This window comes from Bacillus rossius (assembly GCF_032445375.1).
Source record: "Bacillus rossius redtenbacheri isolate Brsri chromosome 4 unlocalized genomic scaffold, Brsri_v3 Brsri_v3_scf4_2, whole genome shotgun sequence".
NCBI lineage: Eukaryota > Metazoa > Arthropoda > Insecta > Phasmatodea > Bacillidae > Bacillus > Bacillus rossius.
The window spans coordinates 8259480-8331568 of record NW_026962011.1 but is presented as its reverse complement, the minus strand read 5'-3'; the positions used below and the strand labels follow the sequence as shown (position 1 = coordinate 8331568).

At 37.2% G+C, this 72089-nt stretch overlaps 1 protein-coding gene and 2 non-coding genes across 3 annotated transcripts; all 3 read right to left on the bottom strand.

The window, feature by feature from the left end:
- Positions 1-15705: 15705 nt before the first annotated feature.
- Positions 15706-15778, bottom strand: Trnap-agg (transfer RNA proline (anticodon AGG)). Its single transcript has one exon. It is a non-coding gene; the product is annotated as a tRNA-Pro (tRNA).
- A 21453-nt stretch (positions 15779-37231) lies between these two features.
- Positions 37232-54075, bottom strand: LOC134542306 (uncharacterized). The gene is made up of 8 exons (XM_063386452.1): positions 53931-54075; positions 51057-51172; positions 49869-50048; positions 47069-48434; positions 45659-45870; positions 44431-44619; positions 41196-41337; positions 37232-39752 (listed from the first exon to the last, which is right to left on the bottom strand). Exons 1-8 carry the CDS (start codon positions 53947-53949, stop codon positions 39577-39579), a joined length of 2400 nt encoding a protein of 799 aa, XP_063242522.1. The 5' UTR covers positions 53950-54075; the 3' UTR covers positions 37232-39576.
- Trnap-agg (transfer RNA proline (anticodon AGG)) lies at positions 52313-52384 on the bottom strand. Its single transcript has one exon. It is a non-coding gene; the product is annotated as a tRNA-Pro (tRNA).
- Positions 54076-72089: the final 18014 nt, after the last annotated feature.

The window sequence follows — 72089 nt, the reverse complement described above, 5'->3', positions numbered from 1 at the left end:
ACAAAGCATAAATTCCCGGATAGGAATCTGAACCCAGTATTACTGTGAACAGTATTTTGTAGAGATAGAATTGTTTTCAATTAAATGTACAAATTTATAAATATCTGTAATTTTACATCATTTTTTTTCTATTACATTAATATTACAGTTTAAAGTAATAACTTTTAAATTTAACAATGTAAACTTTAAATACTAACCAATGTTTTGGGTGACCTGAAAACATGGTGTTGTTCAGCATATGGACCAAATGCGGCTCTATGCGGTAAGGCATGCAGAACGCCCGCGGTTTCTAAACATAATAATCAAAGTCAATCTGATGTATGACGTTGAATGGTGCAACATATTGTGTGCCGATCCTAGTTCATAAACAAACATGAGCACAGGTGGATCTCCGATAGTGTAAGTACTAATTAGAGAATGTAAGGGAAATAGCGTCTATAATTCGGACAGAAATTAGCAGAAAAGAATTGATTGTTGGAACTTAACAACCACGTGAACTTATAACGTTCTCTTTTAGTTTTTACCTAAAATTTGTAGCTCATTGAGAGGGCAATAATCTGTAAGTTGAGTTGAATAATATTTTATTTAAGGTTTTCCTAGAATTTCCTGGTACTTACATGAACACGATACTCACAAATATGGGCATTAGTAATTAATATCAACCAAAATATTACTACATATTTTTATTATTTAGCAACATAAAATTATAAAATTTGATTTATGCCTGAAAATTAATTAACTAAATCCATTACAAAAAATCTTAGTCGAAAGAGTTGTGGAGTAATTTAAAATATTCAAGATCCATGGTACCGGTCACTTTAATATCAGCAGTAGTTAGGATAATGAAAGTATTAAAGTCTTACTTATTTTAATGTCCAAAATATTATTTTATTTCTTTCTGTAAACTAAACCTTACAATCCCTTGCACTTGTCAGTCAAATGGCTGTAAACTATCATTCGTAACTTTCACGGACATCTTACTACGTTCTTCCTGCTCGTTCCAAACCATCTCGTCTCTTACAAAAAAAAAATCCATATTCCATTACGCTGTAATTTTACCAACATTTTGTGTAGAATTAAAACAAATATTTAAAACAAATTGCTTAAAATAAACTCACAGTGGTTGCAAGTAATAAGTTATGCACTATCGAAGGAAAAGAACAAGATATTACTAGAAAGAGCTAGAAAATATTTCGCACTTCTCGTGCGCGCACACATATGAGCAAAAAATGACTCAGTATTTGTTCTTTTTCGGATTACTCATACGTACACTTAAAAAACCATATTGTAAAAAAAAAATTATAAATGTGCTCCAAATCAGTTTCTGAACATGTGATGGCTGTGAATGCTAGTGTGGTTTAAAATTATGTCTGATGTTACCAAGCATATTGGATGTTGCACTTTGATGTTTTGTAAGATAACGAACTGGATAGGTGTGTACCATTCCAACGCACTCCCCCGAAATATAGGCTTTTAGGTAATTATTTAAATAATTTGAAAAACGATGGCATAATTCAATCTTCGACACCAACATTGCTGTGACGTAGCTTAAGTAAATTTTCAACACAACATCGCCATGTTGTAACATCGAAAACATTTCACAAACCCTCCATGAACACCCTTGATGATTGTTAATAATTACGAATTAGAATTTCGACTTTTATCGCATTCACATAAAATGCAGTTTCCACAATGTAGACGCTACACTTTGACCGATGTTATGGGAGTGTCCCGCAAGTAGGTAAAAATAGTATGTATGGTGGCACCGGAGGGTAGAGGGGGAGCCAGAAAGCCACGGCGGCCATCTTGGATTACGTCACTTTCGGCGGCCATCTTGGATTACGTCACTTCCGGCAGCCATCTTGGATTTGACCTTGACCTTTGACCCCGGCGGCAGTTTGTTTTTAACCACCATTTTGTTTTCTAGAAATTTCTGCCATTTTGTTTACTAGAACATTCAGACATTTCGAGTTTCGTCCGCCATTTTGAAAATCTTTATTTATTATCCGATTTTAATGAAAAAAATTAAAATTAATAAAAAATTAAATAATCAAAATTTAAAAAAATAATTAAAAAATATTATTTAATAAAATTTTAATTAAAAAACCTGCGCATCAAACACCTTACTCCCCTACATTATGAATACACCATCTAGCATCCCACTCCTCTGTTACAATGACATTGTCATCGAACACCCCACTCATCCCTGTTACAATTTTTCATTACACCGCATTCTTTAAAATAATTTATTATTAAAATAAAAAATATATATACCATCGTTGTCTGCCGGAGGCAGCCATCTTATTTAGTAGAGACCACCATCTTGATTTCATGTGATGGTATTATCAAGTGTAGGTTTTTTAAGTACGCCAGTGTATGTAAGGCCGAGTTCCTATTCCGTACCAGTATTATTATGACCCTTATAGACCAACCATTTTTTGTTAAAGTCTTATCATTTATATGGTTTGACTAAAATATATGTTATTAATACTACGGTTGTGGATGCGATAGTTAAAGTAATGATAATTTCAAGGTTAAGGTCAAATTTCAAGGTCAAAGTCAACTTCCAACTGTGCTTCCTTTTTTGATTGTGCTTCCAAATGTCAAAGTTAAATGCCAACAGTCGAGGTTAAAGGTATGGTGAATAGAAAATTATATTAACATGTCGCCAGCACACTCTAGCAGACGAAAACAAGATGGCGTTCTCCAGCGGACGAAGACAAGGTGGCGTACATGACGTCATTCTAGTTGATGATACATACCTTGATATTGGTGGTGTGATGTCAGTCTAGGTAGCTTCCGTGGAGGAAGGATATGTTTTTTTTTCTGTTACGGGTTTCGAACCAAGGACTGGAATCGATCTAATCAATCAGTATTCTAATAAGTTAATTTTTGATGAATTTTGAACTTTTTTCATTAAAATCGGATAATAAATAAAGATTTTCAAGATGGTGGTCGTAACGAAACATGCAACTTTAATAGGATCCAATATGGCGGTAGTAACGTAAAGTAAACGATGACATCGAACTCAATCAAGATGACGAGGCGTAATGAAAAATGCAACATTTATATTATCCAAGATGGCAACCATAATGATAAGTGCAACAGTGGTTTTTAAGTAATATTTTATTATATTTGTATTATTCAATTCGATTAATTAATTAATTAATTAATTTTTCAAAATTTTCCCGAATTTTTAGCATCTAAATTACCGATTTTCAAGATTGCGGACATGACGTCATACTTGTAGACGATATATATACTTTGACATAAGTGGTGGGGGGAGTCAGTCTGCTGGTGGCCTCCGTGGGGGAAGGACCTGTGCCATCTTTTCTTTTAACCTTGCCGGGTTCGAACCGAGGACTCCGAGCTCCATGACGAAAAAGTATGTTTTTTTAAAATATGTTTAATTAAAATTTTATTAATTTTATTTTGTTTATAAATTTTTGATTTTTTAATTAAAATCGGATAATAAATAAATATTTTCAAGATGGCAGCCATAACGGAAATTGCAACGGTGACGTCATGATCCTAGATGACGTCAGCGGCTAAGAGCGGCTAGCTGTTAGGACTTTTAAGCCGCTTTTAGGATTTTGTGTTCTTTCTAAGGCAAAAGACTTTTGAGGTTTTACGAAATCCTAATTTTTAAATTTTTGTGGAAGAAAACGAGAAATTTTTCCTCAAAACGAGAACTTTTGAGTCATTATGAGACATTTTATAGGAATTTTGAGGAATTTTTGAGTCCAAGATCACCGCTGTGACATCAAAATACAAGATGGCGGACCGGCACCCGGCACCATGCACCAGTGCCAGTGCCCGTACATACATTTGTACACAACTATGACTTAAATAAATGTTTTTTTTATTTATTTCCGTACTGTTTAAACCTTTTTCTCTAGCTGCATGGTCGGGATATCCGTCGAAGGTACTTAGGAGGTTGGAGTGAATGGCAACAGGCTCGGGCTATTAGGGCCGACGAAGGACTGTAACGGGCTAGGAGTAGGTGCGTCAGAGGTTGTGCGTCACGGGGAAGCACGCGCTTGGGCAGGGCTGTCAAGGATGAGGGTGGGGAAGGGTTGACATAAATACTGCAAGCGACTGAAAATTTCGTCAGTTTGTTGCTAGATAACATACCTTGAAAACATGTCTTTTTACGGAAGCGATTTCGAGCATGGTTGGCTAAGTGCTGAGGAAGGGGAGATAATTAATATTTCGAGTGAGGAGGAGGTGGTTGATGAAGAGTCATATCACCACAATTGGACCGACATCGAGCGGTGTCGACATCAAGGTGTCGTTGGACACGGGAGGAGCCGTGGGGACGGACCTGAGCGGGACCGCTCGCCGCTGGACCTCTCGACGACATGGACGCCGCAGCAGGATTTTGGGGTGTGCGGGTCGCCTCTGCCACTCATTCCCATTGCTGCTGTCCGACAGCAGCCTGCGTCAAGTCTGATCGGGTCACCACCACCACTCATCCCCATTGCTGCTGTCGGGCAGCAGCCTGCGTCAAGTCTGATCGGGTCACCACCACCACTCATCCCCATTGCTGCTGTCCGACAGCAGCCTGCGTCAAGTCTGATCGGGTCACCACCACCACTCATCCCCATTGCTGCTGTCCGACAGCAGCCTGCGTCAAGTCTGATCGGGTCACCACCACCACTCATCCCCATTGCTGCTGTCCGACAGCAGCCTGCGTCAAGTCTGATCGGGTCACCACCACCACTCATCAACATTGCTGCTGTCGGGCAGCAGCAGCAAGCTACTGACTATGCTGGGGTGTGTGGACCACCGTCACCGCCTCTCATCACGGATGGAGAGATGACTCTGCTGATGGAGATTACCAGCCATCTCCCACCACCGACTTCGGCGGAGCCAACCCCGACGTCATCATCGCTACCACTATCAACCCCGAGCTGGCTACGCTCACCTGCCTCACTATCACAGTGTGGGTGGGACACACCATCGGAAGGGTGCCGCAGGCGAGTGAGCGTGTGTGGGTGTGTCGGGTTGAAGGAGCTGTTCAATGTAAGAATAAACAGCATGGAGTTTATACTCAGCACATTAAGTGTTGAGGTGCGCCTGCTAAACATGTTTTTGCGCGCCCGATTTGGGAGTTAAATTGTATATATTTTGTGTTATTTAGGATAATAATTGTTTTTTTTTTTTAATTTATTTCTTTGAATTTATCTTTGAAGGTGACAGTCTATAGTTTCGAAAGTATTTTTACATGAGTCATGTCATATTAGAAAAGGGGTGAAAACATGTACGCAGACATTAAAAATATCTTCATCCATGCAGCTTTTAAACACGAGAACACAAACACGAACTTGTTTATAAAATTGAAATTGTACACAAACACCTAAATATCTGCTTCCATGCAGCTTTTAAACACGAGTACGCAAACACAAACTTGTAAGGACTCTGAAAAATTTCTGGTCCGCTAAGATGGAGTAAATAAATTTAATTTACTGATTTTTTTATAATTATTCTTACTACAGCCATCACATCCACAACGATGAGATTTTTAAATTGATAACATATATCATGTTATATAAAAGTTTAAGGAAATAGTTGTGGACTCGGAAAAAATTTGAAGAATTTTTGTCTTTAAGGTTCATAATAATGTCGGTAGAGAATTGAAACTTGACCCTACACACATACACTAAGGTACTTTAGGATGGTAATGACATTGGATGAAATCAAGATGGTGGTCTCCAGCAGACATAAACAAGATGGCTGCCTCTGACAGATGCTGGAGGTGTTATAGCAACATGAGCAATGTGTATGAGTGGGGAGCTCGAGGAGTGGGGAGCTCGAGGAGTGAGGAGCTTGATGATGAAGGCATCGTAATGAAAAGTGCCACGCACAGGAGTGAGGAGCTCGATTATAAGGTGATGGTGAAATTTAATAATAATTTTATTATATAAATTTTTTATTATTTATGATGGCATAAATCAAAATGGTGAAATGTTCTAGAAAAACCAAATGGCGAAATTTTCTAGAAAACGAAATGGCGGAAGATTTTCGAAAAACAAAATGGCGGCCGGTAGTGACGTAATCCAAGATGGCCGCCGGAAATGACGTTATTCAAAATAGCTGCCGGAAGTTATGTAATCCATGATGGCCGCCGCGGATCCCCGGATCCCCCTCCAGCCTCCGGTGTCCCAGAAAGTACCAAATACACCTACTAACACTAACCCTATAATGTGTTCATTATTAACCGATTGTTCCTTTGATTCTTGCAGAGTTGTATAGAACCGTTTAGCACGCCTTTTGTGCACAATTAACTGTGCTGCTTCAACTCTCTTTGCATGATCATTGAGACTAGAATTTCTGAGGTTAATACTTTTTTCTTCACAGAAGTTTCAAACATCTACTGGTGGATTTCCAAATTTTAGTGTAAAATTTTCTCTGAAATACTTGTTATAAAAACTGTACGTGATGTTAGAATCTGGGAAATTGGCCTTAACATTCATGCATTTTTATGACACGCAAATCTCCGTGCAAATATTTTACATCCTTGTAATATCCATCGGAAACTGGAAATGAAGCTATATGTTCGTGCACTCTAAGCACTTCATCACTCTTTATCTTGTTACCACTAATGTTTTTGCCACGCTTGTCTTGAGGGCTTTTTCCTTCTAGTAACAGCATTCGGAGACGCCTAACTCTTTTGTCTATAATGTCATACAGTCTAAAAAAAGGCCTCCCTACAAATCTGCACTAATTCATCACGAAATAGCACATGATACTTAAAACTTCGATCCTTCAGCACGGAATCTTCTTTTCGTGGATGATGTTTTTTAATCTCTTCAACATGGATCATTCTTTGAAGATGAAGGTCTTGTTCATCTTTTGTTTCCATCCCGTACAGTATGTAAAAAATAGTTGCTTTGTCAACTTCATCAAATATCTCGCAACATTTTCTTTGACATCTGAAAATAAATGAATATGATATTTTATTATTTTACATTCACAGCTAATTTTCACAGACAGTTATACAGTAAGACTCATAAATTACATTGCCAAAATTACAATTTGTTATGCTGCCATTTAATAATTACAACAATTTAAAAACAACGAATTTAACGACTGAAAATAATTATGTTATTGACTGATGACAAAAAGAGATACATTGTTGCCTACATTTATCCTTTTCCCTTATTTACGCAATTTGTCTTGTACCTTAGAAAGGAGTTTAAAAGTTAATTACTACTCTCCCCACACTTACATTTTTCCTTAAGTTACAAAATTTGAAAAATTTAATAAAGGGTTTTCTCTGTAGTAATTAGTCAAAGAAATGCTTCTCACAGATACCTACTGATAACCATTATTTAACGAATAAGTATTCATGGTCTTACCTGCAAGGTGATCGAACTCGCTTTGCTCGTTTTGATTTCCCTCCATAATCTGTGTACCCTTGGCCATGAACCTTTTTAGATTTTATAATATTCATCTTATAACATTCAGGATGTCTAATCCCTTTCTTGCGTTTTTGTGGTGACGAATCAACACTAGTTTTTCAATTATAAAAGCTGTTAAGACCGCAACACACAGACCAACTTGCTTGCCATAACCTTTCAAGAAAACTAAACGTCAACTAAACAAAATGGGAGCGAAAATAGATAGGAGCAGTGTGATCAACATCAACGATGATTGTATTGTTGAAAGATTCAGTGTAAACAAAGTGTATTGCAGAAAAGTACCCGAGTCAATGACTGAGGTAGGCCTACTTTTCTGCAATACAGTCAGTTTCAGAAACCTCTATTAAGCAGTGCATATACATGGTACAGGGTTCCTTACTGAACTAGAATGTGCGTCTTTATTAGGAGAACAAACATCTGTTCCTAAAGCAAAATCACCAAAATAGTGACTCAGGTCCCTTTCTGAAATAAGCTGTTCAAATAAATATATGATCAAATACACAAATTGATCCGATAAGTTCCTGCCCTTGGTTAGATCCCTGAACGATGCAATAATTTTTAATTTTATGTAAAAATATATCAATTTAAATAAACCATAATCAAAGTTCTAAAAGAAGTATAGTTTCCAAGTCAATCATCATCCTATAAGCCATTACGACCGCCATATGGAAAATTAACCATAATTAACCTAGAAATTCGGGAAAATCTCAAAATTCATCAAAAAATCACTCTTTAATTTACATATTGACTCGATACGTGGTTCGATCTCTGGAAAAAGCTAAAAATAAAATTAAGTTAAAATACCAGAAAAGTGTCAGGTTCGAGAAATAAAACACAGAAAGTTATTTTACAAACATAAAATTTATTATATAATATATATTATACGACAGGAACACTTGCAAAAGTTAACACTCCTATAAACATTCAGCCCTGCATCGGCGTGAAATGGCTAATTCTAAGCTCCAATAGGTTTATGCTAGACAGAGACCAACCAGATCCTTTACAGCCATAGTCTTCCTCTTCTTGGCAGAGTTTCTGGACATCGTGTTTAACAGTTTGCTTCACGTCGTCAGAACTGTAAATTACAGCGGCCGATATCTTGAATGCACATTCCTTCACTTTGTCATCGAACGGATATGCTTTCCATATATACAATCAATCCCCAGGTTATATTTTAAAGGAACGTTTGTTGCTACATCATCAGTAAGCTGATTGATTATGTTCTGCTTGATATGTCAAGAAAAGTAGCTACAATTGTATTTCGACTCACTAAACGTATTTAGATAATAGTAGTCTTTCAATGTTCCGCGAAATGCAGACTGTGCCAAGTAGAAGTCATTATCATTAACCTGTAATGCACCGAACACAGTCTTGGGTTTAGTTTTATGTTCAGGCGACATAGCAGTCTGTTGCTGCTCATCTGTTTTTTTGCTTGTACGCTCACGAGTCTTCAACCTAAACCGAGGAGTCGTAATTTCTGCAAGTAGTTGAACAGTAGGCACACGGACTTCACCTTTACAGTTTTTCACATGTCGACGCAAATTATCAATTCCAGTAAACCATTCATGGCACTCATCGCAGCGAAACTTCATTCGAGAAGGATTCTTCGTACATTTACTCCTCTCATGTCTTCGTACATCATGGGAAAATGTGAACGACATATCGCAGTATCTACAAGGATACCGTGGTGATGAAGACGTGCCTTTCAGACCCGAACCAGATGCCGATGTTACTGCAGTTGTACCATTTCCAAGCTTACTCTTATGCACATCAATCATTCGCTGTTGCACCGAAACATTTACTTTCTGCCACGCAGCAGAGCCTTTGCATGTCTTCTTGTGCGTTTTCATATTATTTTTTCTGGCAAACTGCTTATGACATTACATTTCTCACAACCTAACATTTTGCGAGGTGGATTCTTAGCACATTCTCTCTTCTCATGTCGACGAGCATTGCTGTTGTTTGAGAAATTTTGTCGCTGTAACGTCATCGATGTTCGTTAGTTGTTGACGAATCACCATCCATTGAAGTCTCCATCAAAGGGCGAAACAGCGTTCGTCGAGGTTTCCTGTGGAGTCAGTACTGAAGTCATTAAGCTCTCTCCTGACGGTGGTACCACGACTGTTGAAGTCTCCTCCAGTGTTGGCGTCGTCGTTGCCAACGGGATCTGCTCCATCATCGTCGTCGCTGACGTCAGGGTTCCCGTAGTCATTGGTACAACCTCCATCGAGTTCGACGTTAAAGATTGTAAAGATGCCATCGAGTTCTTAAGAACAGGTAATTACGCAACTTACGCACCAGATTAAACAAACTAGGTGATCCTTACACCGTCAGCGACAGTAAAAATCTGAGCGGTCTGCTGTCTAGGACTCGCTTATATACATGCACCCGATGGAATAATACGCTAGTCAAATCAAGAACCATTTACTATAATACTCGAGTAAAAACAACATTTAAAAAAGAAGCACACTTAAATAAGGTAAATCAATTGGAATCAAATTCGACAAATATAATGAACACACAGTACACACAGTAAACGGAACGAACACGCAATGTTTACGCTATTGACGCGTAATACACGCAATGTTCACACAATGTAGCCTACGAAATTTACACGCAATGACTAGGCCATGTTCACGCAGGTCAAGCATTTAATAAAAAGGAAGCACATTTTGCAGGAAAATTCTACACAATGGAAGCGCATTTAACGAAAAGGAGGTGCATTTTCAAGTACATTCAACTCAGTAGGATGCGATCGAACGGTAATGTTAAGATATAATGCCTCCAATAGTCTATAAATTCACCAGTTTTTAGTTCCAAAAGTCATTGCCTTCAATAGTCATTGGCTCCAACAGTCATTAGCTCCAACAGTCAATTGCACCAACTGTTTTTGGCTCCAACAATCAATGACGTCAAAAGTATTTGACTCCACATAGTCTTAGACCTAGCGTTATTCGACTACAAGACTTGGAGGTTACGAAGCTTCAAGTCTACAAGGCTCCAATTGCAGCATCTGTCTTCGGCGGAGTTTTCTCTTTGTTCCAACTGCTCCAGCAGAATTATGTCATAAGATTACAAGGCTACTTGGTTACGTAGCTACAAGTCTACTAGTCTCCAAGGCATCATGACTACGCGACTACGAGCAATGAGGTTATGAGACTACGCGATTACGAGTCTACATGGTTACGAGACTGCGAAGCTACAGGTATACGAAGCTTCCAGAACACAAGGTTATGAGACTGCGAGGCTACACGACTACGTAGCTTCCAAGACACAAGGCTACGAGACTACGAGACTAACTGGCTCTAACTGACTACAATAGCAGTGGAGAGAGTTAATTTATCTCATGCAAATTGACCTTTTGACGTGACAACGTCTAATAAATCGATGAACGCCGGCTGCACGCACGAAAAAGTGTCCCGTAACGCACATTGTCCCACTACGATGTGTCCCGTTACGCTCATTGTACGCTTGCGCCGCATCTTTCTTCCACTCGATTGGAACAACCATCGATTTGACTTTTTAATCATGTTTTCGTCGTTTGAATTATTAATATTATGCAATTTAACGATCGTCCACCGATATTCAGCACAATCGGTACTGTTATTTAAAAGTAATGTTGAATTTTCAAATACGTTTTTGTACGAACAATGATGTTTCACAGTTACACATAATAATTCAAATTACACCCGGGATGTTTTGCACAATGTTTTAAAAAATATTGTAACACATTATAAATAAGTTTGGTGTATTTAGGATGCGTATTTGTTATAAAATCGTATTATTAAAAAGAAATAATATTATTCCCCTACGGTGCTTCCATCTACAGTGAAGGACGTGAACCAAACGAATCGCGCAATCTATCCACTTCCGCGACAACCAGGCATTCGTTAATACATATTTTCCTTTGTTTATCGCGAGGGGCGTTATTAATAATGAATTATAAATAAAATTTCGTACCCGGGGCCACAATTGCATATCATTTTGAGCACTGGAAGACATAAAAACGTAAAATATTCTCGACGAATTTTAATCTCGGCCCCAGCGCACCACGAGAGTCTGGGTTGGAGATTAAAGCCGAAATTCTTTCTTAAACTTACTAATACTTATTTTATTAACTGCAAGGGTATTTTTATTAATTTATACGTTTAATTTCACGACGAACAAACTTCGTGGTTAAATGTGTAATTGCGAAAAAGCGTAAAACATTCTCGACGATCTTGAAGTTAAATAGCAAACATGTATATAAGTTAGAGTTAATATAATCTCTTCGTTAAAGTAATAAACATATTTGAATTAATAAGTGCAAATAAAAATAAATTTATCAATTAAATTGTAGATTTAATTTCACTCCTTCTTTGAATCCATACAAAATAGTGATAATTCAATATAAATGATCAAATTTTATTCATAAAAGTATGCAAACATTTCATAAATGTTTTGTTATGACGTTGTCACGTTAAACTATCGTCCGTAAACCGACTTTACAGACAACCAATTTTTTAAAGTAGTCCCGATTCTTGCCAACAGATATCACCACATGTTGCTTACAGGTAAATATTATTTTGTTCTTTTATGTGGGATACGGGATGCTCACTATCGATCGCAAAAAAGGAAGCTTCGCTAAGCACCAAGGAGAAGGAAGTTCGTCCTTCGTGATAGTGTTTCTGATCAGTCTTATCACATATTATTGGACTGAATAATGATTTTCCTTTTAATTCCAACTTTTAATAATATTGTATGTGCTGATTAAGTAGTAGCAGAAATTCACTAATGAAATGTAATTCTCATATAAAATGGTATGTCACATTAAGTAAAAATCCTTCATACAGAGATCGATTTCTCACAAATAATCAGGAGAATTCGTAGATAACCATCTGATGTCGAGCCAGGAATAATCAGAATCACTTGCAGAAAACCATCAGATGTCTAGCCATGAATAATCAGGAACACTCAGAGAAAACCTTCGGCCAGGATCGCCATCAGCGCCGAGTACCCCATCGGCGAGAAGGCCATGTTCTTCTCCTCGTCGATGTAGCTCTGCATGCAGCACCAGAGTTCGGGCACAGAGGTAAGTAGAGGCCAAGTTCGGAGTGATGCGGAGCGGACCGTACAGCCACAAGCAAAGTAGACGCAAGTTTGAAACATAAAAGCTTTTACCATGCTAAAAAATATATTGTGTCTGAATACGTCTTAAAATCTTTTTTGTCACGTACATCCTACAAAATGTATAGTGTCATTATACTTCCTACATAATTATCGTGACTATTTACATACTACAAAATATATCGTGTGATTATCTATCCTACAAAATTATCGTGTCAATATACATCCTGTAAAATATTTTGTGTTGATATAAAACCTTCAAAGATTTCGTGGTCTCAACAAAACCTGGTAATTATGCATTAACTAATAGGCATTAGTCAATTCGTGGTTACTACAATATATTTTTGTGTAAAGGTTGACAAAAATAAATTGTGTTGGTTACAAAATGGCAATTTTTTTTTCTTTTAGAACACAATTCAAGATTCGCTTTCGTATATGCTCCCAGCAGAAGTGCCTGTGCCCGCACGTACCCAGTTGCAGTGTTGTGTATCTTATCAGGGCACTTTGAGTTAATATATGTACGCAGTTATACTAAATGTAAGCTAATATGTGTTCAAAGAAGTTAAAAATTATTTAATAGATTAGAATAAACAACAAAAAGTAATTTTTTAATTGTTGGGATTTGGTACCATGCTTTTAATGTACTTAAGATCTCCCTGAAAGAACGTTTTCACAGGATACTGAGTATTACAAACATTTTGAGATTTTTTAAAACTCAGTAATCACACTAACGTCATTTCCAATCGTTATAAGTATCCCACAACGACTGTCTGATTGGTTAAAAATTGATTTATAAGGAAACATCCCACACGTGACCAAAAACCATAACTTTTGGAAAAACGGCTAATGAACTACCTACTAAGACTTTCATAGAACATGAAAAAAAGAAGAAAAATCATAGTATGCATTATTTTCAGTCTCCGCTTCTCTTTCGTAACATTATCTCAGTAGGTTTGTTTTAAAGTTGGCATTGAATAAACACAAGTCCGAGTAGTAAATCAGGTGATCAGGTTAAACGTAGTGGAATTTTCGTCGAGTGAATTAAGGAATACAGTATGCTTAAGCTTGTGGGCACCGTGCCAAGATGAATACCTAGGTTACTGAGTTGGACAAAATGTGTTTTCCCTTTGTCACTTTACGAATGTGCTTCATCAAATTTCAAATACGGAAACAATAATTTGTACTGGTAATGACTTTAATTGAAATTTTAAATAAATCCAATGTGTGATTATTAGTTAATGTGTTCGACGTGTGTTAAGAAAAGTAACGGGATTTTTTTTTAATTTCGAGGGTTGTATTAGTTTTACTGGCGCAATTTTTTTTTGTTGTTTGGTAAACATATCTGGAAAAAAAAACCTAAACATCGTTAGCCATATTGGATGTTTAGTTTCTTGTCAGCTGTCCAAAAAAGTTAAATGTGTTTTGGTATCATCGGCGATTTATTTTAATTATTTGTTTAAGAAAGCAGATTTAATAACTTGCATTAAATGTTGTTATAATGATGGAGTAAAGAAAGAGTAGCAATTTCTAAGAAATGTTAAATACAGTTTTTGCAACAGGAACACTCAGCTTCAGGCGAGGGCTCAGCCAGTTCGGGATGCAAACACTGCCACTGATGCTGATTGATCAAAAGTACGAGACATATACTTGTAGGTATCATTTATATTTTGAACACAATTTTTTTTTATACTGTGCATTTCTACCCTCACTTCCTTTTCTATTCATTTTAGGTTGTTTATTTTTTTACGTGTAGGTACATATGGTTTAGACAAATGTTATATTTTTGTTATTAAATCGTAATAAAATTACTCTCTGATGTGTTGAATGTGGGCACAGTAGGTCTGAGAGAAGAAAATAAGTATCACGCGTGAGAATGGTTAAGTTAGAGAGAAAGTAAAACTTCCCAACTTTACCTGAAGCATAGCTGTTGCTATTGCATTGGTTCCGTCTCCCAGGAAGCTGTCTGCGTCATGTCTTCCCAACCTTGGGAGGCGACAGCTTGCAGTTATCAGTGCTGTCAACACTAGCACTGAATAAAAATTTTATGATACTTATTTAAAATTTTATGCTTATTTATAAGTATAAATTTTAATAACTTAATGCATGTGAAATAAGTCAAATTAATAATTCGAAGAAAAAACAAAAATTCAGGAATACTTAAATGAACTTCAAAATTGTGCTATTGAATATGCTATACTTACACCACAAAATTAAAGGGATAATGACAATCCTCAATATAAACTGTAATTTTTTCTCCAGTATTAAAGTCACAGTCACAGTCACGAAACAATATTTGGAAAGGTGAACTAAGGAATTTTTTTTATGTAGTGTTAGAATTGTGACAAGATTTTGCAGGTTTTTTTTGCACTCATTACATGTCGTACTTATAGTATGTATAGAATATTTATAAATCGCAAAAATGAAATAAAAATAGAAATAATTTAACAATGAAAATAACAGGATAATTATCCAGAGAATATTATTTATTGTATATTTTAAGGTTATCACAGCCCGTGATGAAATATTATTTCAATCACGTGATCTCGCAAAAAGTAAGAAATTTTATTTGATCTGCGATGTGTTAATTTGATTGCGATTCAAGAATAGAGTATCCGATTATAGAGTTTGTGGTTTTTGCTGTCATAGTAAATGACAGCACAAATATAACTGCTCTCGTTGTGTTGGTACGTCAAAAACGATCTGATATTCTAATGAATCGAATATTAAATTAAAGTTATGTTTTTTTAAATTTCATTTTAGTTTTTAATCAGATGAACAAATTTAATCATGGTGTAATCAACTTAACAAAATGATTTGTTTTACAATAGTTAGAAGTGTTTAATCAGAGTACTTACATTAAACATACTTTAAGGCGGAGTCACATTATGCGACTGAATCAGAGTAGTTGCACATTTTATACTCCTTGAATTCTTCTGGATCAATTGTTTAATATTAGATTTTGATAAATTTACTTAATGCTTTTTTGAGACACCTGCTTTTTGTGCACTCTATGTAAAGATATCAAAACCATTTGTAGCAACAAAAAAAAATGTTGTGGAAAATTCAATTGCTGCGGTAGAAACGCATAATGTGACACTGATATAATGAAGTTAATATTATGAATCATTTTATGTAAAATCATTTTATGTCAAGCATGCAAAGAAAATTACTATCTGGGCTCGTCCGGGATTTGAAACCGGGGACCTCTCGCACCCTAAGCGAGAATCATACCCCTAGACCAACGAGCCAACTGTTTAAGTAGGTTCCTGAAATAGCAATGCATTTATATTACATTGTTAATAAACGCTTTGTGCGTTTGGTCTGACGTGAACTATTGAACTTCGATTTATAAAGCTATTTCCCACTACATTAAAGATTTGTTTATAATTGTTCAAGAAAAACAGAACTAGCATTAACATATTAAAGTCACATAGCTCTTTTAAAATTTAACATGAGTTTATTAAGGCAGAATACATTTCATACCCCTTAGCTAAACTTCCATTAGGATTATATAAAAAAATTGGTTTTCTGTATGCGCAGTTCATGAGTTAGTTCACCGAAATTCATCGCTTCCTGCAATCGGAGAATTTTTCAAGAGTTCCAGCTTTCAACGTCTTTTCCCCTGAGTGGAAAAACCACAAAATAATTTATAGTTCTAAACAACCAGTTTCAGGACACTATTTATTTATTTAAGGAGTAAATGTATTTTTTTATAATTTTTTTATGAAGAGCCTGCGCTTAATATTCAATGGCCTGTAAAGTTAAGAGACCAAATGACCTAAGATTCAGTCGAGTATAACAATTGTTACTTATGTTTAATATTTCGCCCCGGGGCCTCCTCCTTTTTTTTTTTTTGTTTATCAAGATTTAATGTATTAAGTATGGCAAATAAGGTCAACAATTTTCTTGGTATTTTGTTTCGGCTGTAATGCCATGGGTCATCTTCAGTTGGATAACGTTTGTAAAGACAAAAACAGCAACAAAATCATTATGTAAGATTTAGTAAATGCCTATATAAACCAAACCAGATCTTATTATTTTCTTATCCTGTGATCACGATCCACATAACCTTCCCAAGTTTTAAGGAGGTTAATCATAAATTTTATTGTGCGTGCGCTGTGCCCCTATGGGTAATGTTTTTAGTACTGTTTTCTGGCTGGCGCTTCCACGGCCAATCTATATTTGTTCTTTAGACGAAATGTCACCTTGAGCACACCCACCCATTACATGGCTAATATTTTCTTTCATTCCTATGATAACCACTTTAGTTTCACTGCAGTAAACCTAGAGGTGTGTTATAATAGTCTTTGTATTTTCCCCTTGTTAGCAATGCATAACTTGAAAATGATCCTCCGATTCCCGAGATATCTTCGTAGTCATTTCTTAAGAAGCTGTGAAGGATGTCAAGGTGGTCTGGTGTAAAAAGTCGCCTGGAATATGGATATTCCTGTTACCAGTTGTAAGTCGTAGCAAAGGTGAATTATATTAATGATTTGTATATTTTTAAGAATTGGTAATTGTTTTTTTTTTTAAATGTACGTTTCTGAGTTAATGTTTTCGCACACTATTTAAAGGCGGGTGACCATTGACTAAGGAGAATATTTAATGCTAAATTTGTTCACATTTCTTCATAACTGTTCATCAATCGAAAGCTAAGCCGCACACATCCTCATTAACACGCCCGAAAGAAATATGTGTTAGTGCAATTTTGGACTTTTTGCTTCTGGGAAGCTTAAAATTGTATTTTACGACATTAGTGTGGCTGACAACACAACCAACGTTTAACTTCATTTATGATCACTTGTAAACCGCAAAAATTAAAATAATATATTATTGTTAAAATATGTGGTGTGTAACTGAATATATGGGAAGTGAGGTCTTGGAATTCTCCTCTGTCGTACCTCTAAGACTGCGATCATTTTGTAATAATCTTTCTCTATTTGGACTAGACCAACAAAAATAAGGCTGGGAACTAAGCAGGGAACTCACCAAAGCAACGCGCCCTCAACGCAAGAAAATAACAGTATGCAAGTCACAAGACGACACCAATCACATACCTTTAAATTGTAAAACAGTAGAAAAAGAAAACTCTTCTACTCAAGACTCCTTTCGGTGATTCATATTGATCATTAAATAAAATAAAAATAAAGTCACTAATTTTTTTTAAAAGTGTTAATTTCTTTCACGTAGTGAAAGTTTGAAAAGTTTGAACATAATACAAAGAACATCATGTAATTTTGTGCAACTGACATCTCCGTCTTTAAACGTTTTCGAAACATTTCACTTCAGATTATAAGGGAATCCCTTATATAAGATTAATTAATTAATTTATCGTTTGTCTTGGTATATCTGGCTCTGTGATAATTGTAATAAAAATTTAGTTTATGGATTTATAATTTCAAGTCAAATGTTGTTTATTGCACAAACCACTTTAGAAATTTTGTTTTCTTAAAATTGTTAATTTCTAGTGGTGAAATAAGTATAGGGAGTTCGCAAAAAAAATTTTTATTATAACATTTTAGATTAGAACGTTTCAAGGTATTGAACAGAAGGACGTGTTAAGTTCTTCGTTGTACTGAAGAAAAGAAACCTCATTGTATCAGACTCGAAATACATGAGGATACACTTTGAGTAGATCAAGTAGTTTGAGTGTAGTTGAACTATAGCGAAAGTATTACGTGGATCGTTGTGCTATTACGGTGTTATTCGTGAGTGAAGAAGCATGAACTACAACCTAAAGAATCACCGACTACGATTGGAGTGCAAGGACTATGCCTGTTTTTGTGACTTTTATTAAGAAAGAGAATGTGTTACCGACGTGGGAGAACTGAGCTTTAGAAGGCGCTAAGTCATACCAAGAGGCGCCGAAGTGTTAAACGAAGAAGTGACGTCATAATTCATGTGTCGCATCGCAAGCAGACTGCAGACCCATGAAGAACTAGGGCAGCGGTAGCTTCCGGACTTCGAATCTTCGGTTGCAGTGGATCGCCGAACCCTGTTTTCCCACGTGGTCATCGTCACTTGTTAATGTTATAGAAAGGTTTTGTTCATATCCAGAGAAGATTTACAAAGTTATTGTGGTTTTGAAAATGAGGCATGTTAATCTGGACGTACATACGCACAAAATTAGATCTGTTTACACGCTTTATATTAGCTTCACCTGTATGTTTGTTTGTTTGTATGTTTGTAACCGACTCCTTTGGGTGCGATTTTGACCCACTTTAAAAGGCCAGATTTCATTCAAACTTTGTAGATTTATCGAGGACCGATGATAATACACAAATTGATAAGATTATTCCATTATTAAATTTGCAAAATAAGATTTTTGTCAATTTATATAATTTCACAAGAAGAGAGTTAGTACATGACCGAAATGGTTTTCTTTATAATGTGCGAACTCTTTTCTTTCAGTTTGTCTTTGGCGCGATATAAACAAAGCCTACTAAATATTGTGACATTTAATTAAATGAAAAGTGAGAGTGGGTTATGATTATTGTGAACAATATACTATCTTGAAGAGAATATTATCTATATTTGTAATAATATGAAGAAAAAAAACCTGAAATAAGGGCTTTAAATGTTGTTTCTTTCGTTAAATAGAGAAACACAATTATGTCTTTGTTTCATTTTACCAATTAACCAAGAGTGAAACATTATTATAAAACAAAATTTTATGCAAATATTTCACGAAACATGGAAAAATTGAAGTTTGATTTTGCTGTGAAACCAACAGCAGATGGGAAAACAAACTCCATATGCATAACCTCAATAGCTACACCTGATGGGCAGATTTTTGAAATTCCACTCTAACACCAACCTGCAAATTTACACCAAGCAGTTACAAATACTCCAAACTATGCCAAGGTCAGTAACTCATTAAATAAAAGACATCAAACACGGAAAATATGGATAAGTTTGACAGATTATATATCAAAAACATATTTGGATAGAAATCAAAACTTACAGTTTAAGGATCTTTACCTGGAAGAAATTTAGGAAATAATTTTTAAAATAAGCCTAAAACAATAATGAATGAAAAATACTAGTACTATTATTGTGAAAAAAGCGTGGGATGCTTTGTATCATATTTTTTTATCGTACATCGAGCGCCCGATGGACGAGCAGCCGACATGTCATCGGAAGGCTCTGGGTTCGAATCCCAGTCAGGTCTATCCGACATTTTCTCACATATTGTATACACTCTCATTGAGCAGGTCCTTTCCTCATCCTTTCTCAATCCTTATCCTTCCCAAAATTCCTGTTACGTAAATGTGGAACGCTTCACGTAATAATTAATCCGTAACTCCCATCCTTTCCTGCTTCACAGCATTAATTTCGTACAGTATGAAAGACCGGTCGATATCACTTGTTCGTCAATAACCTTATACCATTAACTCTCACTGTATATATTGATAACGTTAAAATTTTTGAATGGCTTCTAAAATCGAGATGTGACGGTCAATACAGATGTACACATTAATAATTTGTAAAATAATTACAGTTACTTATAGTTATAACGGAATTAATAGTAGATTAGAACAAATAACAGTTTACAAATATTAAAAAACACGCTTTTATAAATAAACAAAACTAAAAAGTAATAAATAAATAATAGTTTAAAAAGCTAAAAAAAACACGCTTTTATAGAAAATCCAACTAAAAAATAGAAAATAAATTTTAATAAATTTAATTTAAAAATAGTGTAAAATAAAAAATTTATTTTATTTCAAAAAAAGCGTGGGGTGATTTTTCAGATATTATCAAAATGATAATCCTTCTACTTATATCTGTCCGTAAAATAATTATAACTATTGACACCATGCACCCCACGTTTTTTTTTAAAATAAAATACATTTTTATTTTACACTATTTTTAAATTAAATTTATTAAAATTTATTTTTTATTTTTATTTGGTTTTTTCTATAAAAGCGTGTTTTTTTAGTTTTTTTAAACTATTATTTATTTATTTTTCTTACTACCTTGAAATATTAATGTAACTTCATTAGTTTGGTTTTGTTTTGCGATGTTTCCATTCAATCCATAGGTATAAGAATTTTTATTATGCTACTTGAAGACTGAGTTAAGTGCGAGTGCATTGTTGAATATTTAGTTGACTCATAGATTTTCATATTAGTTTTTGTATAATGTGGGTTCAACTGTTATTAAAGTAACTTCACACACGTGAGCTTTTCTCCATAAATCTCAACTATAGTTTAGTTGCTAAATATTATTTAATTGTATAATTTTAAAAATTTGATGTATTCGTTTGTCACAAACTATCCAGTTGTTACTGGTAAAGATAGTGTCAATCTTTAGGAAGTAATGTGCATTAAACATTAACAATACAATACAATTTCCATTTCACGTGTTGTTCACATTCAAGTTTAAGTCAGATTTTACAACTCGAGACATAGCATCTAAAATTTTATTAAATACACTGAGAGGTGCCAAAATTTAGAATCATATTTTTTTTTGCGAAGATAGACATTTGCATAGTATACACGAATCTCTATCTATTTTGCTATGTATAAAATCTTTTGGGACTATCTAAAAGTTTATCAGAATTAGTTATTTTAGTAAAAAAAGAGTAGTCACATTAGAAGAAACACTTTTTTCAAGCCGAAACGCTAGAAGTTTGAATTTGACCGATGATTTTGTGTCTTTTGTAGTACCTGAAAAATTGTTATTGAACCTTATGCGTCTTGCGTTTCTTGCGTAACTAATAAACCGGCCTAACGGGAAAGAGATGGTTAGTCATAGAGTTAAACCCATCGGACAGCATCCAGGGGCAACTCCAGACCCAAGCAAAGCTCTTTTACTATACCGACGCACCTGTAAAGTAAAATGTTCGTCATTAATTCTAAAATTTTATTCATTACTTTACGTAACCGTCAATTATTTTCATTATAATAACAAAAAATTAATCTTTGTTATTAATTTTTGTTTGTTTGACACATATATAAATAAGCAAAACCATTGTTAAAGTATTAATTTCATGGTTGGCTTAAAAACGTATATTTAAAATGTATATATTTAAAATATTTCCGGGATCTTCCCCCCTTTTATCAGGAGGGTTTTATAACCAACAAAAAAGGGCTGGCCTTTAGAAAGTCTAGGGCTCCCAGGTTCGTAACTAGAACTAGTTTCCTCCTGGGGCAAATGTAATCTAAGCTCCCCTTTTATTTTCTAAAACCAACCAAACCAAAACATTTCCCGACAACACCTCATTATATCCACCACATATTAATTCAACTGCAGTACTCCAGGTATATTTGTCTTCTAACTTAGATGATAAATAAATATATTCATCTGCAGTAAAAACAAGTTGGGTACTACGCGTAAAATACCAGTTTTTAAATATTTGAAGAAATACACGTGTGCTGGGACGCATATCTATAGGATTCGCAAAGAGGGCCTACGGAAATTTCCTGTTCGTTTTCCAACGCAGGGGAAGGAAGGGGGGGGGGGGGGAAGCGTGGCCTGAGAGTTCTGCCCGTCGTGTCTGGATACGGTGCTTGTATGTTGTATACTGCCATTATTTTGGCCTACATGCATGCAGAAGACGTTAAAATAATTAGAAAGTTTTCCATAAGACGTAATTTTGACATCAAACACTCTTCACAGCTACGCTTTTGCAAGAGCAGGCAGGCCCCCCCCCCTCCACAATATTAGGGGCTTCTTATCTCCAGGAAGTGGAGGCGAGCCCCTCCCATGCCTTCCTTGGGATTTACGCCCATGCATGTATCAATCAATACAAATAATTCTGTTTATTTACCCTAACATTTTTTTGTGTCCTAACACTAATATATTCAAGTAGAAATAACCCTGCCAGTTTAGCGCCCTGCCTCCTTCCCTAAATACGACTCCCGGGGATCAACTCCCTTCTGTGCTCTCTAGTTACGTCAACCTGCGGCTCCATCAAAGGCGGCCATCGGAGCAGTGTAATGCGGCGCGCGTGCGGACCGCAGCTAATCGTACTGTTACTCACGATAGCTGTATATCGGAAACGTCCAGGCACTACAGAGCTGTTAATTTACTCCATGTCAACCGCATCGACTTGCGAGGTTTTCCGCCTCAAAATTCGTGTCACGGAAAGGAATGGTAACGTAGCCGGCTATCGAAACTGATTAGTTCATCGCAAAAATATTCCGAGCCAAGATACGCGTGGGCCCATGTCTCCGACACATTGGGAGCAACCCTGTCGTGGTGGTATATAACCCCCAGTGGTTCCTGACGAAGAAGCACACTCGACAGAGCCTCCCACCACAACACCCGCTACAGGCTCACGAGACATACGCACTATGTCGACCAAGGTAAGTGATGCATTTGGTTACAAAGTATTCATTGGACTCTGAGGTTGCTATTTTCTTTTTGGATCATGCAGTTCAGACAAAAATGCAGTTAAAATAAGAACTAGATAAATAGAACGATCACAAAGCCTCAAATAATCAAATTCAGATGATTCTTAGACTTATAACATTTTTTTTTTTCAATTTATTGTGTCTCTGCTCAGAGCACGCACACGTAACTGAGCATTTAATGCAGCTATTTTTTTTACCATGATGTGAAGAAAATTTAAAAATATCTGACTAAACTAAACTCACTTTGAGTTATTAGAAGTGATCAAATGACCATTGAATAAAAGTACGCCAATTATTCAAATAGTTCTCTTAGATTTGTAACGTCTTAACTAATTTTAATTTTTTGTCCGTTGTAAAAGGTCTGATTACCTATAACTTAGTGTAGACTGTAATTCTGCAGGTATGTTATCTCTGTGAAATTCAAATCTCAAACTGACATAAAGTATTACTACTTATTTCTGGCTGTCGGTACACGTATATAGATAATACATTAAAGCAAAATGATAACCTAAGGATAATAATAAACTGAAAGTTCAAACAGCTTGAAACGTTTTGCAATTTTTTTAAACGCACAGCCACCAGAACTTCGAAGCCGTACAAAGAAAAAAAACTACTTGCACAAAAAAATCCTTTGGTAACCTGTTGCCAAAAATAGTTAGTACTACCTACTACAAGAAATATATTTTAAATTTGTACAGCACATTTTTATGGTAATTTTTGTATAAATGTATAACTTTTTTCTTAAAAATACTGAAATTTTCTTATCGCGCTTACGAGAATTGGCAAATAATTAAAAAAATTAATTGATCGTTTATGTAAGCAAACATTTTTACATCACGATAAATAAAATCGAATAGTAAAAATTTGTTATTATTTTCTTATTAATGTACGTACTAAATACTTGCAAGCCATTCAGGGAACTGTTCACAAATATCTTTAACTAATGTAGGTGCTGTGACAACTTAAAGCATACGTGCCCGAGCAAGCATCCGAACCTAGTGTTACTACGAACATTTTTGTAGTGTTGCAGTTGCTTTCATGTCAATGTACACATGCACAAATATCTGCAATGATACAAGATTATCTCAGTTATATTTACAATTTTTTACAGTGTATATTAAGATGTCCTTTCACCAGCACATAACCTGCGATGTGAACACGACCAACGCATCCGTCGTCACACTTCCCATCCGCGTTGCAGTAGGACCAATTGTAAAACTTAATGTAAAGAATTACGAAGATTATCGTGTAAAGGCGTGCTTGAGCTCAAAAAAGTATTCGTCCCCAAACATCGCGTGTGAAGAAAATGAGATGTTAAACCCCCTCAGAATATATCACCATTTTTATGTCGTTAGTGACGGGCGAATAAAGCAAATATTTAGCAACTTATAGAAGGTAATACAAAATCATGGCCACTCCCGATGTAAGATGTATTGACTGGTCCTAAAATTAGAATTACGTAAAAAATTTCAAAAAATAACTGACAAAAGAAGTTTAGCGGACTTTTGATTTTTAGTGTTAAAATAAATAGCGGGTTATACATTATATCACTAGAATAACGAATCTGTTTTTATGATCTTGAGTCACGCTAAACATTTGAAATCGAACCATATACGAAGCACGCCTAGTCAGGGGTGTATCTGTTAGTGAGGCGGGATGATAAGTGCGATGCTCGATGGTGCTTCTAGCATAGTATCGCCACTAAGGACAAGGATCTAAACTAGCCGCAGTGTTCTCGTCGTGCATAAGGAAACTATGATATTTGACCATAAAATTAGATGGCGAAAAATTATGAGAAGGGTGTAATGCAAGGCCCTTGTGCGCTTTAAAGAAGCTTTACCGGGCGTTTCATGTGTAAAAATTATTCTGACAACACGCGTTTCAGTCCTTTTCAAACTCCTAAAAAATAAAATATAAGAATGAAATACGGAAAAAAATTATTATCCTTCTGCCCACAGCGCATTCTTAAATAATTTTCACAAACAGACTCCACTCTGATATTTAGAGCCGTTGTCAAGTTGTGTGGTTTCTTCTGAAGCTCTGCTCACCGTATGTGTACCCAGGGGGATTGTCTTCTTAACATGAGTCATCGAGATATCTCTCTTAAAATATTAAAACGGCCAATATTTAAATAGATCTGGCCGCGTGCGATAACATTTGAATAGGTAAAATTTCGTTGCATTAATATAAACGCCGAGTGAATATAACATTCAGATATCAGTTACATTTCAAATATTTTATAAAGGCTAACAAATTCTTTAAATCACTTTTTCCTCTACGATGGTAATATGACTTATGACTTAAATAAGATATAATGAGCTGTCCATGCAAGGGTTTCATTGAAGGAAGCTAATGTGTGCAATTGTATAAGGCACCAGGAAGAGAGGAAAAGGTCGGGAAAAGAACACTGATACTTCCGCTGGAAAACTAACATCTATTCTCCTGTAATAAAATAATATCTCAGAGTCACAGAAATTTATGAGGAAGGACAAATGTATCCGTGAATATTATTACAGTCACATTTAAATAATTAGATATATAAATATGTGTTCTACATTTAAATCATGATTTAAATTATCATTAAATCGTAGCAATTTCAGCTTTTTTTTAAAATAAGTATACATCGAACTTTCGATTGATGTTTTCCAAGATCAAAACACATAACTTTAATTTGCTTGATGTGATATAGCTACCTGAATTTTTTAATATATATATAATACAATTAATTATTAATTTTCAATGGTCAGTGGTTGTTAAAAATATAGCAGAAAAATATTAAGTATAAGCCGATTTAATACAAAGTCATGATTTTTGTGTGTTGCAGGTAGTCGTCATAGCCATTGTAGTGATTTTGGCCAACAAGACTTACACGGACATCATTAACAGTGCTGAAAAATGTGATTGTAAAAGTAACTCCATAGAACACAACTATGGTTCTTGTAGAAAATTAAGTAGCTCGGGAGAATATGGAGGCCACAGTTCCGAAAGCCACGGAGGACTGATTGCTGGCCATGGTGGACAGAGCTCTGGCTATGGAGGACAGAGTTCTGGCTATGGAGGACAAAGCAACGGAAAAGGAGGTTACAGCATTGGTCACGGAGGACAGAGCTCTGGCCATGGAGGACAGAGTACTGGCCACGGCGGAAAAAGCTCTGGCCATGGAGGACAGAGTACTGGTCATGGAGGACAGAGCTCTGGCCATGGAGGACAAAGCAACGGAAAAGGAGGTTGCAGCACTGGGCACGGCGGACAGAGCTCTGGCAATGGAGGACAGAGTACTGGCAAAGGAGGTAGCAGCACTGGCCACGGCGGTCAGAGCTCTGGCCATGGAGGACAGAGTACTGGCCATGGAGGACAGAGTACTGGCTATGGAGGACACAGTTCTGGCTATGGAGGACAAAGCAAGGGAAAAGGAGGTTCCAGCATTGGTCACGGAGGACAGAGCTCTGGCCATGGAGGACAGAGTACTGGCCACGGCGGACAGAGCTCTGGCCATGGAAGACAGAGTACTGGCCATGGAGGACAGAGTACTGGCTACGGAGGACAAAGCATCGGAAAAGGCGGTTGCAGCACTGGCCACGGCGGAAAGAGCTCTGGCCATGGAGGACAGAGTACTGGCCATGGAGGAAAAAGCATCGGAAAAGGAGGTTCCAGCATTGGTCATGGTGGACAAAGCTCTGGCCATGGAGGACCGAGTACTGGCCACGGCGGACAGAGCTCTGGCCATGGAGGACAGAGTACTGGGCACGGAGGACAGAGTACTGGCCATGGAGGACAGAGTACTGGCTATGGAGGACAGAGTACTGGCCATGGAGGAAAAAGCATCGGAAAAGGAGGTTCCAGCATTGGTCATGGTGGACAAAGCTCTGGCCATGGAGGACCGAGTACTGGCCACGGCGGACAGAGCTCTGGCCATGGAGGACAGAGTACTGGGCACGGAGGACAGAGTACTGGCCATGGAGGACACAGTTCTGGCTATGGAGGACAAAGCAAGGGAAAAGGAGGTTCCAGCATTGGTCACGGAGGACAGAGCTCTGGCCATGGAGGACAGAGTACTGGCCACGGCGGACAGAGCTCTGGCCATGGAGGACAGAGTACTGGCCATGGAGGACAGAGTACTGGCTACGGAGGACAAAGCATCGGAAAAGGAGGTTGTAGCACTGGCCACGGCGGACAGAGCTCTGGCCATGGAGGACAGAGTACTGGCCATGGAGGACAGAGTACTGGCCATGGAGGACACAGTTCTGGCTATGGAGGACAAAGCAAGGGAAAAGGAGGTTCCAGCATTGGTCACGGCGGACAGAGCTCTGGCCATGGAGGACAGAGTACTGGCCATGGAGGAAAAAGCATCGGAAAAGGAGGTTCCAGCATTGGTCACGGCGGACAGAGCTCTGGCCATGGAGGACAGAGTAATGGCCACGGGGGACAGAGTACTGGCCATGGAGGACAGAGTACTGGCTATGGAGGCCAAAGCATCGGAAAAGGAGGTTGCAGCACTGGCCACGGTGGGCAGAGCTCTGGTCATGGAGGAAAGAGTACTGGCTACGGAGGAAAGAGTACTGGCCTTGGAGGTGAGAGTACTGGCTACGGAGGACAAAGCATCGGAAAAGGAGGTTGTAGCACTGGCCACGGCGGACAGAGCTCTGGCCATGGAGGACAGAGTACTGGCCATGGAGGACAGAGTTCTGGCTATGGAGGAAAAAGCATCGGAAAAGGAGGTTACAGCATTGGCCACGGCGGACAGAGCTCTGGCCATGGAGGACAGAGTACTGGCCACGGAGGACAGAGTAGTGGCCATGGAGGACAGAGTACTGGCTACGGAGGACAGAGTTCTGGCTATGGAGGAAAAAGCATCGGAAAAGGAGGTTTCAGCATTGGCCATGGCGGACAAAGCTCTGGCCACGGAGGACAGAGTACTGGCTACGGAGGACAGAGTACTGGCCACGGAGGACAAAGTATTGGCTACGGAGGACACAGTAGTGGCTATGGAGGACAGAGTACTGGCTATGGAGGAAAAAGCATAGTAAAAGGAGGTTTGAGCATTGGCCTCGGTGGAGAGAGTTCTGGCCATGGAGGTCAGAGTACTGGCCACGGAGGTCAGAGTGTTGGCCACGGAGGACAGAGTACTGGCTACGGAGGACAGAGTACTGGCCATGGAGGACAGAGTTTTGTCTATGGAGGACAAAGCATCGGAATAGGAGGTTGCAGCATTGCAAATGGCAGAAAAAGCACTGGAATAGGTCATACCACTGCTCACAGTGGACAAAGTACTGGAATAGGAGGTCACAGCATTCCATACGGAGGACAAATAAACGGTCATGGTGGCCTCAGTTATGGTCTTGGAGGAAAAATTTACGCACTTGGGCGTCAAAACTATGGCAGTCATGGTTTCGCCTTAACAGGCACCAGCAAAGGTTCGCATGGCCGTCATTTTGACGACGACGACGATGACAATGATGATGACGACGGTGACGACGATGATGATGACGATGATGACGATGATGATAATGATGACGACGACGATGATGACGACGATGATGACGACAAAGATGATGATGACGACGACGATGATGATGATGATGATGACGACGACGATGATGATGATGACGACGACGATGATGATGATGATGATGACGACGATGATGATGATGATGATGGGGACGACGATGACGATCACGACACTGATGAAGATAAGGACTAGTGAAAAATGAGTGTAAATATAATAATAACAATTCGTGGAAGACTGGTTCTGGTATTGCTTTGAAGTAGCTTTTTTATGTTTTAACTTTAAACATAAACATTTTTACTAAAAACATAGGGACTGTTGCATACAGACTCATGCCTATTTCATAGTCTTCATTTGAATTGGTTAAAATTGCTCCGAATCAGTGAAATTTGAGTGAGAATTGGTTGAAATAGCTCCTTTTCGAATCACTAGACTTTCACAGTTGGTACTTTTAATTAATGTTAGTGTTTCATCGGTTTTACACCTATTCTTCAGTGAGTTCTTCTCTTAGGTTCACAGTGAAATACATTAATTTACTAGCCAGTAACATCCTGTTAGCAAATTTTCAGTTACTTACATTTCACATATTCAAATACAAAATTTAGGTTTAGAATGTACTATCTGATAGCTGTGCGTGAAAAACGGTTTATTAAACACTTTATGTAATTTGCAGAACTGGTTTACATTTATCCATTTATTTTGGAAAAGAACCCTCACAGTTATGAAAGATTTATTTTTATTTTTATTTGTCTACATACGTTTATTTGATGATTTTATTTTATTGTTATTTGACATGATTATACGTAATATTTAAAATACCACTGTTTCATTCATATTATAAAGATGGACAAATTTATTTTTAAGTAAACATAGTCTAGAAAGTGTGTCATTTTATTATTTATGTACTACAATTAATTAATTTTAAGAACCATCAAAAAATAATTTGTAGTCATTATGTTTAAATGAATTACTGTTTATGAATTAAACATTACATGTAATTCTTATAAGCACCTTAAAACTCCATACCTTCAAATTATACTTGTAGCCGATGTAACACCAATACTAATCACCTCTATTCATCATAGTATTAGTATGAATAACCAACAAGTATTTTTTTTTCAGCTTAATTATTTGAAGACATAAATAACATATAACTCATTTCATCCTCGTTAGCTAAATTCTTTAAGCCTAACATTTAGTTATTGCTTCTGTGCGGTTTATTTTAGAAACCAATGTAAAAACCTTATTACGGTGTCTCGTAAATATATGTTGTTAAATGTTTTAGCAAGTGCTACTGCTGGTATAAAATATATTTTTATAACTATGACCATCGTAATTAATCTATAATGTAAAAGATATTTAAGTGATGAAATGTCTGTCTTTCTGGCAAGTGAATTAAATAATAAACACTGAAAATGTAGTAAAAAATTTGACCTATTAATAACTAGTCTAAAAATTTTGCAGTTATGTATTATTTTAATAGAATAATAAGAGCTGTCCTTTGTGAATCTGTATACCTTTTCTCTAAGAGTGTATTTTTTTACTTTTGTAATACAAACGACAATAAATTTAATTTTTATAAGAATTAATTTTTATTTTTGACATTTCAAACCTTACACATGCGTTTATTCAGTGACGAAAGAACATTAGTATTTTTTTATATTGTGTATTTGTTTACTAACATTTGCAATAGAAATAATAAAATAAGCTATTTCAGTTAAGTGGGGGCGGGGAGAGTATGTGTTATACTGATTTTTATTTTAAATTATGCAAACTTTGATAGTTGAACTTTAATCAAAGTTTAAATGAACTTAATTTGAAAATAATGATAAAATTTTACGGTTTAGTTAATTAACTACATAGAAAAATAATTTCTGTACTTTACAAGGGATTCCTTTGATAACCAGTTGCCAAGAAACAGTTCATAATACTAAAAGAAAGATGTAAGTTTGTACAACACATGACTATGGTTATTTTTGCATATATGAAATACTAAATTTCAGATAATACTGAGCATTTCTTTAAAAATTTGGTGCATAATTTAATATTTTCATTGATATTACATTCAAACATAATTTTTATGACCATGGAAAAGATAATCAATATTGAACCATTTTACTATTTTGTTGTATCTTGCTCATTATTTACACAAACAATACTGGAAACCTATTTTGGCAATGGTTTGAAAATAACATTAACTATTTATGGCATCTTAAAACTTTGTATAAAGCTGTGTATTAATGGAAAGTACAATATTGTTCTACAATTCAAATACTTAATTGGATATTGGCCTGACTTAAAACTACAAAAAAAAAAAAAAAAAAAAAAAAACAGGAATTATCAGGAGATGGCTTTTTATGACGTAGTAGACGTGACTTTCTACATCGCCTTCATATTATCCTTAATATTGCGGGATTTGTGCTTGACCATAACTGATAAAGGTTTATAAGTACTAATTAGAATTTACGTCGATAACAATATTTACATCCATACACAGAACATTTTTTTTTTCTGAATGTATGAAAGAATCCTTTGGAAACCAGTCACTAAGAAATTGTGTGTAGTACTTAAAGAAATATATTGTAACTTTGTACAACACATGGCTATGGTTAGTTCGCATATATTAAATACGCTTTGCGAGATAATAATTAGTGTTTCCTACGAATATTGACGCATAATTTTATATTTTAATTGATGTATAAATCCAGCATATTTTTAATTTAACCATGGAAACGATAATCGAGTATTCAGCAATTTAACATTATTTTTGTTTTATCATAGTTAAAAATGTGCTCAGTTTATACTGGAACGCTATTCAGGGAACGGTTTACAAATAGGCTGCTTTTATCAATTGGAGGTACTTGGACAACAAAAAGCATAAATTCGCGGATATGAATCTGAAACCAGTATTACTGTGAACCCTATTTTGTATAGATAGAGTTGTTTTCATTTAAATGTACAAATTTACAAATATATGTAATTTTACATGAATTTTTTTCAATTACATAAAAATACTACAGTTTAAAGTAATAACTTATAAATCAGCTACATAAATATTATAAACTTTTGATTTCTGCCTGAAAATTAATTAATCAAATGCATTACCAAAAATCTTTGTCGAAAGAGTTGTGGGGCAATTTATAATATTCAGGTATCACGGAAACTGGTCACTTTAATGTCAGTAGTAGTTAGGCAAAGGAAAGTATTAGAGTCTAATCTATTCATATTATAACTTCTAAAATTTTATTTATATTCCTTTCTGTAAACTCCTTGCACTCGTCAGTCCATTGGGTGAAAACTATCATTCGTAACTTTCAAGTCCAACACTTAAGTTCTTCAAACGCCAAACCATTTCGTCTCTCACACAAAAAAAAAACTCCATAATCATTTACGCTGTAATTTTACCAAAATGTTGTGCAGAAAAAACAAACAAATATTTTGAATAAAGTTTTCTTAAAATAAACTTACAATGGTTGCAAGAAATAAAATATGCACAATCGAAGGAAAAGAACAAAATCTTGCCAAGAAAAACCTAGAAAATATTTCGCATTTCTCGTGCGAGCACACAAATGCGCAAAAAAATACCGAGGTTTTGTTCTTTTTACATGCTTTATATTAGCTTCACCTGTATGTTTGCTTGTCTGTCCGTCTGTAACTCTTTCGACTAAGAGTGAGTGTCTTATCACTGTAAAATGTCCCACCAATTTCATTACGTTCGTTAGTCGAGCGGTCTAAGGCGCGCGACAGTGTATGTAGAGTGGCCGTCGCTGAATGGATGACGGCGGGCGAGGTCAAAAAGCTCCAGGCACTGTCACTGGCAAATGGCTCGGTATGGCGCTTTGCACGCAGTGTCCGCTCTGCCAGGTCAGCGATTCCGCCCCTGGAGGCGGACTGTGGCATGGCGGAGTCAGGGACTGACAGGGCTGAGTGCCTGGCCGACCACTTGGCCAACTCATTCACACCTACACCAGTACCATCTCACCTCTCTAAGCTACCCACCCACTACCACCTGCACCTGGTGCGCTCAGACTTGCCACGCCCAGGCAGGTGAGAAAGGAGATTGACCGGGTGCACAACAATGCTGCCCCAGGCCCGGATGAAGTCACCCCACGCCTTCTCAAATCCATTTCACGCAAAGCACTCATATACCTCACCAACATAATCAACAGCATCCTCATCACTGGTCATTACCCACACCCATGGCGCAAGGCCACGGTAGTGCCCATATTTAAGGGGAAGGGCAAGGCCAACCAGCCGGCGTCGTACCGTCCCATATCACTGTTATCTGTCACCTCAAAAATAGCGGAGCGCATAGTCCTGGCCAGGTTGGAGGCGGAAGTAACCCGCCTACAACCGCTGCCAGAATTCCAGTTTGGTTTCCGACGACATCTATCAACCCAGCACGCATTATCTCATGTCACCGACCAAATCACCTTCAACTTCACCCAACGGATCCATACCGGCATGGTGTTACTAGACCTGAGTCGTGCATTCGATACAGTCCATCACCAGACCCTAATCCTCAAGCTGGCCTTCCTGGGATTCAACCCTGCACTTCACTGCATCCTTCACTCTTTCCTGGAAGCCCGCACATTCCATGTGCGGGTGGAAGGGTCCACATCATCCCACAGAGACATCTCAGCAGGAGTCCCACAAGGGTCTACGCTCTCACCTCTCCTATTCTCTTTGTACACCCATGACATCCCTAAGCCCCCCGAATGCACGATAGTCATGTACGCGGACGATACCGCGCTGATGGTACGCCATCACGACCCCATCCTAATTAAAGCCAGGCTGACCGCGGCCATCAACTCAGTTAATAATTATTTCCTATCCTGGGGCATTCTCCCTAACCCCACCAAAACAGAAGCAATTTTCTTCACCAGACGACGCCCCCGTCTGCCACCAGCACTGTTTGTGGGAGGCGCAGTGATCAAATGGAGCGATTCAGTGAAATACCTCGGTGTGACACTGGACCGCACACTGCGCTTCTCACCGCACTTCTCGTCTGCCACTGCCCGGGCCCACCGCGCATACAACTCGCTTTCCACCCTTCTCCGCCCCCACAGTCCCCTACCAGCCAAGGACAGAGTGCGCCTCTTCAAGGCGTACATTGTACCTATTTTGTTGTATTCATCCGTAATCTTCGCCCACGTACCCGACATCCGCTTCCACCAACTAAAAACATGCTTCAATAAATTACTCAGATCAACACTCGGGAAATACAAGTACGTAACCAATATACAGCTACATGCTCTCGCAGACACACCATCACCCCGAGAACTTGTAATACAATACACAGACAACTTCTTTCGCAAAGCAGCACAACACCCGTCCACACTCATACAAAACATAGGAATCCACAACATTACACGCCCATACCAACCACTAATTAATAATAGATTACCACCCAGGCAGACCACCGTGACCGGGCAGAAACCCGCCAACCATGGACACCACCCACAGTGCCAGTGCGCGTAGAAGAATGGACACCAACCATAGTGCCATTAGTGCTCGAGTTGAATTCTCATGTAATATTGTAAATAGTTCATAGTTGTTACCAAATTAACCAAATATTGTAAATTCTCATTCTAATCTTATTCATATAATTACTTGTTAAGTGTAATTTAAAATTAAGTTCATATGATGTAAGTGTAAATATATTATAACTAAATATAGTGCTGAAAAAGACATTGGGCAAACAAGCCCCCAGGACACTGCAAGAAGGTTTTTAAAATTTTCCTTCAAATAAACTGTATTCTCGGTTTCTGTCATTGTAATTTATAATGTAACAAATGTAAGTTTTGGCAAAAGAGCACAGAGTGCTGGCATATCAACAAATATTGTATAAAACACTGTAAAGGGTACTTTATGTAAATAAAAAACTTTTGAACTGAACTTCTGTGACGTCAGCTTTCGGATTTAGCGATCGTGAGTTCTACTCCCGGCCACGCCGATAAAAAAAATGTTTTTTTTTTTTTTTTTTTTCCGGTAAATTCTAAGATTATATCCATACATGTAACTGTAAATGATTCGGAGAGACTTTACCATTTCTTTGCGACGTTGCAACTCCAAATAGTTATCTCAGATGGTAATAGGTAGTGTCGGTAACTCATTTCCCTATGATAATTATACATAAATATAGTTTAAAAAACTGAAAAAAAACATGCTTTTAAAGAATATCAAACTAAAAAGTTAAAAATATAGTTTAAAAAACTAAAGAAACATGCTTTTAAAGATTAGCAAACTAAAAAGTAAAAAATAATTTTAAAATTTAATTTACGACAATAGTATATAAGCAATACTAGTATAAATGAAAAAAAAGCATGGGGCGCTTAATATACAAAAAAATATGGCACAAAGCGCCTCAAGCTTTTTTGTCATTTATACTAGTATTGCTTATATACTATTGTCATAAATTAAATTTTAAAATTATTTTTTACTTTTTAGTTTGATAATCTTTAATAGCATGTTTCTTTAGTTTTTTAAACTATATTTATTCAGATTATTTCTGCGTACACGAAAAGAATCGCACTGTAATATATATATATATATATATATATATATATATATATATATGTGTGTGCCGCAAATCAGCTTCTTAACATGTGATGTCTGTGAAAACATAAAACTAGTGACGTGTAAAATTATGTCTGATGTTACCAAGCATATTGGATGTGGCACTTTGATGTTTTGTAACAAGACAAACCGGATAGGTGTGTACCATACCATCGCACTACTCCGAAATATAGGCTTTTAGGGAATTAATTTAGTATTTGAAAAACGATGGCATAATTCAATCTTCGACATCACCATTGTTGTGACGTAGCTGAAGTAAATTTTCACCTCACCATCGCCATGTTGTAACATCCAAAACATTTTGGAAACGTTGCTTGACCACCTCTATGATAGCTAATAATTACTAATTAGAATTTCGACTCTTATCGCATTCACATGAAATGCAGTTTCCACAGTGTAGACGCTACACTTGGACCAATGTTTTGGGTGTGTCCCGCAAACATGGTGCAGACCACCAGCTTCTTCAATCTTTGTCTATGCAGAACTGTAAGCATGGTCTCTCCCCTTGTGTAAATTCTTACTGCAGTGAAGTGGAGACTGGGAAGTTGGTGCGTAGGCTGGGTGGGAGACCCGAAGGTGTAATCGAAGGGGTGTGAATTTAAACTGTATTTTTTTTTTGTAAATGGAAAATAATATTCTAGAAAATTATAGATATTTGTAAATTTATACATTTATATAAAACAAAGAGTGCGTGTAGATCAGTACATATGATAGAAATTAAACTTCTTTGGAAATTAAAACCTCGATTCGTAAATATATCGTAAGGAGTAAAACGGGAGAGAGAGAAAGAGAGAGAGAGAGAAGTAAGACAATTTTCTAATAATGTTTAATTAACAATAAATTTTACTCACGTTGAAATACACCATAAAGAAATCTGCGCGTGTTACTGTTTTCCAAAACAATTCTACCATTTGAAACACGCTAAATCTCTGCACGAAAAACTGAAATTCACAACAGGTAGCGCTATCTATGCGGGAAACGCAGGAACTGTCTGGTAGCAAATATAAAATTCAAGGTATTCACAGCTGACTGTACAAGATATATATTCTTGTTTATGAAACAAGCGCATGCCTCAATCTCTGTTTTATTCTTTCGTTCATTTAAGTATCTTGTTTTTTTTTTTTTTTTGAGGTGGTGAAGGAGTTTGGGGGGGGGGGGGGGGTGAGAATAATGAAACCAAGCCCAGCATAACCATAAGGCATTGTGCTATCTTTATATATCTTTGGCTAAGTGCCTCGCAATTCATAACAATGCTTCACGATAACTTTGTATTTAAATTCGGCCTGAAATCGCCCAAAGAAGTTTCACACTTCCTAAACTAACTCTACCAGTACAAAATAGTGTTCGCAGCAATACTGGAACCACATTCTTACCCGGGAATTTATTCTTTGTTTTGTCCCATTACGTACATTAGTTTAAGTCATTTGTAAACAGTTCCCTGAATAGCTTTCCATTATTAACTGTGCACATAATAAGCATGTTACAACCAATTAAAGTCGAATTATTGATTATTCGATTATCATTTTAATGGTTTAAAAATTTAAGCTTGAATGAAAATACAATTTAAATATTAAATTATACACCTATTTTCGTTAGAAATACTCATTATTATATCGAAAAAACGTATTTCATATAAAATAAAATAACCATCGCCTGATGATGTACATTGTTACAAATTTGGCAACTGGTTACTAAAGGAATCCTTTGTAAAAGTATAGAAATTAGACACGCTCATATATTTTTTCCCCCCAACACATTTCTCACCACTGTATCACTAGGTCGCTGAAGTCTGACACGTCGGAACACGTCCCAGCTTACTTAATTCTGCTGTTGCTGCATACTGACACGCGCCCAGTCGGATGACCTAGCTACTTAATACGATCTGTAGATTGGTTTTTTTCAGTGCGCAGGGTGACGACAGTGTCTAATGTCACACGTGGCCATTTTAGCGTCCACGTTATCTCTGTGCAGGCGGCATTTGGTGTTTGGTTGCCATGGCAACGCTGCAGGGACGCGCCAGATAGATAGTGAGGCAGGCGTGTTTGATATACTGTCTACATAGACTTTAAAATTGATAACTAGGTAAAAACTTTCACGTCCAGGGCTAGATTACTTTTAAAATGTAAAATTTTTATTGACGTTAAGTAAGTGAAATATATATAAAAAAAATTGCACACACTCTAACACTATATTTGTGTTGAATTGTACTCTTATATTTGGCTGGGTATTATGGCTAATTAAAACATAGACAATTATAATTTATTTTTTATTAAAAACATTTACTCTTATTGATAAAATAACTTATTTTCGTGAAAAAGTATTTGTATGACAAATAACATGCAACCGTTTCTGAGAAGACTTTACTATAATTCATCAATAACCTAAGAAAAATGTATAAATAAACTATACGATGGCTAGAATAACTTTTGGAACGGAAAATATATTATAAATAAATAATGGTTTATTATTTTCATCAACACGTAACATATGAATCACGTATGACCTATACGCATAACACATCCTTGTTTAACTAAAAAACCTTCAGAAAACTTCTTGGTGGCACTTCTTTGAAGAAGTCACCAGCAACTAAATCAGTTTCATACTAACTGTACATGTGTATGTTGCAAGTCATGCAAACTTTACAGTGCATTTCAGCTTGTTGTGAACTGTTTCCAATCAACTTCGGATAGTTATTTCTGTCTACAACTGAACCAAAATAAACTGGAACGTAACTTAGCTTGCACTTGTTCCAGGGGACATATTGTATGGACAAGTAGTTTTGGTTTTGAATACTTCTGGACGGAAAGAAAATACTTAAATAATCAAATAATGTTCATATTAGTTGGAATGCACTAATACTCATAATTTAAATGTCATTATTTGAAGCTTTCTTTTGTAGAAAATTTGAGGAACAGTTACAGTGAGTTCTAAGCTAATTTATTTAAGTTTACAACAAAATTATTTGTTTGTGGTTTTTTTCCAGTTATACTATTCATAGACTAACGATATGATACAGACTTATTATTGTCTTCTGTGCCATCATAAATGTCAAAGTCAGGGAGTTTTAAACATTGACACGTGCGTTTGTTAAGAAATATTTATTCGAAAATTTGTAAAAAAAAATATTTAATATATTTTAAAATTCACGAATAATGATGAACGAATCACTAACTGCATCGAGGCTTGGGTAAACAAAGAGACACGAGATTATATAACCTCGAGAAAGTGCCGTTAGCGATCGCCATGACAGGTCTATTGGCAAATAAGCTGTTCTGTGATGGTTTCGAAAACATTTGCTGCGCAGGTTGTGCCTGCAGTTTACACACATGTTCAAGGGAGGATCACACGGACTGAGTAAATGGGACAGCAACGAGAGCAAGTGAACTATCCTGGCTGCTCTACTATCTTTACATGGTGGAGTGGCTGTCCACACACAGAATTAAAAAATGGGGATGGTTCAGCACAGAAGTGGCGTCTAGCATACAATGCGCAATCGTGTTCGTCGACGTGCCCTATGAGAATGTTTTGAAAAAAAAAACTGCGCAGAAGCGTTGCTGCAAGAGACACGAGAATATTTAGGCTAGCATGAAAGGGAGAAATTAATTGCCTCATATGCTGCCTGTTAAGTGACCTGGTTTCTGTAATGTACAATGCAAATGTTCCACACGCATACGTTCTCGCGGTACAGTTCTACAACTTTTAATAGTTTCTTTTAAAGACCACCTTATCTTCTTGAGTAAACTGAGCACCAGGGGTTTAGCTAGCCAGCTGTGCTCTGCTAGACTGCGCCGGTTCACACAGCTGAAGTACGTGGGCTGGTGAGCCGTGTAGTGGAAAATTGTGAAGCGGGGGAAGGAGAGAGAACGAGCTACTATCCACATGTGCTATCCCAATCGACTCTTCCAACCCCTAGCTTTAAAGCCCTGCTACACTGTCAAAATTTTGCCTCCAGTATTATGACTATCGAGTTGGAGGAGTAGTGCTGGACAGAAAATGGCTTCAAAATTTCCCCATCAAATATATTTGGACAGATAACCTAAAATATATGTCACACTATCAAAGTTAATTTTTGGTCTGAACAATCTCAAACTTTTCAATTTTAATCTCAATTTGAAACTAAACAGTGCTAGATTGAATTTTGAAACTTGTTACTGTGTTCATCCATTAAAAAATTATTTTTTAACATGTACAAATTTAAATCTCAATTATATTCGTTGCATAGTGAAATAAACGACCAGCGATTTTTTAAAATTATATGTAAACATAATTTCGTTTTTACACGTGAAATATTTTCGCATACAACATTCATATTAGTATTATTCTAGTTATTTAACTTCTTTTAATCTCATTAATCGCCAAATAGTCGTTGTGCCGGAAACAAATGAAATTTCCATTTTGGCTGGGCACGATTTTGATCCAACAGCTGTGCCTGTGAAGTTTTTAGGTGACGTCACGACCCTCCAACTTTATTTGGCGCGACACGCGGAAAGGTGTTTGTGAAGCGGAAATTTGACAGTGTGCCAGGGCCTTGTAATGCTCTTCCGAGTGGTTTCCCCGACTGGCCGCACGAGGGCGGCGGCGCCCCAGTCCGCGGCACGCCTCAGAACTTGACCTTCTTGACGTACGGCGACGTCTTGAGGGTGGGGTCCGTCACCTTGCCCGCCACCACCACCAGGTCGTGGACGGTCCTGTCGACCACGAAGTACAGGAACGGGCGGTCGGCGACGAACCGCTCCTCGTCGCCGGTCCTGGTCTCGGCGGCGTGCTCGCTGGAGCCTGCGGACAACACGCCTGCTGTTGCGCTCCCGACAGCAGCTCGGCCAACGACCACGTGGACGACCATGTTGCTTGCGGCGAAGCACGTGGCAAGGGAAGAAACTGATAAGGATAGTGTGTGAGATATGGTCTTGAAAAAATTTAAAAAAATTTATAATATAGGCTATACAATTTTATGATACTTTGGTACTCTTATAACAACGTTTGTAGTAAAGTTTATGTTTATAGCGTTTGTTTAGCTGATATTTATTTATAGAATTAATAATATAAGAAGATAATATAAAACCATTATTCAATACGTAGATCCAATAGCCTTAGTAAATTACCAGCATTATTATTAAGAACCAAATGACAGCATGGGACATATATAAATTATAATAATAAGAAGGTATGAATCTCGTAGGTTAAGATCTAGGAGACAACCGAGTTAAGCCGATTTGTAAAAACAAATATCTCCCATCGCACGGCTCCTTTTCAAACTAACAATACTTACTATGCTTAATGAAACAGCTATGACTAGAGACCCAGTAATTTCGAGGATGATTTGGTCGTAAGGTGGACTGCAACCGTTTGTACAGTCGCATTTATTTGGTGATTGGATCACAAATATTTCGACATTCCTCTTTACGACTGTGAGCCAAATAACCACCAGCTAATCGCGAAAACCCACCCACGAAAAGGCGAGGATTCAAGAAGTGAGTCAACCGATAGACAAGAAAATTTTAGTAGGGAATACAAATGACTGTGAATTTAGAAGGAGACTACGTCAGTCTGTTGTATAAATATACATATTAGTAAATACAGTACAGTACTTCAACTACTTAATATTGGTCATGGCTATCAACACTGAAAAATGTAATCACCTATGTTTATAGTTAAAATAAAAGTTCTTTCATTATTATTTAAAATCAAATTTTATAATTAACGACAAAAATCTATCTCAGGTATTTTGTGATTATTGCTATACTTACTGCATATATAAGTTATTTTCATAGCAAATATAGATAGACTATATAGAGATTTGTGCAACAGAACGCTTCGCGATGAAATGGAAAAAAAATAACCTTTACCCCAGTCAATAAACTCAGTTTATAGAGAAAAAAAATTATCTTTTAGGCATGTTAATGTAAACGTCAACTTCACATACGGAAAGAACCAGAAAAAAACCAAGTGAATATTCACTCTTCTCCTGAAGGTTCGAATAGAAACTTGTGATATCATCAATGGAGAATAGGAGGGGCGACGGGACGACAGCGAAACACGGTCGGAGTCGATGGATGGGATAGCAAGAGTTCCTCCAGGACACCCACTGACCCACCCTAAGAATCGATCCAGGACCGGGCGATCTGATCACCCGACCACCCTCAGAGTGCTCGCCACGTGTCGAGCGAGTGCGTCGCAGCAGGAGACCCGGAACACCAGACGAAGCTCCTAGTGTCTCACCTGTGAGGTAGTTTGTCTCCGAACGGTCCGGCTCCACCTTGATGGTGACGAACTGGGCCAAGTCGTCCACGAACAGGCCCGACTCCTTGGACATCCCTGACAGGTCCGCCTTCTCTTTGCTGAACACGTCCTTAATTCCCAGCTGCAAAGCAACACGCTCAGATTGCAACAACATATAACGTGGTCAACACACTTCATCGCACTGTTTGAACTTCTTAGACAAGAGGAAAACAAGAGCTGGGTATAAGATCTACTCGTGAAGTTTTGGAAGAAACAGGAGATAAAATAGAAAAGCAAAGGCAGGCACATGGACTTTTGGCGACGCCGGGCACCACTTTCAAGCTGGCTCGATGTTCATTAACTGAATCATGCTTGTTGAGGGGGGTAGGGGGTTGCCCCCAAAAATTAGTAACTACTTCTACGATATCGACTCTGCGGAAAATATAATTCCTACGCGTTGTAAATAATAAAATGATCACAGGGAACTCATTCAGATTAAAAGAAAAGTGTTGTGGCTGACTGGCTGGGCGCGTGAGCTTTAAGGGCGACACGGGCTCGCGCATCACACGCCGCTTCGCCTCTAAGAGCCAAGCAACGAACTGGCCTGCAGTATTGTCGTAGTTAAAGCACCTCTGTGGGATTTTAAGCGGTGATCCTACAGTTTTATGTTGGAATATGAAAGATAAATGCTTGCTAACATTCCGTATACCATTTAGAACACTGTGTGTAGGATTTTGCATACCTAAAAGTCCTTGAAAACACCCGTTTCTGTCTTTTTACTTGTCACCTTATATATGAAACTTAGGAACGAAACTTGAATAGACAAGTGCAATGGTTGTTAAATGATATTCGTAATGAGACAACTTTAATGCATCTTGAGCGGTTTGAAAATAGCGGGTTAACACTTGAAGCTCATGAAGCCGTTAATGGTGACCCGGCCAGGCGACCACTACCTTAAAGCCGAATGAAAATTTACGGAAATGAAAGATTTTAAACAGTGAAAAGATAAATAAAGATTTTTTTTAAATATAGTTTTAGGGCGAGGGAGGCATCTGTGAACACTGGTTTATCTCTAGAATAAGGTCGATTTGCCTAGACACAAAAATAAGGGTTTAGGTGTTGAATATGCTACACCTGTACCCTAACTCTATTCCTAGTCCATGATAAAATAAAGCCAGTCCCCTATTTTTAGGCAAACAATTTTGGTGTCCTATTTGTTGCCGTTCTGTTGCTAAAATTACGCGCATGCGCAGAGCTTACTTTTTCTTGAAATACCGCCCTAAGTACGACTAAGGAGTAGGGAATGCAAGAATTAGCAGTGTTCATTAACTTCTATGATAGAATCCACAGTCCTCTGTACGTTGTCGGACAAACTTCGCCTGCCTGTTGGCTGCGCTGTTGAGAGACGCTGGTACCAGGTTTCTTGTGATTCCAGAATTCGATTGAATAAGGATCACTCATTGGTCTACAGTCTTCCACCTTAACTGAGGGGCCAACTGCAGAAACATATAACATGTAAAACATTTAGGATGTGCTAATAAAATCCTCATATCCTCAAACACCTACCAATTCATAGTATTCGAATGATTCGATATTCGAGGAGAAAGATTTAAAGAAAAGTACTGGAGGAAATAAAGTAAATTCAAATGTTTACCATTTATACCCTCTGTAGTTTACTTGGTCAAGTTTTTTTTTTTATAAATATCCTGTTACCATCCCCCAAAATATTGTATTTAACATGTAATCGTACGTATAATGAAATTACATTATGTACTGATTCTGGAAACTTCATTTGTGAAACAACCACTTAAAGGGTATAAGGTTTCAACACCATACATAATATTTTTCATATATTATACATTATTTTATTTTGGACACTTGACACCTAGATTCAGGTTCGAAGGGGAGGCATATTCGGGAATCTCTCTGGGAATTAAATTCAAGATTTGGATTCAAGAAAATTAGGATTCGATCGCTATATATATATATATATATATATATATATATATATATATATATATATATATATACATCTATTTTAATTTATATTGCATCACGAAACGTACCCTAAGAATTTATTCCCAGTCTCAATAATAAGTAGATATTCCAAAATTCATTTTATTGTTTGGTACCGGGCTGAACTCCATACCCTTGTATAGAAATAAGTCATTGTACTGTGTTCATTGGCTGTTGACACATTTTACCTTCTAACCGAATCGCATAAGGTTGGATAATACAATTTTATTTTTTAATTTTATTTTTGGTTTCTATTCTTCGGGGCATGTTATTTTATAGGAGCATGCATTTTTCACGAAATAAATTCTGATTGCCTATTAGACTGCAACAATATATGTTGCGCTAGTGATTGTTTCTTTGTAATTGGCGGCAAGAGAAGCCATTGCCCTATTTGGCCGGGCCATTCAGGATGCGTTTGCTCCCACATTGGCGGGGTGTGGCTGGTGTGCCAAAAGTAGACACGTACCTGATATAAATCCTACCAACCATTAAAAAAAAAAACACTGACCATGCTACAAAGTTTCAACACAAAGATGATCTGAAAATGTTTGCGCGAAATATACTTGGATAGGGATTGGAAAAATTCGCGGTTTCTATAACCTCTAGGGTAGACACCAAAATCCCCTACATACTCAGGCAAATGCTATCTGCTCATTGGTTACTGACATGTGAGACTTAGACTGCAATAAGGTATGTTTACGCCAGTTGTTTCTTCCTTGTGATTGGTAACCGTCCGCAAGAGAAGCCATTGGGTTATTTGGTCGACCACTTGATTCCGCACTGGATTACTGTGATCGGTGTGCTAACAGTAGACATGTACCTGAAAGAAACTCACCCAATCACGAAACACAGAACGATGCTTCATTGATTTAACTGTCAGCATGTATCGAAATATTTTCGCCAAAAATATACGCACCTAGCTATGAGTAGAGACCGGAAAAGTTCACGGATTCAATTGGCTGAAATTAAAATACATAAACCTTTTAGCTGCTTTCGCTTTTGGCTCATAATTCATCTGGACGACTGTGTACCAATGAAAAACCCTGAACCAAAGAAGTATCCAATTTTGAGCAAACCAGTTAAGACGACTCTCACGTCAGCAGCCAATTAGTCATTGAATTCTCGAATGTACTGTGGAGGATATCCTGAAGGTCAACGAAATCGCGAGTTTTTCCAGTGGCTAGAAACGAGTACCTCAGGAGGCAGAGAGAATACGTACCATGTTGAGCGCCTTCGTGGGGTTGGTCGTGGTCTCCACCTCGAAGCTCGGCAGGCAGACGTACACCTGCTTGGGGCTCAGGCGGGCTAGGACGTCCCTGAGCGGGTACTTGGGGAGGCGGTCGGCGATCAGAGCCCGCAGACCGTCCTTCTGGTTGGGCAGCAGCACCAGCAGCGAGTAGCGGCCGCCCTGGACAAGGCAAGCCTCGGCGTCACAGCCCAGTCCGCTCCGCCTCCCCGTCGTCTACATGCGCTTAAGTGACACCTTTTACAAGGGGAAACTTCTTTGCTGAAGGGGCTACAATCTTCAGGCGTTACGAAATAGGGGAATAAAAAGGCACGTGTTGGAGGGATCGGTAGTGGATGAAAGTGCGTCAGCTGCGACGCCTCACCAACGCTTCCACTAGCGGTCGAATGGGACGACAAAAGGGGGGGGGGGATAGTCACGTATTGTAGCAAGCTTTACGAAAGTTGTAACGACCGGAAGGGGATAGACGGCAGGGTAGAGGTAGAAATGACACTGTTGCTACGGAATTCTCGTAACGCCGATTGTGTTCGTCTACTCAGGTACATAAGGGAACATAACCCCACAAACACTCCCATTAAAAACAGCCATGAGACTACCAAACCTTCCACTGACACTCCCTGCAAGCGAAAATGGAAGCTTACCAGCAACATTATATTGTTATACATACAGGATCATAACCTCACTTATTTAAATACACTTGAAATTTTTTATAAACACAATTTCCATCACTGCTACGTTTTTTAATGATATGAAATATCAATAATTAAAGTATAAGATGAAAAAGCACAAATATAGTATTAATTTTTATTGAGCTTTTTTTTTGCACGTAGCCTTTTATCATCCTGAGAAAATTTCGTTTTATGGCGCGAGCGCATAAAAATTATTCACTCTTTATCGTTTCGTCATAACGCGCCTAAAGAAGCATAACTTCAAAAATAAAGAGTTTCATTTAATAAACCATTAAATAAAGTTTTTGATGACAACTATAGGTTTATAAAAATTGACGTTTATTAATGACACACTTCACACCGAATCTGCGTTGCGTATGGCTAGAGACCGGAAAAAAATTAGCTGAATAATTTGGTGATATGCTAAAATACAAATACCTAATAGAAACCATCTGCTACTGGTCGGATGTCAATATGAATGACTGTGGGCCACTGGGAGAGGTGATGGATCGCAGGTGACGAGCTCGTCTCACCTGGTAGGGCAGCTCGATGGCCGTGCTGTCCAGCTCGGGCACGCTGGCCACGCCGAAGCGGCCCTCGGCGTGCATGGTCGGCACGCTCAGCTCGCGCGAGCCGGAGGCGTGGAACACGCTCGCCTGGCCACGCTCCCGCCGGCCGAAGGGCGTGGCCCACGAGCCCTTGTAGTAGAGCGCGTTGAACACGATCATCAGCGAGTCGCCCGGCTCTGCGTACCACAGCAAGGCTTGCAACACAACACGGGGTCCCTCACCCCTTCCCCGCCCCACATGGTGCGCTCAGCTTCAGGGAAAACAACGCGATTTTAAAACTGCTCAAGGATATTCCAGGTGTGTCTGTTCACGGAAAACGCTGAGGGCCGATAAGTACTTATGTTTCCGGATTATGTTTCAGGCTATGTTATAAGGCGTCTGGCTTATGTTTAATTGAATGAAACTCTACAAAAAACACTAAATTCCAATAAAAAACAATTCAATATAATAATTGGGGTTTAATGAAGTCATAAAAATATGTTAAAAATGTAGGTGTTAACTATGTAGTTATCATTCTTTATGAAATTGATAAAAAACTATTAATATGTAAACCAAACCCAAAATAACTTAAACGTAAAACAAAATATATTTTTAAGAAAAAAAAAAGTCCTAGAGATTCTTTTCCAGGATTTTTATACTAGTAGCTGTCATTTTAAGTTTATTTCCGCAAACATAAAATTTTGGCGTTTGCAAATATTGTTTCCAAACATTAGCACTTTACTTCAGAAATTAGACTTTTAAAAATCACAACTTGAAGACCTTCTTCGAACTATAATTTCAAGCTTATTTTATGGACGTCTTCGCAGAGGCGTCATTACAGAAAACGTTTATTCAGACCATGCGCGATACTTATTCATATTACCTCTTACAAAATCAATCCCTGTCAATGCAGGCACCTAAGGTGGTCGAGAAATGTTTATATTCGGACGAAATAGTTTAAAAGCGTGTATGAAATACATTATAAGAAAAGAGAATTTTTGTACAAACGGGTGAGAAATAACAGGTTTTCCGCCTAAGTAGACACTTGTTATAATTTTATGAATCCCGATGTCAAAGATTTACATAATTAAATACGCATCCCGAAAACGCGTCTTTAGAGCATACTGTAAGGTGCACTAGCTTAAAATTCGAAAAATAAAATTTATCAATAATGCGTAAACGGTGTTATTTATCGATTATTTACTAAGAAAAAGTTCATGATTTTCAAGTGTCCCGCACGATTAAATAATTTAACGATAATACAATGAAATTCAGTTTAACTGTCTGTGCTAGAATTTAAATGGACGTGATAGTTCTAGGAATTTATCTTTTTCACAATTATTACGTAATCAGTAACATACAATACTTTTAGATGACTAAAAATAAATTACTTACTTTCAGATGCTTTTTTGACGATACTGTTTCCTGAAATTCCCGATGTTACATCCTTGTCCCCAAGAACTCCACGCCTTACTCTCTTGTCCATGTCCATGCTTCCCATTTCCTCTTTCTTCATATCTGGATTCTTCTTATCATTATCGTTCATCGATGGCCTCTCTTTGTCAGTTTTATCCATGGTTGCCATTTCCATGTTTATTTCGCCCATAATAGGTTTATTCTCAGACATTTCGAATTTTTTGTGCATTTCTGAATCTGAAATATCTTTTTTTGGTTCTTCTTTCATGAGTTTGTCTTGTGGAGATGTATGTTTATCACTTTTCATTGCGTCTTCGATCAAAGCAGCTTCTTTCATCGCATGTGTCATCATTGATTCCTCCATTATTGTTCCATCCTTGTATAAATTATCTTCTTTCATGGCATTTTCTTTGATTCCTTCAGCCTTTGAGTCATCGCGTTTTCCATCAGGTATAGTATCATGCGGCGAATATTTCACAGATCTCTGTAACCTAATGCTGCCTTTTTTATTCATATCCTTTTCCGCCCCATCTCCAGACATCATCATATCTTCTTCTTTTTTCGGTAATGATGAAGAATCGTCTTTCATTTCTTCCTTTTTAATTTCTTCCTTTTTAATTTCTTCGTTTTTAATTTCTTCTTTTTTCATTTCTTCGTTTTTAATTTCTGGCTTTTTCATTTCTTCGTCTTTTATTTCTTCGTTTTTAATTTCTTCTTTTTTCATCTCTTCATTTTTCATTTCTTCCTTCTTATCAATTTCTTTCTTATGTTCATTTTCACGTTCCTTATTCAGTAAATCTTCTATAAATGGATCTTTTAAGGAGTCTGGCTTATTTTCTAACATCTCCGGTGTCACTTCAAACTCCATTTCTTTGTTGGGCATATCCTTGTTTTCAGAGTTCATATCCTGTTTCTCGGGCATATTGTTTTTTTTCTCGGACATAACTTCTTTTTCAGGCATCTCCCCTTGTCTTACTGGCATCATATCTATCTTTCCATCAGTCATAACTTCCTTCTGGGACATTGCACTCTGTCCTTCAGGTTTCATTTCATCCTTCTCAGGGATGATGGGTTTACCTTCTAGCATGGAGCCGTGCTTTTCAGGTAGCATGTCCTCTTTGTCGTTCTTCATCTTCTCGTTGTTGTCATCGTGGTCCAAATGCATGGCGGCTTCGAGCTCCGGGTCGGGCGGGTCGACGGAGGTCTCCTCGTACAGAGGCTCCACGTTGCGCACCTCCGTCAGGTAGCTCTCCGCGAGGACCCGCTTGTATTCCGGCTCGATGGAGAAGTTCTTGTAGACGTAGAACCACGTGTGAAACTCGGGCACATTCAGCTTGTGGGACTCCTGCAACAAACACGAGGCCAGATAGAATGCAATAGGCTATGGCCAAGGGAGAAAATCTGTAGGATTCTCAATTGGGGCCCCACGGAAAGTTACGGCCTGAGAGTTGTGCGCGCTGGCTTAACTGATACAAATTGTACTGTTGTACACTGTCCATAATTTTTTTGCCTATATTCATGCAGTAAGCAGATAACTGTATAATATACAGAAAGTATTTACATAAAACATGGTTTTGACGTACACATTTAACCACCTTGTTTCACAATTTACCTATTTTGAAAGCGCAGTGAGGGGCTCTTTAATTCCGGGGGGGGGGGGGGGGGACCAGGCCTCCCTGACCTCCCGTACCGGGATCAATGCAATGACTATGACTATGTACATTAACCTACGCATAATTTTTAGAATATTTCTTAAAGATGAAATAAGCAAAAAAAATAATAAACAAGAAAAGCATTACAAATCTATCAGGGGTTACTATGTTACAAAAATAAACAGCACTAGCCTTATCATTATGCTTCTCTAAACCATACAATATATAATATTGTATGTATTCTCTAAGCAATGTTGCTAACGAAATAAAAGTTGATAGGAGAAGACTTAGTAACCAGTATTTTGTTATCATTGATACATAAATTGGAAATTCCAATAGTCAAATATTTAAAATAAATTCTGGTTTCAAAGAAAAGAAACTAATTATTTTATTTATTCTTGGTCACATTTAGTTGCCCGAATTCTTTTGAATAGCTCACTCGACACCAATTTTGTTTTAAAACACTGAAAGTCAACCAACAAAACATTTTGAAATTCAAGTCACTGAGTTATAAGTTTAGATATTTAAGCATAAGATTTTATTTTGCTTGCTAGTACTTACAATATATTTGTACAAGTAGATACTAACTACATTTGTTAAAAGTAATATGAAAAAATCGGAATTAAATGTAATTGCAATAGGTATTTATATCTCATGAGATAACAATATAATTTCCCCAAGCGTTTCCAAAAGAGATGTATGATTACAACAATATATGTTATCATTTGCTGCACTTGATTGAAACTTATATTTTATAATCGAGCCCACTTAAAAATATAATAAATGCCTGTAATATAGTAAACAATATTTGTGTTTCATCTTGTATTTTCACGTCTTCTTTAACGTCATTTTTATACATTTTATTTCATCAATCTGCCACTTTAAGTTGATAGTTAAAATCAATAGAAAGTTAACGCCTCCTGCGACCCAGCCATTACCTAATTTAAAAGAGTCTCATAACTCAAAGTCAATCGGAGAAAAGTTTAAATGCCAATTAATTACGGTTCTGAATCAAAACAACAAAATTCGAAATGTGTTGTTATTTTAGAATTATAGGCATTTCTATAATATGAAATGTTATACGTATGTGTGTGTAGTGGCCAAACTGTCCAGGCTCGGGGGCTGACCTTGAGGTTTTCCAACACGCCCTTGTAGGCGGCGCGGACCAAGTGGTCCTCAGCGGGGAGGTGCAGGGCGTTCACCAGCTGCGCCTTCGTGTCCCCTCGGGCGCCTTCGGCCAGGATCGCCATCAGCGCCGAGTAGCCCATCGGCGAGAAGGCCATGTTCTTCTCCTCGTCGATGTAGCTCTGCATGCAGCACCAGAGTTCGGGCACGGAGGTAAGTAGAGGCCAAGTTCGGAGTGATGCGGAGCGGACCGTACAGCCACAAGCAAAGTAGACGCAAGTTTGAAACATAAAAGCTTTTACCATGCTAAAAAAATATATTGTGTCTGCATACGTCTTACAATCTTTTTTGTGTCACGTACATCCTACAAAATTATCGTATCATTATACATCCTGCAAAATTACCGTGTCAATGAACATCCAACAAAATGTATATTGTAATTATACATCCTACATAATTATCGTGACTATTTACATCCTACAAAATATATCGTGTGATTATACATCATACAAAATCATCGTGTCAATATACATCCTGCAAAATATTTTGTGTTGATATACAGCCTTCAAAGATTTCGTGGTCTCAACAAAACCTAGTAATTATGCATTAACTAATAGGCATTAGTCAATTCGTAGTTACCACAACATTGTATTGTGTAAAGGTTGACAAAATATATATATAGTGTTGGTTACAAAATTGATTTTTTTTTCCTTTCAGAACACAATTCAAGATTCGCTTCCGTATTTGCTCCCAGCAGAAACGCCTTTGCCCGAAAATACCCAGTTGTAGTGTTTTCTATCTGATCCGGACACTTTGCATTAATTTATCTACGCAGTTATACTAAATGTTAGCTAACATGCGTTCAAATAAGTTATAAATTTTTAATTGATTATAATAAACAACCAACAAGGAATTTTTAATTTTTTGGATTTGTTTTCATGCTATACATCATGTACTAAAGGTCTTCCTGAAAGATATTTTTTGCAGGAAACTGAAGATTACTCATTCCAGTTTGTTAATTTTTTTACGTGTACATATGGTTTAAACAAATGTTAAATTTTTGTTATTAAATCGTAATAAATTTACTCTCTGATGTGTTGAATGTGGGCACAGTAGGTCTGAGAGAAGAAAATAAGTATCACGCAGGAGAATGGTTAAATGAGAGAGAGAGTAAAACTTCTCAACTTTACCTGAAGCATAGCTGTCGCTATTTCACTGGTTCCGTCTCCAAGGAAGCTGTCTGCGTCATGTCTTCCCAACCTTGGGAGGCCACTGCTTGCAGTTATCAGTGCTGTCAACACTAGCACTGAAAAAATAATTTTTTATGTTACTTATTAAAATTTTATTCCTATTTATAATTATTCATTTTAATAATTTAATGCATATGAAATAAGTCAAACTAATAATTCGAGGAAAAAACTTAAATTCAGGAATACATAAAAAAATTAAAATTTTGTTATTGAATATGTTATGCAACACATAACTAAAGGAATAATAACAATCCTCAATAAAAACTGTAATTATTTCACAAGTATATGTCACAAACACGAACAATAAAAAATGCCCAAAGTTGTTTGCCTTAATTAAAAAACCAACAATTTTTGGAAAGTTGAACTAGCGATATTTTTTTTTTTTTTTTTTGGAGTTGTTTGAATTTTGACAAGCTTTTGAGGTTGTTTTTTTTGCACTTGGCCTTATAGTATGTATGTCATATTGATAAATCGCACGAATAAAAAACTGGAAATAAAAATTACAATGAAATTGGTGCTATAATTTTCAAGAAAATATTATATATTATAAATTTTAAGACTATCACAGATCGTAATGGAATAATTTTTTAATCACATGGTCACGCAAATCGTAATAAATTTTATTTGATCAGCAATATGTTATTTGTATTGCGATTCAAGAATAGAGTATCCAATTGTTAGAGTTTGTGGTTTTTGCTGTTATAATACGTCAAAAACGATCTAATATTCTTAATGAATCAAAGATTATTTAAGTTATTTTTTTTTTTAAATTTCATTTAGTGTTTAATCTGATGAACAAATGTAATTATGTTGTTATTAAACTTAACAAAATAATTTGTTTTCCAATAGTTTGAAGTGTTTAATGAAAGTACTTACAATAAGCATACATTAAGGCGGAGTCACATTATGCGCCTGAACCGGAGTATTTGCCGTTTTCTACTCGGTGAATTATTCTAGATCAATTGTTTAATGTTCGATTTTGATAAATTTACTTAAGGCATTTTTGAGATACCTGAATTGTGCACTCTAAGAAAAAATATCAAAACCATTTGTAGCAACAACAACAAAAAATTCTGTGGAAATTTTAATTGAAACGGTAGAAACGATGGTGTGACTCTGATAAAATGAAGTAAATATCTTGAAACATTATTTCTAAAATCAGTTTTATGCCTAGAATTCAATTAAAACGTTTCACAGGGCTCGTCCGGGATTTGAACCCGGGACCTCTCGCACCCTAAGCGAGAATCATACCCCTAGACCAACGAGCCATCTGATCGTGTATTGAAATAACAGTGTATATATATAACATATAACAAATTCGTTTCTGAAATCCCTTACTTAGAACGTCACTAGCGCAGCCATGTTTGACAAGTTGGATGATTTGAGTTTCATTAAAATATTTCGCATATAGACAGGTTCTGAAATATGCTGAATGTTGGATGTACTTTGCCAATAAAAGTCGTGCCTAACGAAAACGAAAATGTGATGTGTTTTCATCACATCGAATATGTAAAATGGTGACGAACACATCAGCGATTAAAGAGTTTATAAAATTGAAATAAATAAAATAATGTTTATCTGAATGTGCTACTCGAAAATATTTTATGTGTAAAAAGGAAATTATGGTTCTATAACTTTAAAAAAACACTGAACATTTATTTTTATTATGTAACGAATATTATTGTGAAATATATATTTTTTTATTTAAAAAAACTGTAAATGAACAAATAGCATAACAAGTTCAAAAGTTCCATCCAACCCATTGTTGCGTTATTTCATTTCAAATAGAGATTAAAATTGAAAAGTTTACTCTAGCTCAGACCAATATATATTTTTATTGTGGAAACCATTGTTCGTCAATATTACACCACCTATATTGTCAAACATAGTTGGAGACAAATATTTGGTAATGTGCCCCGGCACTTAATGGCTGTACCTTGTTATTCCTAGTATAATGGTACCCTCAGGCTATGGTACAGGTTCATAATATAGTGATTTAAGAAATATCTCTAAATCAATTCGTACTTCCTTTTGACCCTGCGTTATTTATAATACGAAATCCACATCCTGTAAATAATAGTAAATATATTATACAATTAAATTTTACGTAGATTATCTAAATCCCAGTCTCTCTTCTTAACTAACTAAATTCCGTGCTACCACCTACCAATACAATCCTAAATATAGTTACGGTTATCACTGGCTTAATGATCGCTAAACGCTCTGAGACAGCGCCTGCCTTAATAATGCCACTGTGCGACGGGAAGTCGCCCACCAGGGGTCTGAGGTCGACACTTTGCAGGTAGCCACACTTGCTGTTTTACACACAACAACATTTCATATTTTTGTATCTTTGTCACCAAAAAATGGCGTTAGAAGTTAAAAGATAACTTTTATTTTTATTTTATTTGTGAGATTTAACTGTTATTTTACTTATCTAATTTGTATAATAAACTTCGCAAATTAAGTGACATTCAATTTAACGATGAAAAGCAATTTTAATTACGTGAGTATGTTGTTATAATTCATTAAAGATTATTGAATGAGACTGACTATACACACGCAGTGTGGTTCTTCATTGAATAAAACTTTTTGTTTAATACTTTTTATCATTATATATCAGAAATATTTTTCATTTGCACAATATTAAAATAAATCGAAATTATAAAAAATATTTCGTGTATATTGAATTGTTTGTTATATTCACAATTTTTCAACGGACGCCTTAGGCTAACTAGTTTATCAATGATATTAGGTAATTCGTTTGCATCTAAAAATCGTAGAGCCGGTGATATAAATGGTTTATGCTCTTACCTGTTACCGACGGACCCATCCTGTCTGCAGTTGCCCAAAGCGTAGCGGGCTGTCTGACCTTCGCGCCGGACCAGGCGTCAGTTTTATGTCTTCTTCTGGCTCGCCCTCCCCACCCCTGCGCCTTTTCCTCAACCTGTCCTGGTGACGCCGCCAAGGGGGCAAGCTCTTGTTTTTATTTATTTTGCTTCTTCCTCCATCGCCTCGACCTAGCAGTCCATCAGACTGCCGTCCATACCCCGCCCCGCCTTAGCTCCACCGTGACGTCACGAGCAGCGGGTGGTCACGAGATACAGTCGTACCCGTCTTCGCGCCCTCTCCCTGCCCCTCATCGTCCTCCTTCACCAAGAGTCACGTGCCTGAACTGGAGAACCACGCTCCACTGACTGTCTTAGTCCCGCACATGACGTCAATGTCTTCGGCGCGTATACTCCGGCCGGCCCTAGCTTCCACAGTGGCTCGAGAGAGCTCGAGCAGAGCTTTGTGGATTGAATCAACCTCCTTGAAGGCTGTTCCTCTGCCCGTTCAGTATGCTCATTGTACCTGGAAGTTTGGCGAACAATCGATCCACCCTCGAATAAGTGTTACATTTTAACTCACAAATATATATTTTTAAAATGATTAATGTTTCACGCTTGTTATGCAGAAAATACCCTCCTGGACTTAGTAATTGTTGTCCTTGTTAAAAAAAAAAAACATTTGCCCAACTGTACCAGGCTTTCGAATATCGTGCCCCTCCTTTAAGGGGCCTTTCAGAAAACTGCTCAAGATATCCAAGCGGTATCTGTGAAAATCATTTAAGAATAGTTTATGAGTAATTCTGTTAACGTACTTAGTTTTAACTCTGAATGTTTAGAAGAGTGAAAGTGGCCAATACGTGTGTTTCGAGAACAATAATTATTCGGATGAATTCTTGAAAGCACTCATAGGACATGCATTACACCTTTATTTTCATGTCTCTGCCATATATGGTGTTATGGTTATCACTCATAGTTTACCTATGGCACGACTAGAAGACTGCGCACCTGACCAAAGCCTTGCGTTTAGAGGTGACACCGCGCTAGAAGCACCAGCGAACGTCGCTCTTATCATTCTGCCTCACTAACACAAATACATCCCTGACTAAGCCGACCCTTTTACAGGCGTATGCCCCATTCCAGGTATTATTTTATACTACTTACTTTCCACATGGTAAAACGTGCTGACGTTTTTAATGGCTGAACGTTTTACAAATTATATATATATATATATGTGTGTGTGTGTGTGTGTGTGTGTGTGTGAATATGGCTCGCATACAGTTTGCATAGTTAACTGCCATAGTTGCATTTTAAACATTTTTGTGCAAAATGAATAAAAATAATTAAATGAAATATTAAATGTTACTTTCTTGGTTTAAAGACAATTTTACTGGCCACTATGTGATATGGGTTTTTATTTCAGGAAAAAAATTATTTAATTTTACCTAGCCTTTTAAAATCTTAAAAATGTTTGTGTTTCATAGGGATACCACCCAGTTGCCATCAGCACTGCCTTCAAACCAAAAAAAAATCTGTTATTTATTCCATTTGGTTCTCCTTATCCATACTGCACAGACATTGTAAATATCAATCTTTGACAGCTAATAATGCAATGGTTGAACTCTCCTCGGTACTTACGCGACAGTCTTAATAGGGATCATGCCTCGCCATCTTTCAATTTAAATTATTCTGATACCGCTTGCAATAAAGCTTACATGATAAATGTTTTCTGGGTCGATGTGGCATAGGAATTATATATGGCTACTTGGTGAAGTCGACACTTGTGAACTGGTGTGATTATCACGATAGTTGTAGTCAACCGTGTGAAATAATAAGTTATTTCCTCACAGCGCTTACAGACTAGTCTGTTGGTAAATATGTGGTAACAACAACGTATACGTAGGAGGTCTGGGGGATATGGTTTATGCCTTGTCGTTCCAAAAATTGAAATAAATAGTAAAAATTATAATTATAGGAGGAACATTTGGAAAAATTCAAGATGGCGGGGCCTCGTCCCCCTTAATCAGCGTATGACTTCGAGATAAGTCGTTTAAGTTGCAAGAATTATCCGACTGAAAACAACTGTTATACAAACTAATTTTTTTATGCATTAACAAAAGAAAACAAAAAAACAAACACCGTATTGAAAACGTGGTGGGAAACAGCTTGCCAAGGTTCATCTATAGGGAAAGTAGGTGAGTTCTCTTTGCTGTGTGTAATTGACACTTGGTGAGCTTATAGGCAATGTACACATTCATTTGTGACTTTTATCGGGCTAGTAGCTAAGTACTTCCACTCAATGCAATATAGTCTTATGGAAGTGAAATTTTAGCACACTCTTGAAACCATATTGTTCATCTTGTTTAAAGCTTTTAAATAATATTCCTTTTAATTTCAGACTGTCACTGGATTTAAACAGCTCTTGTTAAATAAACGTCAACGTGATTTAACATGTATATACATTATATCATAAAAAGAGAGTGCGTGTTAGATTGTAAGACGTAAACTTGAAAACTACTGCAACTATTTCAAAATTTATTCCACTGTTATAAATCTAAATTATTTAAGATGAAATGCGATACATATTTTAATAAAAAAATATTTAATTACCAAAACTCTACATTAAAAAAATATATGTGCATCATGAAGACATGCATATGAGGATGGAATAAATTTACACCAAAGAGATATGGAAATGCAGATAAAAATTGAGTGTGTATGAAATATATTTTCCTTACTTTTGTTTACTTTACTCATGTATACAATTATTTCTAGTATTATTAATAGAAAGAATAAGTTTGTTTGTAATTAGTAAACTCACACACTACTGGATACATTAATTTTGTTCTCGTTGGTATTAAGCTAAATTATTGAAGTTGAATGTATCAAATGTTGAAATTTTATTAAAAATATGGCAACAAATAATTAGAAATATTAGTAACTAGAACAAGAGGGGAAAAAACAAAATGCCCGCTTTCTGAAACTTATTTTGAGTAAAACATGGCTATAAAATATAAACTATACAATAATTCAAATAAAATGTTTATTGAAACTTTTAATATGGGCAGTAGGTTACTCCCTCTTCCCAGGTTACTGTGTTTTTTTTATATCGGACTAATAAAAATCCATGTTTATATATCTACTAATTACTTTATGTAACTGCGCGAAGCAAGTTACCACCAGTTATAGTTAGTTTACAAAGTGCAACGGAAAAACTTACGTAATTTGTAATGTGCTTTTATGCGCAGCATTAAAAACAAAAAAAAATCTTTTATAAGAATAAAAAAGAAAAAACTATTCGCATAAGCTGTTATCAGTGATTTCAGTACATATAGAAATTCGTGCAATTAAAGCCGCTATACAAACATAAAATGAATATGGCTTTAGCTTGCCGTAATCTTTAGAGATTTATTTAAGTCAAGGTAAAAAAAGATAAGCATGAATCTAGATTCTGGATTTTAGTAATAATTTGCATTAATTAAATTATTTATAGTACTCTAAACTATTACTATTTGTTCATAAATCACTTAGGCAAAAATTGTGGCTGGTTGAAGGAAATGACTTTATATCGATAGATCATGAAAGATTTTGCTCACGAGAAAGCTATTTATTCAAAAACCACTGAAAGATTATTTGATATCTGATGATTAGAATTAAGGTAGTGGCAGTTTGCTAATGGTTGCTCCCGCATCACTTCTAAATAATATAACAAACTAGCTGCCCGACCCGGCTTCGCACGGCTATACTAATGGAAAAATATTAAGCCACATCTCCCATTTACAGTAATGGTAAATAAAAATAATTCAGTGAAAATTTATTACAATACTGTATAATGTACCGAAGAGAAAATGAATAGCACCGGTGGTTTCCCGACTCGTGCACGCAACGTACAACTCATGTACCCGTACTTCGCTACGGCAGTCTACAGGCAGATCACTCTTGCACCGCTCATATTACATGCCCCTCCTTGTGGGTACGCCACTGCCGCGCGATGCCCGTTGCCATGGAGACGCAGAAGGCACGAACAATGCAAAATCTTGTTCTCATGCAGATAAAGTACCCACTGTTGCCTGGTTTTAACCAACCATGGGATCTAATTTTCGGAAAATGTCATCCTGCGTAACATAAGGAACATTACTGTGAAGTTTCAAGTCTGTAAAATATATATACTTGAAAAAAAGGGCAATAAAAACAAAATAACACAGAGAGAGGAAAAAAACAATAGTTTAGGTTTGCGATTTAAAATGATAAAAAGTATTTAAATACTAATTTAAATACTAACGGGTGTTTTTTACTTGTATGGTAAAATTAAGAATGATAAGGCATCTAGTGCGTGGCAACAATGTTAATAGGCAATAGGAAATAAACTACTAGCGCCTGCGGCATTGTCAACACACACTTCGTACGTGTACTGCATGTTGTATCTAACCCCCTCCAACGCATTTGATTCTAAATCCTTACTAAAGGATCCCTAATGTCATTAATAATATAATATAGCCTATAGCCTTCCTCGATAAATGTACTATCCAACACTGAAAGAATTTTTCAAAACGGACCAGTGGTTCCTGAGATTAGCGCGTTCAAACAAACAAACAAACACACTCTTCAGCTTTATAATATTAGTATAGATAACGCGGACCTTTTAAAATATTAAAAATGCAAAGTCTCGCTAGTACATTATACATATAAATCCGAAACTTGAAATGCACGTATCGTTAACGTTAAAAAGAGGCTGAGCTAGTTTTGTATCAAATAGCGCCTAGACACAGAATTTCGTGACTAATATGTATTTAAAAATAATTGTGAGCGAGTCTTTCAGCACTCGCCAGAGATGTGTAACATGTAACCTCGGTAACGAGCAAATTCACGTGTTCTCATGTTGCAAATACACATATAATATGAAACCGGGACACTAAATTTAACATAGAATTATTAAAAATAATATCAAGCGTTATAGATATATGAAAAATTGAGTTTTCTATTACATTTATTGACGCGTCACACGTAGTTTCCACACCAGCCGCTGGAATTCGCTGCCGGAGCAGCTACGTCGACTTCATTTGATTAACTGACCGAAATTTTAAGCTGTAGAATACAACGGCTCAGACAAAAGCGAAAAAAACTTGAAAAAAAAAAACCCAACTAAATACAGGCTTTGGACCTGATTAGAGAAGGAATTTTATTAAACTACTGCCCATCTTGTTAAAATTCATTTGGCTTTGTGAACTTCAGTTCGCGCCATCCGTCACATATGTCAGCACCTTGGTTGCCACATTTCCATTTTCCCCGCGACTTCCGCCGCATTGACGAAATCACTCCTACCGAGAGCTAAGTTGTTTAACATAAAAAAATCTCCGGTGTTAAAAAACTTCCCGGTTACAGGCATAGCATATCCTAAAAAACCACACATATATATATTCTGTGTCATGTAAAATGTTTCAAACAAGAATAAGATAGGTCTATGTTGTTCTGTCAAAAGTGTTTGTAAACAATTTCATTAGGTTTTCAGTGAACTTAAAAAAAAAAATCATGTGATACTTTGCAAGCGACCGCTGGGAAATGGGCACCTGAGAACGTGCCGGAGTCGAAGAGGAGTTAAAATGACGCGGACCACACCGGCGCCGCTGCTAAGGACCGCCGCACTGTAGACGCCGCCGGCAAACAGCCTGGTCGTTCACCTGCACTGCAGTTCAACTCGGTCCTCGCGTCCCGGGCTCTCTTCCGCGTGCTGCCTGCACGCCACCCCCTGGGGAAGGACGGGGGATCAGGATCAGCCTTCCCTCTCCCCCTCCCTCACTCAACAAGCGCCTTACGCCGCCGGCGCATAACGGCCAGCCACGGCCTGGTGGCCCGAGCGCGCAACACACTGGACAGCTCTGCGCTAACCACACAGGAGCAAGGGGTGCGACTACGGAAATACATTACAGATAAATGGTTAAACTATCTGGTGTCAAAACATGAACAACTTCTTTTTTCAAGCAGTTCGAAGAACTGGAAGTTTATATTCACGGAGTTAAGGAGACGGCATGCCGTGACATAGATGAGGTCACTTTTTAACCTCGCCATCGCCGTATGGCATACGCCCAAAAAACATCGCCGAAAATGTTGCTTGACCACGTGTCTGATGGTGGTTATTAAGTATGAATTAGAACCCAAGTCATTAAAAACAACAGGCACTTTCATAAAAAAAAAGTCATTTAAAACTGTCCCCACACTGCAAACACTATACTTCAGACAATGTTTTGGGTCATAACCAATATCGCGTAACAATTAGCTGAAGGGGGGAAAAAAATGGCTTCACGCAGTCAGCATGTAATCATGCCGAAATGACCACCTCCTGTTTATATTCCCCCATAAATCTGTATGGTAAAATAATTGGTTGCCTGTAAAGTCGGTTTACGGACGATATTTTAACGTGACAACGTCATAACAAAACATTGATGAAATGATTGCATACTTTTATGAATAAAATTGAATCATTTTTATTGAATTACCACTATTTTGTATGGATACAAAGAAGGAGTGAAATGAAATCTACAATTTAATTGATAAATTGAATTTTATTTGCACTCATTAATTAAAATATGTTTATTACTTTAACGAAGATATTATTTTAACTATAACTTTTATACATGTTTGCTATTTAACTTCTTCCAATCTGTGTTATTCTGTTAAGGATAGGACGATGATAGGAAAAGTAGGAAACGAATGGGAGTGTTTCAAGTTTAATGTGCCTCGAAAAAGGCAAGTGGAAGGTTGTTCCAATCGAGTGGAAGAGAGATAGATGCGGCGCAAGCGTACAATGTGCGTAACGGGACACTTTTTCATGCGTGCAGCCGGCGTTCATCGATTTATTAGACGTTGTCACGTCAAAAACAGTTTTCTAAGAGAAAATAAAGCTATTTGCATTGTCATAATGTTGATACCATATGTATTAAACAGATGCATTGTTCATACCATGGAATCAAGAAGTAGACTAACGCCAAATATTGTAATAGAGACAATATGGGAAACCGGTAAGAAAAACGCGTGACAAGCGATGCCAGCGAACCTGGCTGGGTGGAGTGTACTTTTTTTTTTTTTTAAGTGCGTGAGACTAGTTTACATTTGTGGCATATAGCGGGGTGGATTGTGAAATAGCTTGAAAGCATTGCAGTAAATTTCCTCGCGGTTCGCCAATGCTAATTCGCCAGATTTCCCATATTGTCTGTCCTGTTACGATATTAGCTAATGCCTCCATGGTTCATACTCGGCATACGTCTGCCATCTATCGGACTGACGTGACGACAACGCGACACAAAATTTTTTATTGCTGTCCGGTATTAGTGTGTCGTGTGTTTGACGATAGTGTCCGCTGGGGCATTTGCACGTCACTGCGAACATGCGCGAAATTCAATACATACGCACCAAACACACGACACCCATTAGTGTTTACAAGATTTTTTAATCTTCAGGTTTTGAAAACAATATATATATATATTAAACAAAACATTCATAATATACTGGAATAATAACAGTATTACCATTGCATATCGCCATCTTTCGAAAAAAAAACATTCTGACGCTCATTTTAGCAACTTCGCGCCCACAACGCGATTGAGAAAGATTTTGGTGTCCTATCCGTGACCTATCTGTTGCCAAAATTTTGCACATGTGCAGAGATCTTTTTTTTTGTAAATTTAATCCAGTTGGCGGACCTGCGTCTGACGCCATTAACTCGTATATTGTCCCGTTTCGTGATCATCGGGGGACGTACCAAGCGTGTTTTGTTGTGCCAAACGGAACTTTATAATAGCTGAACTATCCTGGGAGACATTTAATACACCTTAATGATCATAACAAGAAATAATCGCAATTAAAAAAAAAGTACTTGAGAAAATTAGAAAGACGTTTCAATTTTTTTTTTTTGCGATGGTGCTGCTATCTCTAGTAATTTTACCATAACAACTGTATCGGTGATTGCGAAACGTCCGCTAGAATGCGTTGTAATCAGTCTCAAGCCTCGCGTAGGGCACCGTCTATTAAAACGGTCGCCGATTTGTTCCCTTACTGGGATTCGGTTTTGACTCGTTCTGGAATACGGCCCGCGAGTCGGATTACGGTCGTGTCCCGACAAGGCGCTGCTTATTCGCTACCTGACCCGGACGTCCTGGAATACCGCCCGCGCAAGCGTGTTCTTGATGTGCTTGCGTCCTCGACCTCCGTTCGGCATCCCCATCTGGCGTGACGCCCAGGACGAGATGTCGCTGCCATGTTTCGTCGCTGTCTTCCGCGGCACGTATATTCGGAGGGTCCTGGTCTTGTGAAGGAAAATTTTTTTCCCACCAGTGAAAACTTTTCCGAGCCCTTGATTCAAACCGGTGATTCTTGACGTCTAAAGGATGGAGGTGTATTGTTAAGAGAGGGGGAAAGAGGGTAAAAATTATCCATGTTGTGACACCACAGGGTTGTAGGGGTGGGGGGGAGGCAGTTGAATTTCAAGACTTTTTTTAATGCACGAGTTCACCCTGATCGTAGGACGAAAATTAGAAGTCCACTGCTAAATGATACTAATTTTAAAACTTGCAAATCAGCGAAACGCGCAAATCACGCTTATGGTTATGACCACGGTAGTTTTTCAGTTTAAAAATAATTTTTTTTTTTTTTCAAATCTTGGGTTTTGAAGAGCTGTACGAAATTATACGCCCCTCCGGACGTTCACTTACTCTCGACGGCTCTGACCATTGTAAACTTAGCAAGCGAATTCGTACGCAAAATATTTTTTTTGTTTGATTATATTTGTAAATATTGAAACCGACAAAAAAGAGTTTTAAGAAACCCGGTCATGAAAGTTTGCGATAGTTTTGGGTCACCGAAACTGGTTCGAGAGCCAATTGGAGCATGGCCTCGGAGTTACAGAACCTGGCTGGATGTCTCAGGGGCTGACTTCCAGCTCCAGCCAAACTCCCGGTTTACGGTTGGTTGAGAAGGGGTTAGCGAGGGAGGGGGGGAGGGGTTTTAAAACTGCGAACATGTATTAATGGCGTGCTAGTAAAAAGGACCGTTAAGAAGAACCAGGCGCTGCCGGGGGAATCGGACAACAGTATATTTTTTTCCCCTTCCCTCTGTGAATAAGAAGAAGGAAGATCGTTGAGTGTGGCCAAGAAGCAACCGGCGGCGCCAGAAGTGGGCTGCACCGTTACGGGCCGGCGCCGCTTGGCGCCGCGGTCAGAGCACCAGTAGGACGTCGCCGCCATGTTGGATGGTCTATTTTCTTCACCCGTGACTACCCTCAGTCAACAAAGCCGGGGAACAAAACTAACAAATAAGATAAAGTTAAACAAAATATTTTTTAAAAATAATTAATAGTGTCTATTTTCGTGCGAAATGTTCAGCGTGTTATTTCTTTTGCGATCTAACAGCGAATTCTCGACATACACGTGCGCAAGACTGTAAACAACCGCTACAAAAACAAAATCACGTGTACCAGTGTGACTGCTATACAGTTATAGGCATGCATAAAGCATGTCTATAACAATTAAATAGCTTTGTGACGATTAAAAATAATGGGAAAAAATTAGTTTCGCTTGAACACAAAGTATGTATATTATTAAACTATATTGGTTGGTTCACAATATTTCAAGGTTGGTATTACACTGTATTTCTTTTTTTCTTTTTTGTAAATGGAACAGAAATATACACGAAAATGACAGATAATTATAAATTTGTACATTAACATGAAAAAAAAACTGTATCACTACATAATAATCATAGTGTTCGCAGTAATATTGGGTTCGGATTCTCACCCGGCAAAATTATGGTTTGTTCTGTCCCGGTATTTACAACCATTAAAGTCATTTGTAAACGGTTAAATGAATAGCTTTCCAGTATGTACTGCGCACATAATAAGCATGCCACAACAAAATAAAGTCAAATTGTTGCAAGTTTAATTATATTTTCCAAATTTTAAAAATAATAATGCTTCATTGGAACATCAATAAAAATATATAAGTATTCGCCAATTTTTGTAAGAAATATTCAGTATTATTTCAAAAAGAAAACTTTATTTTTATAGGTTACGCAAAGTAACATTTTTTTTTTTGTAGTTTTACAAATTATATCTTGGCAACTTGTTTCCAAAGAATTTTTTGGTAAAAGTACAGAAAATTGTTTTCTGTGTAGCTGAAGGACTGATGCAGGTAGGAGCTCGTAGCTAGCCACTACCCAGTGTCCACCCCGTGGCCTCGGTAACTTGCGGACCGATCGCTCGGGTGCCAGGAGTCGCCGCTAGAGGCGCCACCCGAGCCGAGCTGGCCACTGTTCATTTACGATTCCGCCGCCCGAACTTCAGCAGCGCTAGCTGTCAACTACCGGAACACGAGACTACGTTTCGAACATTACTCGGAGTTCGCCGCTCGCTTCAGCAACTTCGTGAGTGGAATTTAAAAAAAAAATCACCATTTATTAAAGATTTATACGTTTCCACGATTTTTTTTAAAATGTGGATGACGTAAACCAACCAACATATGATTTTAGTAACGATCACCTAGACGTTCAAAAACCTACCCTTCCAGAATAAAACAAACGAATTTTTGATAGAATTCTATTTATGTAATAGAACCAACCTAACTAACAACTTCTACCTTTACAACAGAAAATAAAAAAAAACAATTCCAAAGCTGCACAAACGTAGATAATTCCGGCATCTGAAGGCATCCAGGAAGGTCGCGGTCATCTCGTTCCTACACGATTGGCATTCACACGCACTCTGCGCCTGTGAGCGTTGTCCGTATGTTGTGGCGATGTCTTGTTCGTTCACATGCCGCGCACCACATAGTTGCAGGATGCATCGCCAGAGTTCTCCCTTAGTACGTACACACATTTCTATATGCACCTCTGTGACGCCAGGCCACGTAAAACCTAGCGCTTTTCTGATGCCTAGAAAAGTTCACAGTAGTATTAAGGTGTGTTTGCCATTGCATTACATACTCAAGAATTGAAAGTAATCGAAAAACTGCCATATCGGTTTCAACATTATTTTGATCATAACAAATTAGTATAGTTTATTATTACAAATCGGGCTTCGTTATGGCGTTGTATAAAATTAAGCGAATACATATTAATTCGCTGAAATAAATATTAACTTCTGTGAAATTATTTAGAATGAAACCTAACTTTCATATATATTATATATTTTATCTATATTTACATATATATAGTGAAAATTACGTATATTCGAAATTTGATTTCCTATTGGTTAAGCAGCTCGGAATACAAAACATGCAGAACTTACTATAAACCATATAGATAGAGCACCTGCCAGAATTGTCACACAGATATAGTTTGAATTGTACTTGTGAGCAAAACATATACATTTCATAAATCTATACGATACGTATTTCAACACAAGTTATTGTTTATTACAAAGGTGTAATAAATTTGTATAAAACTCTAGTTGTGTAAAGCACGCTTATATCATTGCATTTCTAGTGCATACTAAAATTGTCACCATCAACGCGCCTAAAGAAATGTAAACTTAAGCGCGCAGGCGATGATAATTCCGGTCTAGAGGGAAATGCCACAGTTTCAGCGTTGAGGCATTTACATGAGATTCATTCTGCACTACTGTTGTTCGGCTATCCCTGAGAAATCAAAGGTACCACCTTGTTAAACAGAATTATAGTTAGGTTTAAAAGAAAAAGGATGAATGTTAACCGTTTCCTCGTAAAAAGAATACTTTACGTATATTTATCACGCTCGGCAATTTTCTAAAGAAATCTACGTTAAGTTTCTTGCCCGAGTTTCGTATTATAAGTGTATTTTCAACGTAACACATGAGTAGAGACCGGAAAAATTCGCGGATTCATTTCGCGGTAGGCTCGAATCCAAACTCGTTCACATTCACGCTGCTTGAGTGATTGAACCACAGTGTCCCCGAAGTTCTCTGAGCCAATGGAAAACCCTTAAGAAATTTTTTTTTTATCAAATCTCAAGCATCCTGGTTATCAAGTGTAATGAGTCAGTAGCCAATGAACAGGTGGAATGTTCCGAAGTACTTATAGTATAGTGCAGTCTATCCTAGAGGTAATTGAAAAAGCGAATTTTTCCAGTCTCTACACATGAGTCGTGAACGTTGCTAGATGTATACACAATCACCGGCGAGTATTGCAGGACTTGCTCGCATTTTTCTTTTTTCTCTCTCTTACTGTGCACGCACCTATCCAACACGAGAGCGATCACCGGCAACGACGATCGCTCCACCGCACAGCGTTGCCAGAGCATGACTAGGCATGACTGCAACGCCGCCCCCTCCCCCTCCCCGCTCCTCGGGAAAAAAAACCCGGCGCGGCGCCCCCAATCCACCAGCCATCCGCAGTGACCTTCCCCAAAGAAAGGCGCACGGGAAGGAAAACGAACAGCACAGTCACTCGGTTTCGAATGCGTCGTCGCGAGAGAACGGGATTCGTGGTCGTTCGTTGACCCCCGCGGCTCTCCGGGTCGTCTTGATGCGGCGACGTGTCCCCCGATGCGGAGTCGACGTGGCGAGCGGCGACACAGCTCCGGTACTAGCCTGGACAGCTAGCAGAGGTTGGATAGTACCTCCACCGGACTACGGGTTCACTGGGTCCCAGCGTGATGTGGGAGATCGGGGAAGGCGCCAGCAGTGCTGGTAAAGTCTCAGGGCTCAGGACACAGCCGACTGTCTGGTTAGCTGAGCGAGGTTACGGGGCTGAGGCGGTGACTATGCAGGGTTGGTGGCCCCAGCCGCTGGTCGGCGCCGAAGCTCTAATACCCTCCCGGTCAAACAACAGGGAGCGTTCCCTAACAGTTATGTTTTAAATAATAAGCTCTGGAATTAATCTAAAACAAACTGGAACTCACTCCCACCCTACCCTATTAGGGCGCTTAGGCCTATGTGGGAGGGGAATGTGAGAATGTCGGCCGTAGGTCGGAACAATCTGTGCGACACTCAGTCCACTCGCACCGATCCACGCACTCGAAAAAAAAAGAACATGTGTACCCCGGAGGTACGAGATACTTGTGTTGAAAGCAGTTAAAATAATAAAAAAAAGTGCCCGACTCGAGGAGGAATCACGTCACCTCCGCCCGTCCGAAATCCATTTATCGGTCACGTGACCTGAAGCCGAAAAATTTCATCCGTCGGCCCAACCAAAAGTTTGGCATATTATACTCTTTTTACTGATGGACGGATGGATTATATCTATGGTTTTAGCTGCAGCAGTCAATTGTTATTAGAACACAGGCCTGTAGTGTTTGTATTAGGTCGTTCAGATGTTTTTTTATAATAACATATTCATATCCAAACTATTCAATCACGACTCTGAATTTTCCCGAGGATAAGCTAATACAATGCGTACAAAAGCACGACATAAATAGTAAACAACATCCAAATAAGTCTCTGAGAGAGAAACACTGATAGTTGGTAGCACTTACCTGGGAAAATATTTTGACGGACGGATGAAGTGAAGTTGTAAAACTCTAGGCTAGCTGCGTGGCGTTGACTGACGAAAAAGGAGATTGACGAACGGATGACGGACGCAGGCGACCGGTCGTAATTTCCCCTTTATATACACAACTGTTTTCCACCCAAAAGAAGTGTGACTTTCTGACATATCGTAGATGTTAGTGTTATATACCAATAAAAATAACGGCAAACGTGGTCAACATTAAAGTTAAAAGCGTATATTGCCCCAAAGTGGACACAGTGTCTAATGCCTTCGAGGTACAGATATAAACTTTACAGAAAAATTTTTGGACTCTACACGCTAAATTTAACATTCAGCATTGAACGAATTTTTCACAGCAAGATGGCGGACTCACGTGTATGAACATAAACCCACGTATAGGTGTTGCACTTATCATCCCGCCTCACTACCCCTGACTAGGCGGGTCCCTTAAGCCGTAAATGAGAATTATGTAGGAATATTAACATACTGCTTACGCGTAGAGTGGAAAATTATTCACTGAACTACGAAACCTCGAACGCTTCTAAAATAAAAAAGGAAACATTAGATAGCGCATTTTAGTGAAACAGTTAAATTTACGCATTTGTACATAATTCGATTGCGAACGTTATCAAAAGTCAAAATATACTGCAGAAATTCCATTTTTAAAATTATTTTATTTGTGGTTTTTTAAAGTGTACTAAAGAACTATCTTCGTTTACAATAAAAAATTGCATATATTTTTTTTATTTTGTTAAATATTTTTATGTTACAAATAAAATTAATGTGAAGTACATAACATTAAAATTATCAAAGAACATATAATTTGACTATAGAGGTAAAAATAATTTTGAAAACAAATTAGCAGCGTAAATAAAAAAAAAATTCTTTAATAATGTGACCACATACCTAGCTACCAAATCTCGCATGTCAATTATTCAATAAAACGTATAAATCATAATAGCCTATTACACACAGTTACAAATTTATTAATATTACAATACTGTAAGTTTATTCAATTAGGTTTAAATATTTTTTTTTTTAAGTTTTGTATATCTGATTATATATCTATGAGGAAATATCCGTTATATATTAGGGTGTTTAGTAAAAGTAAACTATTACATGTGTTATTTATAACATGAAAAACTTTCTGAACCTAAAATATGTTAACACTATAATTATATATAAATAATTTTTTCACCATTTGCTTATCATCTCAAAGCGTTTAAATATTACATTGTGTTTCAGAAAAACAAAAACTATTGAAATAAAATGGGTGCGTGTACTTATGTACGCACTTAGAACTTTAATTTTGCATGCATATAATTAATAGAAATAAAATTTAAAAAAGACTGGATTGATATTATAAATATGGTTGGTAAACTATAAATACAATCAAATGAAAAAAATTAATTAAATACACAGTATTCACAATTATATAAACATGTGTACAAAATTAATTTTTATATTTAGTAAAACAATTGATCTCAATTTTAATAAATAATGCAAATAAATAAATATGCTAAAAATTATTGTAATTATTTATTAAATAATATTGTAATAATTTATCAATTATAATACAAATAAATTATTTCTACGAGAACATAACCTTACCTACTCATACAACTAAACTTGAAAAAGTTGATAAACAAAATTTATATTTCTAATATTCACATGAAATAAATATTTTTAATTATATGGACCAGTATTCAATATCAACCACTGAAGTATATGATTTAAAAGCTCAGATATAATTTTTATTTGTTTGTAGCCTTTTTTATGTAACCTTTTTTCATTCTGTTAAAATTTCTTTGCATAGTGCACGCGCATCGTAAAAATGTTTGAGAGACAATTTTTGGTTTCGATATCTAGATAAACTAAACTGGGGCCTACTGAGATGTATGTGCTATGCTTTTTGCTTTTGTTACATTGATGCAGAGCAAAAATTGTATATTTCGTTACGCCTCGAATGTACGCAACCCCGCTGCCTGCGATGCTATCTGGGTAGTCGGACGCGCAGGCTCTGAGGATATCAAGTTTGCATCGCTGCAGAGAGAAGTTTGAAGGTTTCGGGGTAAAAGCTAACAAGTCAATATTCGTCTTTTAATAGCAGGAACAAATAACTGATCAATTAATTTACTTACGAATTTATGTAATAATCAAAATTTAATATCAGTGAAATACAGAAGTTGATATAGTTTATTACTACCAAGTTAAGAATTCTTACTATAATGTTGTATCCTTTTTAATGGGATGCAATTTAATGGCTAAAATGTTACTTGTTACCTTTAATCCCGAAATCATACACTTAATTTCCTTCATTGCAAACAATGTAACAGCAAAACCAAAATATTACAATTCATTACACTTAAAGTTTGCTAGTAGTTTTCAACAACGCTAAATAATAAAGTTATTTCTCTATTAAAGTTTTTGACAGCTTTTGCAGTATAAATAATGTACGCATAAGATATTATGAGAATTTTATTTTCCTCCCAAAACGCATTGGAAGGAAAATTGTTGTTATTGGCTCCCATTATGTTGATAGAAGTACTTATCTTAAATTTATCTGTTATGGGTGATCAATATTAGCTATAATCAATAATGCACCATCATCCATCAATAATATTGTCAATATTCGCTTCAGTAATATTGAGGGAGGCTCACTGATGAAAATACTGACAGTTTAGGAGCATATTAAAAGTGGCGTCGATATTGACGGATATTGATAGAAAATTATATTGAAGCATATTGACTGCGATATTGCTGGTGCATGAATATTGAACGTTCAGGGAGTGTTATTGTGAGTTGATTCGTCAGTCGCTCGCCAGACAGTAGGCAGTAGATCGTCAGGTCTACAAAGGGCCCCGTGTCCCCGCCAACGCCGATGACGATTGCCCTCGTGATAACTGCGTGTAGGGATTACAGGAAAACGTGGCAAGTGAAGTCCAAATATTATTTCTTTGACCAGCGTATACTTCTCCCTTGTTCTGACGTTACAGTGACAGGCGGTATAACTACCTTGTGTGACAAAATACGAGGTTAATAATACTTCAACAATTGTTTAGTCCGCAATGGACTACGTGTTTCTCGGGCAGTGTTTGTTTTGGCGGTGACGTGATCGTACTAGTGTAGGCGCATGCGCGTGCTCGTTACGAATTAGCTAAGTGTAAAGTTGTGAATTGATGCAGCGCGGAAACGCGTTTAACTAGGACATTGGTTAGGTGTTGTTCTGAAGAGCTTACGAAGCACTACTAGGACCCAAAATAATAAAATAAAAATATTTGCAGAATATATGTGAAAATCGGCATCAAGTTGAAAATTACAAAATAATTGAAGATGTCATCTCATTGAACTCGTAAATATGATCGAAATTATAGAAAAAAATTGGTTGTCTGTAAATTTTGTTTACGGACGATAGTTAAACGTGACAACGTCATAAAAAATATTGATGAAAAGATTGCATACTTTTATGAATAAAATTGAATCATTTTTATTGAATTATCACTATTTTGTATGGATACAAAGGAGGAGTGAAATGAAATCTACAATTTAATTGATAAATTTAATTTTAATTTCACTCATTAATTCAAATATGTTTATTACTTTAACGAAAAGATTATTTTAACTATAGCTTTTATACATGTTTGCTATTTAACTTCGAGATCGTCGAGAATGTTTTACGCTTTTTCGCAATTACACATTTAACGACGAAGTTTGTTCGTCGTGAAATTAAACGTATAATTTAATAAAAATGCCCTTGCAGTTAATAAAATAAGTATTAGTAAGTTTAAGAAAGAATTTTGGCTTTAATCTCCAACCCAGACACTCGTGGTGCGCTGGGGTCGAGATTAAAATTCGTCGAGAATATTTTACGTTATGTCTTCCAGTGCTCAAAATGATATGCAATTGTGGCCCGGGGCACGAAATTTTATTTATAATTCATTAATAATAACACACCACACGATAAACAAAGGAAAATATGTATTAACGAGTGCCTGGTTGCCGCGGAAGCGGATAGATTGCGCGATTCGTTCGATTCGCGTCCGTCACCGTAGATGACAGCACTGTAGGTGAATAATATTATTCCGTTTTTATAATACGATTTTATAACAAATACGCATCCCAAATACACCAAACTTATTTATAATGTGTTACAATATTTTTTAAAACATTGTGCAAAAGATCCCGGGTGTAATTTGAATTATTAATTGTAACTGTAAAACACCAGTGTTCGTACAAAAACGTATTTGAAAATTCAACATTACTTTTAAATAACTGTACCGATTGTGCTGAAAATCGGTGGACGATCGTTAAATTACATAATATTAATAATTCAAACGACGAAAACATGACTAAAAAGTCAAATCGATGGTTGTTCCAATCGAGTGGAAGAGAGATAGATGCGGCGCCAGCGTACAGTGAGCGTAACGGGACACATCGTAGTGGGACAATGTGCGTTACGGGACACTTTTTCGTGCGTGCAGCCGGCGTTCATCGATTTATTAGACGTCACGACAAAAATGCAAGTCAGAGGAAAGCTAACATCGAAAGGAATAAAAAATTGGTTGTCTGTACAGTTGGTTTACGGACGATAGTTTAACGTGACGTCATAACAAAACTTTGATGAAATGATTGCATACTTTTATGAATAAAATTGTGTAATTTTTATTGAATTATCGTTTTTTTGCATGGATACAAAG

Excerpts from the sequence above, each read along its gene's own strand:
- LOC134542306 (XM_063386452.1), bottom strand. Across the intron at positions 48,435-49,868 it reads GCGTGTTGGAAAACCTCAAG|GAGTCCCACAAGCTGAATGT; the intron begins GTCAGCCCCCGA and ends TGTTTGTTGCAG. Across the intron at positions 39,753-41,195 it reads GGAGACAAACTACCTCACAG|GCTCCAGCGAGCACGCCGCC; the intron begins GTGAGACACTAG and ends TGTTGTCCGCAG.